This window comes from Zingiber officinale, chromosome 3A (genome assembly GCF_018446385.1).
Source record: "Zingiber officinale cultivar Zhangliang chromosome 3A, Zo_v1.1, whole genome shotgun sequence".
In the NCBI taxonomy this organism is placed as follows: domain Eukaryota; kingdom Viridiplantae; phylum Streptophyta; class Magnoliopsida; order Zingiberales; family Zingiberaceae; genus Zingiber; species Zingiber officinale.
This window is the reverse complement of record NC_055990.1, coordinates 88,114,274-88,186,362: the sequence shown is the minus strand read 5'-3', so window position 1 is coordinate 88,186,362 and position 72,089 is coordinate 88,114,274. Positions and strand designations below refer to the sequence as shown.

At 39.9% G+C, this 72,089-nt stretch overlaps 1 pseudogene; it reads right to left on the bottom strand.

Annotated features, from left to right (window-relative positions):
* Nucleotides 1-20,046: 20,046 nt before the first annotated feature.
* LOC122050506 lies at nt 20,047-62,044 on the bottom strand (annotated as a pseudogene).
* Nucleotides 62,045-72,089: the final 10,045 nt, after the last annotated feature.

Sequence of the window (72,089 nt, the reverse complement as noted above, 5' to 3'; positions counted from 1 at the left end):
AGGCTTGATTACACCTTGAAAATTCCTAAAATGCCACCTTTTGCCATGAGTAGGTTAACTACCTATCCAATTAAGGTTGGCACACCCTAAACCATCTAGCGTGAAGGAATCACGCTCCTAGGAACCCAATACCTATTTGAGCTCATTGGGTTCACTAAATATTCACTAGGGATGACTTCCCTAGCAACCCTCCTAATGACCCTCCTAGGCTTTAAAGCCTTGGTCATTTGGGACTCATCAAGATCAACTCTAGGGGTGACTCCCCTTGTGACCTTGGTGATGGTCTTCTTAGCCCTAGGTCTTGTTCCATAATCGAATGGAACATTATGATAAGCGGGCTTGACCACTTGAGACTTAGGTTTGTGACCCAAACCTCTCATGTCCTTGGGCTTTGATTTTTGACCCTTAGACCCTAGAGTTGACTTCTCCAAATTCTTAAGAGCCTTTTCTAAAGTGTCAAGTCTTGACCTCAAGACTTGATTTTCCTTCTTTAATACCTCAAGCTTTAATTTTCCATTTTTCTTTGAGGTATTCCTAGGCATATGTCTAGTTGTTTTGGGATTCCTATCTAGGTTTTCCTTAACCTTAGATGAGTTAACTCTAGGGTTGGCATTCCTAGCATTGTCCTTATCTAGGCTAACATGTTTGGCACCTAAGCACATATATCGGTTTCTATGGTTATCATGCTTATCACTATTGACAATTGCAATAAAACTACTAGCATGTGTCTTATTAGAATTGCAAGAATGTGCCTTAAAGGATACCTTAGGGTTTGCCTTAGCTCCCCCCATAGATGTGCTTGGTCTCTTGTCCTTGTGAGGTTGCCTCCCCCTTGGACATTGACTCCTATAATGTCCCCTTTGCTTGCATTGGAAGCACACCACGTGCTCCTTGCCCTTGCATATCGGGACTCCGGCTTCCTTGACTTTTGGTGCCGGTGGAGTCTTCCTAATCCTCTTTGGATATTTACTTTTGTAATGCCCATATTCCCTACACTCAAAACATATTATATGTAATTTACTTGAAATTAAGTTGCTTGAGTTACCTAGGGTTGAGGATGGATATAAGCTCTCTCTTTCATCCCTTCCGGAGGTAGAGGCTTCTTCTTCTTGCTCCAGTCTTGAAGAGGAACTCTCCTCCTCTTCTTCCTTAGATGTTGAGTAGCCCTCAACTTCTAATTCCATACCTCCATGATGTGAGCTACTTGGCTCACTTGACTCCTCTTCATGACTTGAATTGGAGCTCTCCTCATGGAACTTAGCCAAGTTGTTCCACAACTCCTTGGCATTGTTGTATCTACCTATCTTACACAAGATATCATTAGGTATTGAAAATTCAAAGATTTTTGTTACCTCGTCGTTGACTATGGATTGGTGGATTTGTTCCTTCGTCCACTTCTTCTTCTCGAGAGGTTCTCCTTCTTTATCCACCGGAGGAATAAAACCTACTTGTACACAATTCCAATTTACTAGGTTAGTCATAAGAAAATACTTCATTCTTACCTTCCAATACACGAAGTCGTTGCGATCGTAGAAGGGTGGAATAGTGACGTGTTCTCCAAGTTGATCCATTCTATAGCTCGTGCTCCCCCGGGTGTTAATCCGACGAAGAGCGACCTTGCTCTGATACCACTTGTTAGGACCTTCAGATGCGTCTAGAGAGGGGGGGTGTGAATAGCCGACCCCAAATTTACGTTTCTTCCTACAATTTGAGTTAGCGCAGCGGAAATAAAAAGTAGAAACGAAAATGGAGAATATCAAACCTCAAACGCGACGATATAACGAGGTTCGGAGATGATACTCCTACTCCTTGGCGTGTCCGTATGGTAGACGAATCCTATCAATCCGTTGGTGGATGAGACCCCGGAAAATCGGCTAATGAAAACTCCTTCTGGGTGGAGAAACCTCGCCACAATTTCTCTTGCAACAGCAAGATCAGAGTACAAGAAATACAGCAAGAAGCCAAGAACAATATGAATGTAAAAACACTAGTTTGCTTGCCTTCTCGTCGACTGTTGATGAAGCAGCAACTTCACAGATGCCAACCACAGCAGCAACTGTTCAGTTGGAGACCCAGCCGAGGGAAGCTCACACGAAGCTTCAGCAATGGAGAGCTCAGCAAAGCTCAGATCGCAGGAGCAAGAAGAAGTTTCCAGAATCTCTCGAGGCCCGCCTCCACCTCTTGATTTATAGGTACCTGCGAAGAAGAAGAAGACAGAGACATAGAAATCCAGCCGTTGTGACTCAACGGCTAGGCCTGGACTGATCAGGCTCCACCCTGATCGGTCCAGGGCGGATCTGATCGGTCAGGGGACCGATCAGGCCCTACGCTGATCGGTCCCCAAACCGATCCCAACTCTCACAGAGAGTTGGTTGCGATCCCTGATCGGTCTATGGACCGATCAGCCTATAGATGGATCGGTCCACAGACCGATCCCCCTATTGTTTTCTGAATCCCATCGCTTCTTAGTGATCGGTCACCAGACCGATCAGATAACCCACAGAGAGCTACTGTGTGGTTACTGATCGGTCACGAGACCGATCAGATAACTAAGATATCACTGGATCGGTCGACAGACCGATCCAGACAGCCAAAGTATCACTTGATCGGTGAACAGACCGATCCAATGCCTCTGTTGGTTTTAGAGCTTCCCAGCCATAAACCCTAATGTCTTCCTAGTCTAGAGAATGAGCTACCGAGCCCTCTCTGACCTAGTCCGGAGAACGAGCTACCGAGCCCTCTCCGACTTCATCCAGTCCAGAGAACGAGCTACCGAGCCCTCTCTGACCTAGTCCGGAGAACGAGCTACCGAGCCCTCTCCGACTTCCACGTCCGGTCCAGAGAACGAGCTACCGAGCCCTCTCTGACCTAGTCTGGAGAACGAGCTACCGAGTCCTCTCCGACTTCGTCCGGTCCAGAGAATGAGCTACCGAGCCCTCTCTGACCTAGTCTGGAGAACGAGCTACCGAGCCCTCTCCGACCTCCCATGCCAAGCTTCCATACTTGGAATTTTCCCCGTGCCAAGCTCCCTGCTTGGACTTTTCCGTACCAAGTCTCCATACTTGGACTTTTCCCATGCCAAGCTCCCTGCTTGGACTTTTCCGTAATCAGGTGAACTCAAGTCGGGTCAACCAGGTCAACCTTGACTAAAGGTTGCACCCACAATCCCCCAAGTTCTTATTCTTGTCATACATCAAAATATAACTTCTCTATTCTTGTCAAACATCAAAATATACCTCGAGTCAGTTCAACTCGAGTCGGGTCACCCAGGTCAACCTTGACCTAAGGTTGCACCAACAAACTTGACTGGTCATCAATGGCCAACCGGGTACTAAACTAAAATGGTATTAAACATATAAGTAAATTCGGTTAATTGTCAACGATTGACCGAGTATCAAGTCTGAATGACATAAAGTAAAATTAAATATAGAGGTAAATTTGATTGATCATTGATAGTCGGCTAAATATTAAGCTTGGATGATATTCAACATAGGAATGATCTTGTCTAGTCATAAAAGGTCGGGCGAAAGTCATGACCAAAGAAGGATAATTTGTTTATAGACAGATGAATAAATAATAATCTTAAAGATGATGAAATATTTCTAAATGAATAACTTAACTCTTCAACAATAAAACCACGCCAACCAAAGCCAACATTAAAAACCATACAAATTTCTGAGTATTCAGCAAACATAGACAAAGATAAAGGGGAATCCATGATTAGAACATCATAAGGAAAAAATTAACATTCAGGATTGTTTTAAACTAAAAAAATATACTGAGATCAACTTAGGGAACAGGTCGGATGGTATGGAAGCGAGTAGTTCTCGATGGTCAAGAAAGTTAGCGAGAGGATCAGAAACTAGAAGCCCTTTCCTTTTTAGTTACCATATACCTCCCTTAGCCGCATGAGTGAAAGCTTTGGCTCTGGAGGTAGCAATAGGACCATTAAACTCAGGAGATTCTAGGATGGCTCTTGTCCTCTTTTCAAATCTCTCAACTTCACCTGCTTGATAAACTACTAAAGCATCTTGGGAAGTTTTTGATTCAAGCTCCTTAGAGGCTAGCTCTATTTTAAGCAAAGTTATGGATGAACTTAGGGAAGTTAACTTAGAATTCTTAGATTCCAGAGTAGCATCCTTAGTAGCTAATTCCACCTTCAACGCTTGTAGATGAGATAATAACTGAACATTCTCAGCAGCATGTTTATCTACTTCAGATGTCAGTTTGGTGCAAAGAAGGGTTTCTAACTTAGCTTTAGATTCAAAATCTTCTACAGAGGCTTTCCATTTACTTGAATTTGTGAGTTCTACCTCAAGAAGCATGCGAGTTTCTTATAATTGGTGAGATAACTCTTTAGAGGATTGAGAGGAGGAGGCTCCAGAAGCTTGTTGTTTTAGCTTGGCAACTTCTTGAGTTAACTCATACATATTGCCACACCCCAGAGGTGTTGGTTGCTACTCGGAATACCATTCTGTTTCCCCTGTACAAAAATTTGTACAGGCACAGAACTTAACCTAGCTACCCATGTGCTCTATTGAAGTTAAACTTGGATTGCAAACGATGCTTAATATTATTAATCCAAGTTGCTCTTCAGAAGTTAAACTTGGATTGGAAACGATACTTAACATTTTTACTCCAAGTTTAACCGATGTGATCTTCCTAAGTTAAACCATATTACAGAAGTTGATTAAATATTTATTTCAAAGATTGACTTCCGAGTTAAACATGGCGAGGTACTAGGCCTTCTTGGTTATGGGATCATCCACCACTTCCTAGACAAAACCTTTCAAAGAAATTGGATATTTAACTTCTTATAGTAACCCTAGGTTTAACTACAGAGACCACAATAGAAACACAAGATCAAAACACAAAATCGAAATACAAAATTGATAGCATGAAATTGAAACATAAAATCGCTAACCTCTTGTGTTGGTGTTTCAGAATCCATGCAAAGAAAACTAACTAATTAATTCGAAGCGAAAACCATTAATTAGTTATACCTTTCTTTGTAGTTAAAGACCTCTTGATCTTCTGTTGTATTCCACTCCTTCTCTTGGACATTGTGGGGGCAACGATCTACCAAGATGGAATCCACCCGAACCACTTCTTCTCCTCCAAGACTCTCGAGCCACCAAGGGATGCCAAAATAGAAACTTTCTTCCTCTTCTTCTCCTCCAACCGACCTCCAAGTGCTTCTCCTCTCCTTCTTCTTCCTCTCCAAGCAAGCGGCCATAAGGACTTTTCAATCCTTGATACCACCGGCCCTAAGGAAGCAAAAGAGGAGATAAGTGGGGCATCGGCCTAAGAGAAAGGGAGAAGGGAAGGGGTCGGCCACATCAAGGAAAAGAGAGGAGGCTTAAGGTTATGTGTATATCATGAGACACCCTCTCCTTCTCTTTTATAATCCTTGGTCATGGCAAAAAAGAAAATTTTTAAACATAATTAAAACTTCCTTATTTGTGGCCTCTCATTAAAAAGGAAATTTTAATAACAATTAAAATCTCTCTTTTCTAAATTTCCTATTATACATGGGAATAAAGGAAAGTTTTAAAATTAATCTCTCTCTTTTAAAACATGTAGACAACAACAAAAAAGGAAAAATTAATTAAAACTTCTTTTTTAAAATCATGGTTACAAAAAATGAAAGTTTTATCAAAATTAAAAGCTCTCTTTTAAATATTATAGATAACTACAAATAAAGAAGGATTTTAACAAAATTAAAATCTCTCTTTAATCTTTTGTAGATAGCTATAAAAGGAAAGATTTTAAAATTGTAAAACTCTCTTTTAAAACCATGAGGATGACTATAAAAGGAAATTTTAAAATTAAAATTTCTCTTTTAAATCCCTTCATGAATGGCTACAAAAGGAAAGATTTTAACAAAAAATAAAATCTCCCTTTAGTTCTAATGGTGTGATCGGCCTCATGCTTGGACACCAAGCATGGCTTGGTCGGCCACCTCTTGGGCTTAGCTCCAAGCAAATGCTTGGCCGACCCCCTTGCTCCAATCAAGGATGTGTCCAACCCATTACTTGGATAAGAAGTAGACTTGGCGGATATAAGGTTTTATAGATGCTACAATAGGGACCGAGAGGAGAAATTGGTTTTGGTCTCCCGATGATCTTGAGCTTCCTATGTTCGCCCCGAACACCCAATTCAAGTTATCAATAATAACTCATACCACTAATGAGTTTTTATTGAACTACCGCACCAATCCCAAATTACATTATGGGCACCTTCTTATCATGAGTGCATTAATCTCCCTGTGTTTAAGATATCGAATGTCCACTAATTAAATGAGTTACTGATAACCCAATTAATATCTAGATCTAAGAGTAGTACCACTCAAATTTATTGTCATGTCGGATTAAGTCAACCTGCAGTGTTTACATGACAATCCTTATGAGCTCCTCAAGGGGACATCATCAACCTAGATCACTAGGACACAGTTTATTTCTATAATCAACAATACACCATATAAATAATATTATTTCCCAACTTACCGGGTCTATTCATTTAACAAACAAAATCTCACCCATTGATAAATTACAGAAATACATACTAAGTATATGTGCTTGTTATTATATCAGGATTAAGAGTACGCACATCCATAATAACAAAGATTTGTTCTTTTATGTAGTCAGTATAAAAAGAAACTTCCTCAAATAGTTCTGCTCAATACACACATAGTGTACTAGTGTAATTTTAAAGTTAAGATAAATTAATACCAAATTACACTACAATCATTCCAATGATTTGTCTCATTCTATCTTAGTTGTGAGCTACTATTTATAATTTATAAGAAACTGATAACATGATCTTCGGGTGGCACCACACACCATGCTATATACAATATAAATTAAATGGACAACTACATTTAACATAAATATAGATATTTGATCAATGTGATTCTTATTTCAAAATAAATGTTTACAAAAATCTAAGCTTTTAGTATACATCCAAACAAGAGGAGTTCCTACCGACAAAATTTCGACAGCATCTTCCCTGTACCTGTGACAATATGAAACATATACACATACATCCACAAGTAATAAACATAAAACATATTCATCAGCCCACATGGCTGGAACACACATAACCACGCAGTTTATATAATACAGCCTACTCGGCTGGAACAATACAACAACACTCACATAGTTTAAAACACTAACAACCCACACGGCTGCACTGAAAACACAGCGGAATAACGGAATGAAAATCCACAAATGCAAAGTTCACAAAATGTCGCAGGTACAAAGTCCACAAAACAGGTATCCAAACATAGTTCTCACAACACCAAATCCAACGAATACCAAATGTAAGTAAAGAGAAACAAAACCAAAATCATTCCTCGGATATGATGCAGGACTGACAGTCGGGACTCTCCAAGCATCCTTGATTCATCTACCTGCTACCTGGCGAAAGAAAAACTAATTTGTGGGGGTGGTGAGTATTGGAACTCAGTCGGTAAAGGAAAGATAGTGCATGAACATAATATCCAAATAGACAGTGCTAATAGTATATAGTCTCATAAGAGAAATAGCAGATACTAAAATAAAACCACAATAAATGTTCGTACCTATAACCATATCCTAGGCTAGTAAAATCAGGAGTAGAACAACTCTGATACAAAGCTACTTATAACTACAAGGGTAACATGTGAGGCATATACATATTACCAATAGGTCAGTCAGTCCAAACACACAACAGATATATATCTCAACATATGTAAACATATCAGTATAAGTAAGCAACAGCAGCATAAGCTAGCAATAGCAGCATAAGTAAGCAACAATATCATCCAGTATAATAATAACATCGTATGCACGGATGGTCACCCCACCCACCTCTCTATGCCATGACCCCTATATGGTCGAGAGGCTGGATCAATGACAACTGTACCACTCAAAGGCCGCCACTACTCTCGAGTGACCGAGTGGGCAGGTGTTGAGTAGCTAACTAGCTACACAGTGAAGGGGATCCCTGCTGTTCACAACTCCAGCTACCACTACCCATGATTGGCCGAGTACGACACGACAGGACAAGCAGCATCTGCTCCAGCTATCACTCTCTCGAGTGGCCGAGCGTGCGACCCTGGTTAACGACTCTCTCGACCATAAGAGAGAATTTGTCGTTAACATGTATGCAATGATATGATGCACAACATACAATAGTCATCATATACATGTAAACAGAAATCAGGTATGCTACATGAAGCCAGCATGCTCAATATAGTACATAAATAAACCAAAATCAAAACATGCAAATATGGTATCTAGTATCGGCTATATATCATGGATAACAACGAGAGACTATATAGATATGGAAATGAATATCTCAAAGATCGAGTGGAAGTATCAAGCGTAGGAAAATAAGAGTGGAGTCAAGGTAAAAAGAGTTTCTTATCCAAAATAGTTCATGCACCAAGTTTAAAGAACTACAGAGTCAAAGTAAGAAGTACTCGCCTTTAATAGAAGATCGAATCAAAAATCCTACATCGAAACGCTCGTCCTAAATCAACGTCTTGTAAATCACATGATGTCCAGTTTAGCTAATTCCAAATGCAACAACTAACTAAACTCAAACCCACCCTAACTAGAGAAAATCCAAATCGAAATAATTAACCTAATTCATTAATCCAATTAGGTTCAACACAATCCATGATTCCTTCACATGTTTTACTTTAATCCAAGCCATACATAACTAACAATCCAACTTATCCAATTAAGTTTAATTCCATCATGAATCAAACATGCATAATTGTTCCACATAATTAATTGCTAACTACCACATCTGATAATCTAATCAACACAACTAATTACTCATTAACCAAGATAGAACGGATTAAAGTCTCAATCAAAAACTGATACAAAGCTATATCAACCTAACACCATCAACCGAAATCAACCAATCCATCACAAAATACAAACCAATCTCCATATACAACTTACATCATTTCAAATTGCTCCTCCTTTGACTCACGGCCGGGGATGTTCATTATAGGAACAATGTCGAAACTAGGTGACTGTACAACCCTCCAAATCAAAACATTCATAATCAAAATACAAACAAATAGCATTACATCTATGCATCTCAATACAGAGAATGAAGTGAAACCTCAGCCAATCTAACACTAAGCATTACTTACCCTTTAGCCAGATCTGTAACTTCCTCTATGAGGAAATCCAAATATTGCTACGGTGCCATCCCAAGGCAAAGGAGAGTGGAAATAGCGTGGCATCAACCCGATCGTGCGGCGATGCCGAGCAAAGGTGCGGCGAAATTGGGCGTCGATGGATCATGAAGGAGGAGATGCAGCAACGCATAGGAGTGGGGTGTCGGTGTCTTAAAATTGAGCGGCAATTGGCTGCGGTGGCTGGACAGACACCGAGAGGAGGAGGCAACGGGGAGAAGAAATAGGGCATGACCCAATGGTAGGGTCGAAAAAGGGCTCGGCGACGGCAGCTACAGTGCTGATCAAGGACAGAGGAGAAGAGGGAGGAGAGACCTCCAGTCGGGTTCTTGTGGCGACCGTGGCGACGACGGTCCGCAACTTCAGCCACGCATGGAGCGGCGACGCCCATCTTCTTTTCTTCTTCTCCGACAATGACTCATGGCTGCAGGTGGTCAGCGCGAAGGTCAGCACGAAGGGGAGGAGGGCCACCAGCGCCTGGCTGCTCGCGAGGGCAGAGGCTAGCGATGGCGCCCGACCCTAGTTGTTGATCGCGCGTGGCACCTGCGTGAGAGAAGAAACAGCGTAAGAGGAGGAAAAAGGGGGTCAGCGTCAGTTTTAGGGCACGAGGAGGAAAAAAGAAAAATAAATAAAATTTTTAAACATTTCCTCATTTAAATAGGGTAGCTTAAACAGGCTTTCTCGTAGCCCAATAATTGATCCCCTTAACCTACATCCTACGAGCTCCGTTAAATTCCAAAAAATTTCTAAAAATTCCTAAAAATTCCAATAAGATTAATTGTCAAATAACCCTATTTTTTAAATTATTATTTTGTTTCCATATTTTACACATATGTCGGGCCATACTCATATTAATAATCTACTACTATAAAAAAAAAGTTACTATTAGAATGCATTATTGAAAAATAGAAAGATGAAGGGCATATTACCTTAGTTTCCTCAAACGAAAACTTGGCAGCCCAGTCAGCAGAGGTGAGATTCTCAAGCTCCTTGCAAGCTTCTACCTAGGGTGTCGTTAAAGAACCTCCCAATAGTATCGGGTGAGTAGGAGCATATGAGGAGGAAGATGATAAAGAGCTGTGGAGAGAAGGAGGGGAAAAGATAAGAATAGAAGAACCCTAAGTTACTGGGGTGGTAGGAAAAGTGACTTTGGAAAATTCATCATGAATTCAGGGTAAGAATTGGTACTGGGGAGAGGGGGAACTTCCGGCAATTGGGAAGGGGAAGAAGCAAGTGTGGGATACAAAGATGAGAGGGTAAGCTCCGGAGAAGAAGAAAGAATATCCCCTGTGGGTATCTCCTCAGAAGTAGAGACAGTCTGTTTCTTAGGTCGGGGTCTAATGTCAAGTGACGCCCAGGGCGTTTTCTTGTAGGAGTAGCCCTAGGTCCCTGTTCTTGTGTCTCCTGAGGGGTATCTTCTAGAGGTACCCTGGCGGATGCTTCCTCAAGAGTAGTTGGAGAGCTAGGAATGAGAGCTGGTTGACTGGAGGGTTCAGGTAAAGGAGCACCAGATGCTTGAGCCGCAACATTAAGTTCTGCTCTAAGCTCTTGCTCCTTAGCTAACACTTCCTCATCTTCAAGGAAGATTACTTTGTCAACCAAAGCTCTATATAGAGTATCCACTGTAACAAACAAAAAAGTATTTTAGTCAGTAAAGGAGGGATAGCTAAGAATTTTGAAACTTACCAAAAGAGTGTTGTACGCTCTTTTGAACAGGGCTTAAACCAAAAAGATATAAGAGATCATCGCGTATCCATTGATGAATATAAAAGCGATGACCTAATAATTTACTAGAGTATTCAGAAAAGAGGGGTTGTTGATGAAGCTCTATTACATCAGGGAGAGGAGGAAAGAAAGATTGTCATTTAGTGGACCATGCAACGGGGCCAAAAAAATTATCAAAGAAAAAATGAGATTTCCAACCCTTAATGGATGAAGGCATTTCTTCAAAGAATACCATCTTCGAGCGAGACTAGAAAAGAAATACTCCCGGTTCTGAGTTTTTGGGGTAGGAAAATATGAAAAAAATCTTGAGGAATAGGAGGTATACTGAAGAGGCGGAATTGTTAGTTAGAGCCCTAGAGCCAATCATTTGATGATTGTATTATGGACTTGTTGTATCATATTCTTATATACATTTGTTTTGGTTATTATACTTTCTTATATTGGTGCCAAATAAACTAAGTATAATAGCGTCCTTGAGTAGAAGGTTCTCACCTATATCAATCGGTTAGTTGAATCGATAGTGAGATGATATAGGGAACACTACTCTTAATCATTCGTAGTCGAGTATTAACATTCAGGGACAATGTTAATGCAATAAGACTAGCATGTAGGTCAACTCGATGACTTGATCTCACAAGTCATGGATATAGAGATATCAAGTTGACACATGGGTATGCATTGGAGAATGTATACTGAATGACCCGCCATGAGAAAGTATCATGGATCGTTATATGAGTGTCATATACTTTCTCATGTGGCTATTAGTATGACTACTAGTCCTTGGACCTGAAGTCACCATGGATCCCTACATAAGGAGTTATGTACTTTAGTTTCGTCAAACGTCACCCGTAACTGGGTGGACTATAAAGGCGATTACTGGGTATGTAACAAATTATGCGGAGGGATGTGAGTGATGTAGATGGGATCTATCCCTCCTATATGGCGGGAGTGACATCGATATTCTTGATAGAGTGAGACCACGAAGTGCATGGCCATGCCCAAATGATTCAATATGAGATATTGAGCTCATTTGATTGAATGAGTCTACTTGGAGTTCAAGATTTAGATTGGTCAGAGGATGACACGGTCTATGCCTCACATTGATCAATCTAGATATCTAGGATAGAAGGACACTTGTCATATATTGTGAGGAGTCACAATTAGTAGTCACAAGGTGATGTTGGATCTCAACATTCTTGTAACTTGGGTAGTAATGATGTGTTGCTAGATACCGCTCATTACTTATGCTCCTAAATGGGTTTAAGGGCATTGCCAACGTTACAAGAACCTATAGAGTCACACACTGAGGACAATTAGATGGAGATTAGGTTCATATGATGAACCAAGAGGATTAGATTCATGTGATGAATCAAATTGGATTAAGAGTAATCCTAATTGGGCTAATTGAGTTGGACTCAAGTTGATTCATGTGTTCAATGAGTCTAATTTAGATTATGACTCATTGAATCAATTTAATTAAATGAATTAGATTCATTATATTAAATTGGCTTGAATTAAATGGTTAGATTAGATCAACCATGAAAGAGATTAAGTCAAGTTTGACTTGACTTGAGAGGAAGATGAAGAGTCAAGTTTGACCTGACTTTATGCCACCTCATTGGTGAGTTGGCTTTATGTGGACCAATGATGATGCTCCACATCATCATGGTTACTTAAGTGAAGTGCCACCTCATGGGAGTTACCAAGAGTTGTGACTCTTGGTATCCCATGGAGGTTACAAACCACATAAGTGTGGTCGGCCACTTTATTGGATGAATAAGTTTCATTTTGCAAGTGTAACTCTCATCTTCTTCCTTGCTCCAATTCTTCTCTCCCTCTCCTCATCTTGCCAAGCCCTACTAAGGTGCTAGCACACTTTAGTTTGGTGATCTCTTCTTGTGTTCGTGTGGATACTTCTAGAGGGTTGTCTACTTTGACAATCTTGAGATCCGGCACCATTGGACGAGTGGGATTCGCGAAAGGCACCCATCAAGGGTAAAACGCTCTTATCTAGTGTAGATCTAGACTTTAGAAACTCGTACTCGTATTTTATTTTATTTTTCTTCGCACGGATCCGGTGGCCGGGGGTTTCGGGGTTTCCGCGACACGAAAAAGTGGTTTTCGCGGCCCGAAAAACCCAACAGGAATACCATATACAACCCACATTGATATTTGAAGGCATTTGGGGCAAATTGCTGAAGAGGAATACCAAAATATTGACTTATGTCTCTCAAGAATGTAGGGATGGGAAAGCGTAAGCCTGCGCTAGTTGATCTTTAAAAAAGGTAACACAATCGTCAAGAGGAATTCAAGGATGACTGTTAGGTTGCGGAACCCTAATATGGTATTATGTAGGGATTTCATACCGAGAGCAGATGGAAGTTAGATCGGCGGTGGTGAAGGAAGAACAAATTTGAGCATACCAAGGGAGTAGGAATTTTTTAGCCATGTCAAGAAACTAAAACACTTAGGAAGCAAATGACTTACTGAATCCTAACGGAGAAAAGGTCACATAAGAGGGCCAGGGAAAACGAAGAAGCGCGAGTTGTGGAGAAAGGTCGGAAATGAAAATCGCCAAGGAATAACTAGAGGAAGACGAAGAGTAAAAAGTTAAAAAAGGCTTAGGGGGTTAGGGAAATATAAGGATCGCTGTTGAAATAAAATGGTTCGGTAAAGGAGAGCCATTCATTTGCCAAGAAGAATGTATGATAAGACATGAATGAAAAATGTACCGAGGGTTACCTAGAAAAAGGAGAAAAAGGATACGTGGCTTTGTTGGATCGAGATGCGCTAGAGGGGGGTGAATAGCGCTTCTGGCTTTCACTTTTCATATTTGGAAAACTTAGGAGTAAATGTATCAAAATAATAAATAACACACACACAGAGAAGAGGCCAAGATTTACTTGGTTCGAAGCCTAGGGTAACTCCTACTTCAAGGCCCACACTCGTTGAGCATTTACTTTGGGCAACAACTATAATCGTGTAAATATTACAAGAATTATTACAATGACAGTATTGAAAAACCTATACCGACAACAAAGAATTGATGTTTCGCAGCTTCAGGTCATCGGGGTCTTATTCTAGCTTAGCCAGATCATCTCATTAGCAGTGTGCTGAAGAAAGGTTGCTTAGAACTTCATTGATTATTCAAACTGCTGCTCAAGACTGCCTTTTATAGGTTGTTGAGGGCGCTTTTAAGGCCCTTGAGGGCGCCTCCAATCACTGGGTCAGCCGCGTGTGGATAATGCTTGACTTCTTCGTCGCTCATCCACTTGAGGGCGCCTTTGATGCCCTTGAGGGTGCCTCCAATGCCGTCCGAGGAACCTCCAGCTCCTTTGGAGGGTGCATCCAACTCTGCTGCGAAAACTCCTTAGCCTTGCACCCGAGGCGCCTCCAAGCTCCATGGAGGGCACCTCGGGCACTATTCATCCGAGGTAAAACATGCTCTTTGGTCCCTGCAAGATACGTTAGTCCACAAAATAACAACATATCCTGCAAAACAAAGTTAGTGCACTATAAACATGATAACTAAAGTATTTGACAGTCTCCGGACTATCCGGTTCTGACTTCGGATTTCCAATTGGAAATCCTAGGTCGAACCAACACCTGCTGTTTGTTAGGATGTATACTAAAAACCTAACTTTTTATATGAATATTTATATTTTGAAATAAGAATCACATTGATCAAATGTCTGCATTTATGTTAAATGCAGTTGTCCATTTTATATATATTGTAGATAACAACATGGTATTTAGTGTGACACAGAAGATCATGATATTAGTTCCTTATAAATTATAAATAGTAGCTCACAACCAAGATGAAATGGGATAAACCATTGGAGTGGTTGTAGTGTAATTTGATATTAGTTTATCTTAACTATAAAATTACACTAGTACACTATGTGTGTATTGAGTAGGACCATTTGAGGTTATTTTTATTTATACAGACTGCATAAAAGAACAAGACCTCTGTTATTATGGAAGTGCGTACTCTTAATCATAATATAATAACAAGCACGTATACTTAATATTTATTTCTTTAATTTATCAAAGGGTGAGATTTAGTTTGTTAAATCAATAGGCTGATAAGTTGGGAAATGATATTATTTATATGGTGTGTTGTTGATTATAGAATGAAACTGTGTCCTAGTGATCTAAGTTGATGATGCCCCCTTGAGGAGCTCATAAGGATTGTCATGTAAACACTGCAGGTGGACTTAGTCCGACATGACAATAAATTTGAGTGGTACTACTCTTGGAGCTAGATATTAATTAAGTGAGTTGTCAGTAACTCATTTAATTAATGGACTTTCGATATCTTAAACACAGAGAGATTAGCGCACTCATGATAAGAAGGAGCTCATATTGTAATATGGGATTGGTGTGGTAGTTCAATAATAACTCTTTAGTGGTATGAGTTATTATTGATGAACTTGAGTTGGGTGTTTGGGGCAAACACGGGAAGCTTAAGCTCATTAGGAGACCAAAATCAATTCCTCCTCTTGGTCCCTATTGTAGCCTCTTATTTATAAAGCCTTATATCTACCCAAAGCCCAGCTTCTTAACCAAGCTTAAGGACAGGCCACATCCTTGCTTGGAGCCCAAGCTAGGGGCTGACCAAGCCAAGCTTGGAGCTCAAGCTAGGGTCGGCCAAGCCTTGCTTGCAAGGGGCCGACCAAGCATTATTTGGAGCCAAGAGGTGGCCGGCCCAAGCATATCTTGGTGTCCAAGATGTGGCAGACCACATAAGTATAGAAAAGGAAGTTTTAATCTTTCCTTTATAGCCATCCACAAAAGGATTTAAAAGAAATATTTTAATCATAAAACTTTCCTTTTTTAGATCGGTCACAAAAGGAAATAAAAGAGAGCTTTTATTTTGTTTTAAACTTTCCTTTTATGATGCTTTCCACATGATTTTAAAAGAGAGTTTTAAATTTTAAAATCTTTCCTTTTATAGCTTTCTACAAAATATTAAAAGAGAGATTTGAAATCTTTCCTTATTTGTAGTTATCTATAATGTTTAAAAGAAAGATTTTAATTTTATACTTTCCTTTTTTGTAACCATGATATAAAAGGAGTTTTATTTTAAATCTTTTCTTTTATAGACATCCACAAAAGGATTTAAAAGAGAAGATTTTAATTTTATAAAACATGTCTTTTATAGCTAACCACAAAAGGGATTTTAAAAGAGAGATTTTAATTTTTTGTTTAAAATCTTTCCTTGTTTGATGCACAAGTGGTGGCCGACCATGTAAAGGAATAAAAGGAAGTTTTAATTTTTTTATTTTAAAACTTTCCTTTTTTAGATTCACCAAGGATTATAAAAGAGAGGGAGAGGGTGCCTTATGGAGAACAACCTAAGACTTGTATCCTCTCTATTGTGACCGAAACTCCTCTCTTCTATTCCCGAGGTGGCTGACCCTCTTCCTTCTCTCTTCTCCTTTTGTTTTCTTACTTGGAGGCCGGCGACATCAAGCTTGGTTTTCTTTTGGTGGTCGGTTGCTTGAAGGAGAAGAAGAAAAAAAGTAAGCTCTCTTGTCTAGCATCCCTTGGAGGTTTGTTGGTGGCCGAAACTTGGAAGCAAAGGAAGAAGCTTGGGTGGTTTTCATCTTGGTAGATCGTCGCCCACACAACGTCCAAGATGAGGAGAGGAATACAACTGAAGATCAAGAGGTCTATAAACTCACTACAAGAAAAAAGCCTAACAATAACGGTTTTTCATCGTTGTCGTTGCCCATTTTGAACTGTTGTTAAAGGCCGTGTTGTTAAAAGGGGTGCCCAAAGACAATTGTTTTTAACCGTTGTCTTTGAAGCCAAAGACAATATTTTTACAACAGTGAAAAACTGTTGTCTTTTCCTTCAAAGACAACAGTTTTTCACCGTTGTCTTTGAGTGTCTACCTTTAATAACAGAGTCTTCAACAACAGTTTTAAACTATCTACGACAACGGTGAAAAACTGTTGTCTTTTTTAGAAAAAAAATAAAAAAAAATTAATACACAATTTTCCAATATTATAAATCATTCAAAATACTAAATTTAAAAATAAAATTTAATATACAATTTTCTAACATTCAAAAATAATATCTATAACATTCTGAAGAAATTTCATAAGCAACCAACAAAATTTCATAAGCAACCAACAAAATGATAACACTATTAAAACAAAGGTAGAACAATATAACACAAGATTTTCTACTTAGATGTCGGTGAAGAGGAGGGATTGCAGCTCCTAGTGCTCCTTAATTTGTTAAAGTCTCTTCATTTTTTTAGCTTGTCGGCATTCTTCCCAATACTCTTGAGGACACCTAAAAAGAGCAAAATGAAATTATGCAATCCTGTGCACAAGAACTATGTAATTCTAAGTGGTGGATCATGTCTGTCACAAGTTCGCCACTAATTTTTTTTACTATTATGCACAGATTGTAGACAAGCATGAAAATAAGCAGAACCATAAATATAAGTGAATAAAGGATACCTTTCAATCTTCTAAATCTTCTTTTCTGGTTGGCCCGTCTCCTTTTCCTCTCTTCTTTTGTTAACTCTGCCTCTTCTTTGATGTTTCCTTTTCCATGAAAAATCTCCTCAGGGGCAAGCATAGCCGCATCTGAGACGGCCAATGGAGCAACCTGCAAAACCATTGTATTTCAGTGACTCGAAACTGTTTTTACCATAAACTAAAAGACAACTCCAAAAGATATTTTTACCTCTTTCATTGCTAGAGCAGGTACATTGACTTGTATAGACATGTCCTCAATAACCTACATCATAACTTATGGTCAATCAAGAAATAAATACTAAAAGAATTAAACACTTGATAAGCTTTATTGCTAACCGGCTTTGGAGCAAAATGGAAGTGAGACAGCGCATCCAACTTTAAGGAAATCTTTTTGAATAGCATTGTTGCCTGTAGGCATAAAAGAAAAAGTGTATGAGAAAAGATGAGAAGCTACACAAGCAGCCAGATGTTATCGCAAATCAATACCATAGATCTAGTGGATCTGTATTATTAACAAATTCAGATTGCAGATATCCCAATGTCAGTTATTTTTTGCTATAAAGTAAAGTCATTATATGCATCAGTAAGAAAGACATCTATCGATAATATAATCTTCCATCAGGACTTCTGAGAAAGTTTCCTAGGCAAACAAACAGAAAGGAGGGAAAACCCAAAGAGCTTGAGAGGTTTCAATATAATTTCTCAATAGTGAGAATACAACAGTTGTAAGGAGCTTAAAGAAAATGTGTCGATGAAGACTTATAAATTGACACCTAAGACATACAAATTCTCATTCTCAACAGCCATCAATCATTAAACTATGATTACTATCCTACCAGGAGCTGAAATTAGAAATTGAAAAAAATGCAGATAGTTTTGGTAAAAATAGCTACTAATTGCCAGGGTTCAGTTTGAATTTTTATGACAAAATTTACCACATAGGAATAGTAAATAAGTGGACAAGTAAAATACCTCAATCTTAAGTTTATCAGAAGCAAAAAGAAGAGCTGGAGCTAGACCCGTCTTCTGCGCATATTCTTCCTAAATTACAAAAAAAAAAAGGAGAGAGAGAGAGAGAAGTGAGCATAGTCTATGTATCACACATTAGCTGATTAATAAAAATGATTTGCATGAATGAAGCAGTGAACCTCATATATCTCGGCAAGACCCTTCTTACTCTTATTTTCATCCTGTTAAAATGTTCATTATGACATTGTTCCCACTTAGAAGTGTTCAATTTATATATCTTAATGTTGCCAAATTTAGACAGAACAAGAAAATTACCATCTCTTTGGTCTCCTTAGGGGGTTTAGATGGCAAGATAGGTGCTCTTTCAACGTCATCAAAATGACCCTGGAAGCAATCATAAACTTGAATTAGATTTTCTGATGATGGCACAAAAATAGTATCCACAATCCTGGAACTGACACTGATTGACTAGACTTAAACTGAATCTTTTATTATTAATTTAAAAATAAAGATGAACGCTAAGACTAGGTATGCACAATGACCTGTTAGCCAGATTGGATAATTCATCTGCTAAGAAAATTACCATCAACAGAGGATAAATACTTTTGTAAACGAAAGTCCAAGAATAAAAGGTTGTAAAGATAATTACTTAACACTTCTATTAGATAAAAAAATAGAAATTAATTCCATAAGTTTGCCTAAACATAATGCTAGAGCACCGAGAAATGCACTTCCTAAATGTTTTTAAATTGTAAAATGAGTGATTTCAGCAAATAAACCTACTCCCGACAAACTATATGTATTATCACACATTTTCAGTATAAATCTTACAACAACTAGCACATTTAATTGCTCTGCTTGCACTATTGTACAGTCACAAAGAACATTCTTCATCAGGCTGAAATCTAACTTTAGAATATCTTAATCATTTTAGTAAGGAGTGAAGAGTGAAGAGCATTAGTTGATCATTAATGACAAGTGATAACAATTTCATTCTGCTCTTTTTTATGAATAACTATGCACATTGGTGGAAAACAACTATCTAATTCTGCTCTTTTTTTTTTTAGGCAATTATGCAATCCTGTGAACTGTAGGCATATAAAATTTTGGTTTTTCTTATTGGCAGGAAGATGTGAAGTTGATGCATGACATGGGCCTGGATGCCTACAGATTCTCTATCTCCTGGAGCAGAGTCATTCCTAGTCGGCATTCACCGTGTAATAATTTATTTTCCTGACCAAATAGTTTAAGCATTACATGATTCTAATTTCTTTTTTGAAAAAATAATGAAATATACCTGCAATTTATCGACTTTTCATGAAGGAAGATGATATGCAATCTAACTCCTCGTGCACAACTCTATCCACGACTGACTCACTTTTGGATGCCCCCTGAATCGGGCATGATTCAGGCATGGAGATTGGACGGAATATCCAAACCGTCTGCATGAATATGCTATAGGTCTAAACGTCTGCGAACGACACATCAAATATGAAACAGATATCTGATACAGTGCATCCAATAATTATCACCAAAGACAAGAAATACGAACCCTCTCTACGACCTAGACGTTCAAGTTTCATAAATGGCCTTTAAATGGACTAAGTATCAAATATGTAGAGAATACAATACTGAAAATATGGCATTAAAAAGATCAGTTGGCGGATGGAAAAGCAGATGGCATTCAGTACCTTCGGAACCCACGGTCCATGAACCAACTTGATGGGCACTCGTAGGCCATATGCCCCCTTCCGCCACAGTTATCGCAGATCATCAGAGCACCCATGCAGTTGCGACTCATATGCCCAACCTGATTGCAGTTCTGACAGATGACATCTTGGTACCCACCACGAAACCCACCACCAAAGATGTTAGTTAGAGCCCTAGAGCCAATCATTTGATGATTGTATGGACTCATTGTATCATATTCTTGTATATTAATAAAGGCATTTGTTTGGTTATTATACTTATTTGTATTAGTGCCAAATAGACTAAGTATAATAGCGTCCTTGAGTAGAAGATTCATACCTATATCAATCGATTAGTTGAATCGATAGTGAGATGATATAGGGAACACTACTCTAAATCATTCCTAGTCGAGTATTAACATTCAGGGACAATGTTAATACAATAAGACTAGCATGTAGGTCATCTCGATGACTTGATCTCACAAGTCATGGATATAGAGATATCAAGCTGACACATGGGTATGCATTAGATAATGTATACTGAATGACCCGCCATGAGAAAGTATCATGGATCGTTATATGAGTGTCATATACTTTCTCATGTGCCTATTAGTATGACTATTAGTCCTTTGACCTGAAGTCAACATGGATCCCTACATAAGGAGTTATGTACTTTGGTTTCGTCACCCGTAAGTGGGTGGACTATAAAGGCGATTACTGGGTATGTAACAAATTATGCAGAGGGATGTGAGTGATGTAGATGGGATCTATCCCTCCCATATGACGAGAGCGACATCAATATTCTTGATAGAGTTAGACCACGAAGTGCATGGCCATGCCCAAATGAGTCAACATGAGATGTTGAGCTCATTTGATTGAGTGAGTCTACATGGAGTTCAAGATTTAGATTGATTAGAGGATGACACGGTCTATGCCTCACATTGATCAATCTAGATGTCTAGGATAGAAGGACAATGTTACATATTGTGAGGAGTCACAATTAGTAGTCACAAGGTGATGTCGGATCTCGACATTCTTGTAACTTGGGTAGTAATGATGTGTTGCTAGATACCGCTCATTACTTATGCTCCTAAATGGGTTTAGGGCATTGCCAATGTTACAAGAACCTATAGGGTCACACACTTAGGACAATTAGATGGAGATTAGGTTCATATGATGAACCAAGAGGATTAGATTCATTTGATGAATCAAATTGGAATAAGAATAATCCTAATTGGGCTAACTTGAGTTCGACTTAACTTGATTCATGTGTTCGATGAGTCTAATTTAGATTTTGACTCATTGAATCAATTTAATTAAATGAATTAGATTCATTATATTAAGTTGGCTTGAATCAAATGGTTAGATTAGATCAACCATGGAAGAGATTGGGTCAAGTTTGACTTGACTTAAGAAGGAAGACCAAAGGTTATTTTTGACTTGACCTTTTGTCACCTCATTGGTGAGTTGGCATTAGGTGGACCAATGATGATACTCCACATCATCATGGGTGCCACCTCAAGGAAGTTACAAAGCCATTCTCTTTAATGGCTTCATATTAATTGCAATTAATGCAATTAATTTGGGACTTTTCACCATTGAGAGTGGCCGGCCACTTTGGGTTTGAATGTGAATTCATTTTTTCCATTCATGTGGTGTATCTTCTTCTTCTTCCTCTTGAAGCTCTTCCTCTCCCTCTCCTCCTTTGCTTGGCCGAATCTCACCAAGGTGCTAGCACACCTTTGTGTGAGGTTTTCTCCACCTACGTGTCCGTGTGGATACTTCTAGAAGACCGACGCTTGACGGTCTAGAGATCCGGCAACTCCTTGGACGAGCGGGAACGCGAAAAGGGCACGCTTCAAGGTATATTCTTAACACATAGATCTAGGAGTAGATCTAGATTTTTTGAAACTCGTACTCGTAATTTTTGTTTGGTTTTCCTTGCACGGATATGTTGGCCTTGGGTGATTCGGGGTTTCCGCGACGCGAAAAGCGGTTTTCGCGACGCGAAAAGCAGTTTTCGCGGCTCGAAGAACCCAACAGTGGTATCAGAGCCACGTGCAAGGCTTGTACGAGTTTATTTTTGGTTTTATGAAAACTAAAGTTTCTGTAATTTTCTGTAAAATTATGATTTTCGAGTTTTTATGGGTAATTTTTCCGTAAAAGCGAAGCACAAGTGTCTCGGCACTTGTAGGCTTCGGCTATCGGAAAGATTTTTTCAAAACGGCTTCGTTTCGCCCCAAAATTTTTGGGGAAAGCGGGCTTGGGTGCCATTAGATCACTTAGGAGCAACTCGCGATGGTTAGATCGTGGGTAGGGGTACTGCCCCTAACCCCACAAGGGGATTTGCTCCGCGGTTGCACCCGAAATCGCTAAAAACTAACCCGCCAGGAAGATTTTTCCGAAACGGCAATGTCTCGGCCCAAATCGTTTTGGGACAGCGGGTTTAGGCACTGTTGGATCGCAAAGGAACCCTCGCGATGGTTAGATGGAGGGTAGGGGCGCTGCCCCTGGCCCCGCAAGGGGATCCGTTCCGCGATTGCGCCCGAAACCGCTAAACGGGTCCGCCGGGAAATTTTACTCATAAAATTGTACAAATTAATTTTAAAATTACAGAAAATTATGAAAAAATATATAATTTTGAATTATATATTAATTTTGTGATAATCATGGCCCAAAAACCCAATATGATTGGATTGTGTTGTAATTCATAATACGGCCTGCGTGCCGTTATGTGTTTGCGAGTGTTGTATTATATTCGCGACCTGCGCGTCGTGCCTTCTCTTATATTCTTGTTGTGAATTAGATTTAGACTCGAATGTAACTCGAGTTTCAAATTGTAATGTACAAATTGGAGCGGTGGAGGATCCACACGAGACGGAGTTCCGAGGCGGGCACGAACAACACAAGGTGGTCAAAGGGAGGAGCTTGGAGAAGTTGTTGACCCTAGGTTGACCAATCGATCTTCTCATTGGCTTGAGAAGATCGTAGTAGGGCCATGACTAAATCACAAATAGATTAATTAATTGCTTGTGTATGTGATTTATATTTAATAAGTAGTTAATTAATTAGTGTCTTACGATTAGATTAGATCTAAGTCGTGCACATGATGCACCCTTGCGATTAGATTAGATCTAAGTCGTGCACAAGATGCATCCTTTTCGATTAGATTAGATCTCAATCGACTCAACTCTAATGCCTAACCGTGCTGTGATACCTATCACTACCTCGATCACATGTATTGTTGAATCTGCCAAAGCAGAGCAATACATATTATCTTGGTAGGGTACGGAGGGACAATCTTGGTCCCGCCTATCAACGCATGGGTGAATACAAACTCAATTAGATTGAGTATTCCTAGTTACTCGGTTGGATCGAGTCAACTATAGGCATTCTTCAAATAGTTGGAAAGGTAGGACAAAATCACGTTTATATTAACTCTCGGGCGTATTAGCCAAAGCTAACTCGAGTTTTAATATAAATATGGATCTTGATCCTATAAACAAGAGTTGCATAGAGATATAATTGGTAATCGTTACCTACCGATCATACTAAGCCTTGGGCGTATTAGCCAAAGCTAACTCAAGGGTTAGTATGATGTGGATCTTGTCCCACATGAATTATAGTATTCAGTGGGAGCATCATTAAGTTAAAGACCTAATTAAATGATTTTAAAAGAATATGATATTTATTTCTACAAATTTTCTGTTGTAGATAACCATGACGTCGAACACGAATTCCTTCTCCCTGCGATCTGTCCTTGAGAAGGACATGCTCAACGGAGTGAATTTCCTGGACTGGTACAGGAACTTGAGAATAGTTCTCACCCAGGAACGTAAACTGTACGTTCTGGAGCAGCCCATTCCGGAGGCTCCTCCTGCCAATGCCCCGCGAGCAGACAAAGATGCTTACAAGAAGCATCAAGACGATGCATTAGATGTGTCCTGTATAATGCTCGCGAAGCAACACGACCATGAACTCTGAGCTTCAGAAGCAACACAAGTTGATGGGCGCTTACGATATGGTTGAGCATCTTCGCCAACTATATCAGGGACAAGCGAGGCATGAGAGATTTGAGATCTCTAAGGCACTGTTTCAGTGCAAGATGTCAGACGGGGCTCCTGTAGGTCCTTATGTACTCAAGATGATTGGGTACATAGAGAACCTACAAAGACTGGGGTTCCCACTTGGCCAAGAGCTGGCCACTGACTTGATCTTGCAGTCCTTGCCGGATAGCTATAGTCAATTCGTTCTCAACTATAACATGAACGAGATTGACAAGCCACTGCCCGAGCTACTTAGTATGTTACGAACTGCTGAGATTAACCTTAAGAAGGTTAAGCCCATTCTGATGGTCCAGAAGCACAAGGGAAAGGGCAAGCCCAAAGGTAAGGGAAAGTCCCAAACCAAGGGCAAAGGCAAGGCACTGAAGCCTAAAGGAGGGGTCGCCAAGGATGCTACCTGCTTCCACTGCGGTCAGACCGGGCACTGGAAGAGGAACTGCAAGGTATACTTGGAGGATCTTAAGAAGAAGCGAAGTGAGACTTCCACTTCAGGTATATATGTTATAGAAGTCAATCTATCTATTTCTATATCATGGGTATTAGATACTGGATGTGCTTCTCACATTTGTACTGATGTGCAGGCGTTGAGAAATAGCAGAGCTTTGGCAAAGGGTGAGGTGGACCTACGAATAGGCAATGGAGCACGGGTTGCTGCTGTTGCTGTAGAAACTTATCAGCTATCTCTGCCCTCTGGGCTTGTACTAAATTTAGATGATTGTTGTTATGTGCCTGCTCTTACTAAGAACATAGTTTCAGTTTCTTGTTTAGACAAGAAATGATACTCTTTTATAATAAAAGACAAATGTTGTTCTGTTTATTTAAAAGATATGTTCTATTGTAGTGCACCACTAATAAACAGACTCTATATTCTAGACCTTGAGAGCCCTATCTATAACACTAGTACCAAGAGGTTCAAGTCAAATGACATGAACCAAACTTATCTCTGGCACTGTCGCTTAGGTCATATAAATGACAAGCGCTTATCCCAGCTCCATAAGGATGGTTTGCTGGACTCATTTGATTTTGAATCATATGAGATATGCGAGTCATGCCTACGAGGCAAGATGACCAAGACTCCTTTTAGTGGGCACAACGAGAGAGCGACTGATTTGTTAGGACTCATACATAGTGATGTATGTGGCCCTTTCAATGTCGCTGCTAGAGGCGGTTATAGATACTTCATCACATTTACTGATGACTTCAGTAGATATGGTTATGTGTACTTGATGACACATAAGTCCGAATCCTTTGAAAAGTTCAAAGAATTCAAGAATGAAGTACAGAACCAGCTTGGCAAGAGTATTAAAATACTTCAATCATATCGAGGTGGTGAATACTTAAGCCATGAGTTCCGTGACTACTTAGCTGAGTGTGGGATTTTATCTCAACTCACTCCTCCTGGAACACCACAGTGGAATGGTGTATCCGAAACGAGGAATCGTACCTTATTAGATATGGTACGATCTATGATGAGTCACACAGATCTTCCGACATATCTATGGGGATATGCTCTAGACACGGCAGCTTTCATTCTCAACCGAGTTCCATCCAAGGCCGTGATAAAGACACCATATAAGATATGGACTGGGAGAGATGCCCAGGTGTCTTTCATGAGGATTTGGGGTTGTGAGGCTTACGTACGACGTCAAGTCTCAGACAAATTAGGACCCAAATCCGACAAGTGATATTTCATCGAATATCCCAAGGAAACTAAGGGATATTACTTCTACATTCCCAGTCAGCACAAGGTAGTTGTGGCAAAGACTGGAGTCTTTCTAGAAAGGGACTTTGTTTCTAGAAAGACTAATGGGAGCACGTTCGATCTTGAAGAAGTTCAAGATGCGAATACTAGCACTGAAGCCTCGATGGAAGTTGAACTGGAACCATAAAGTGTTGTGGATGATGTTCCACAAGGAGTTGAGGAACAACAACCAGTTCAAGTAGACATACCTCTTCACAGGTCTGATAGGGTACGTCGTCAGCCTGAGAGATACTCATTTCTCTTGTCTGACCATGATGACATTGTGCTCATAGAGGATGAGCCTACCACCTATCAGGAAGCTGTGATGAGACTAGATTCCGAGAAATGGCTAGAGGCCATGAGATCCGAGATGGAATCCATGTACACCAACCAAGTATGAACTTTGGTTGATCCACCTGAAGGGGTAAAACCCATTGGGTGCAAGTGGGTCTTTAAGAGAAAGACTGACATGGATGGACTTATCTATAAGGGTCGCTTGGTAGCTAAAGATTTCAAGCAGATTCATGGTATTGACTATGATGAAACCTTTTCTCCACTAGCGATGTTTAAGTCCATTCGGATCATGCTTGCTATTGCAGCCTACCATGACTATGAGATATGGCAGATGGATGTCAAAACCGCGTTTCTGAATGGAAACCTACTCGAGGTTGTGTACATGACACAACCTGAGGGTTTTGTCGATCCACAGCATACTAGCAGAGTATGCAAGCTGCATAGGTCCATTTATGGACTAAAGCAAGCTTCTCGGAGCTGGAATCTTCGATTCGATGATTCAATCAAATAGTTTGGTTTCATCAAGAATGAAGATGAACCTTGTGTCTATAAGAAGGTTGTAGGAGACATAGTTGTCTTCCTCATATTGTATGTGGATGACATACTACTCATTGGGAAGGACATCCCTATGCTTCAGTCTGTCAAGACCTGGCTAGGGAGTTGCTTCTCAATGAAGGACTTAGGTGAAGCATCCCGCATTCTAGGGATACAGATCTATAGAGATAGATCTAAGAGATTGCTTGGCCTAAGTCAGATTACATACATTGACAAGGTACTCCTTCGGTTTGCCATGCAGAACTCCAAGAAGGGATTTCTGCCGATGTCACATGGCGTGAGTCTTTCGAAGACTCAAAGTCCCTCTTCTAGAGAGGAGAGAGACCGCATGGATCAGATCCCTTATGCCTCAGCCATAAGATCGATCATGTATGCCATGCTATCTACTCGACCTGATGTCTCGTATGCTTTGAGCATGACGAGCAGATACCAGTCAGATCTAGGTGAAAGTCACTGGATAGCGGTCAAGAATATTCTTAAGTACTTAAGAAGGACTAAAGAATATTTCTTGATATATGGAGGCAATGATGAGCTAGCTGTAAAGGGTTACAGTGATGCTAGCTTCCAGACCGACCAGGATGACAATAGATCGCAATGGGGTTCGATTTTGCATTAATGGTGGCGCCGCCACCGAAGAGTTCAAGCGGGATACGAGTCGATTCTACAATGAGCCGAGTACATTGCGCATCGAAGCGGAAAGGAGGCAATTTGGATCCGCAAGTTCATTATCGAACTTGGGGTGGTTCCCAACATTGTTGACCCAATTGCGCTCTATTGTGACAACAATGGAGCTATAGCACAGGCGAAGGAACCTCGCTCACACCAGAGGAAGCATATACTACGGCGCTTCCATCTCATTCGAGAGATTATCGATAGAGGAGATGTGAAGATTTGCGGAGTACCTACAGATCGCAGATCCCTTGACCAAAGCTTTGGCACAGAGGAAGCATGATGGTCACACTAGGTCATTAGGCCTTAGAGCCTATACTGATTGGCACTAGTGCTAGTGGGAGATTGTTAGTTAGAGCCCTAGAGCCAATCATTTGATGATTGTATGGACTCATTGTATCATATTCTTGTATATTAATAAAGGCATTTGTTTAGTTATTATACTTATTTGTATTAGTGCCAAATAGACTAAGTATAATAGCGTCCTTGAGTAGAAGGTTCATACCTATATCAATCGATTAGTTGAATCGATAGTGAGATGATATAGGGAACACTACTCTAAATCATTCCTAGTCGAGTATTAACATTCAGGGACAATGTTAATACAATAAGACTAGCATGTAGGTCAGCTCGATGACTTGATCTCACAAGTCATGGATATAGAGATATCAAGCTGGCACATGGGTATGCATTAGAGAATGTATACTGAATGACCCGCCATGAGAAAGTATCATGGATCATTATATGAGTGTCATATACTTTCTCATGTGTCTATTAGTATGACTATTAGTCCTTTGACCTGAAGTCACCATGGATCCCTACATAAGGAGTTATGTACTTTGGTTTCGTCAAACGTCACCCGTAACAGGGTGGACTATAAAGGCGATTACTGGGTATGTAACAAATTATGCAGAGGGATGTGAGTGATGTAGATGGGATCTATCCCTCCCATATGACGGGAGCGACATCAATATTCTTGATAGAGTTAGACCACGAAGTGCATGGCCATGCCCAAATGAGTCAACATGAGATGTTGAGTTCACTTGATTGAGTGAGTCTACTTGGAGTTCAAGATTTAGATTGATTAGAGGATGACAGGGTCTATGCCTCACATTGATCAATCTAGATTACTAGGATAGAAGGACAATGTTACATATTGTGAGGATTCACAATTAGTAGTCACAAGGTGATGTCGGATCTCGACATTCTTGTAACTTGGGTAGTAATGATGTGTTGCTAGATACCGCTCATTACTTATGCTCCTAAATGGGTTTAGGGCATTGCCAACGTTACAAGAACCTATAGGGTCACACACTTAGGACAATTAGATGGAGATTAGGTTCATATGATGAACCAAGAGGATTAGATTCATTTGATGAATCAAATTGGATTAAGAGTAATCCTAATTGGGCTAACTTGAGTTCGACTCAAGTTGATTCATGTGTTCGATGAGTCTAATTTAGATTTTGACTCATTGAATCAATTTAATTAAATGAATTAGATTCATTATATTAAGTTGGCTTGAATCAAATGGTTAGATTAGATCAACCATGGAAGAGATTGGGTCAAGTTTGACTTGACTTAAGAAGGAAGACCAAAGGTTGATTTTGACTTGACCTTTTGCCACCTCATTGGTGAGTTGGCATTAGGTGGACCAATGATGATACTCCACATCATCATGGGTGCCACCTCATGGAAGTTACAAAGTCATTCTCTTTAATGGCTTCATATTAATTGCAATTAATGCAATTAATTTGGGAGTTTTCACCATTGAGAGTGGCCGGCCACTTTGGGTTTGAATGTGAATTCATTTTTCCATTCAAGTAGTGTATCTTCTTCTTCTTCCTCTTGAAGCTCTTCCTCTCCCTCTCCTCCTTTGCTTGGTCAAATCTCACCAAGGTGCTAGCACACCTTTGTGTGAGGTTTTCTCCTCCTACGTGTCCGTGTGGATACTTCTAGAGGACCGACGCTTGACGGTCTAAAGATCCGGCAACTCCTTGGACGAGCGGGAACGCGAAAAGGGCACGCTTCAAGGTATATTCTTAACACATAGATCTAGGAGTAGATCTAGATTTTTTGAAACTCGTACTCGTAATTTTCGTTTGGTTTTCCTTGCACGGATCCGTTGGCCTTGGGTGATTCGGGGTTTCCGCGACGCGAAAAGCGGTTTTCGCGGCCCGAAGAACCCAACAAAAGCCACCGGCACCAAAGCCACCTCCAAAGGTACCAAGCGTTCTTGACCTTGGGCATTGCCTAGCTACATGCCCTGCGACATTGCAGAGATTACAGACAGGCTCGTTTGTGCAATCACGAGCGAGGTGCCCTGTCTTCCTGCAATTGTTGAATGCTTTCTCGTTCGTGCAGTCTGCGGCGAGATGCCCCTATTTGTAGCAGTTGTTAAAGAGTCTCAGGTCACCAGGAGGCAGCTGTGACCAGGATGCTTCGCCGCTGCTGGTGAGGAGGGAGGCGACGAAGAGGGTGGTGAGGAGGGAGGCGACGAAGAGGGCGGTGAGGAGGAGGCGGCGAAGAGTAGGGTTTTGGGAAAGAGACAGAAAAAAACAAGGCGGAAACAACACTTAATAGACAGAAAAATGATGAAGGAGAAAAAGTGGCGAAAGAAAAAACAATCGCATTCAACAACACTTAATAGACAACGGTTTTTAAAAACCGTTGTCGTAATCCCAAAAAAGCGCACATAGACAACAGTTTTAAAAAACTATTGTCGTACCCTTTAAAAATCGTTGTCGTATCCCCAAAAAAAACATAAATAGACAACGGTTTTTAAAAACCGTTGTCATAGGCCAAAAAATATTACTAAAAGACAACAGTTTTTGTTAAAACCGTTGTTAAAAGGCAAAAAGACAACGGTTTGGTATAAAACCGTTGTCATTTGAGTGTTGTTGAATGACGTTTTTCTTGTAGTGACTACTAAGAAAGGTATAACTAGTTATTTGTTTCCGCATCATAATTAGTTCATCTTCTTTGTATAGATCTTGAAAAACCAAACACAAGAGGCTATCGGTTTTAGGTTATCATTTTGTTATCGATTTTATTTTCGATTTCATCTTTTGATATTGTGCTTCTATTGAGGTCTCTGTAGTTAAACCTAGTTTACTGTAAGAAGTTAAATATCTGATTTCTTTGAAAGGATTTGTCTAGTAAGTGGTGGATGATCTCATAACCAAGAAGGCCTAGTACCTCGCCATGTTTAACCTGGAAGCCGATCTTTGAAATAGATATTTAATCAACTTCTGTAATATGGTTTAACTTAGGAAGATCACATCGGTTAAACTTAGAGTAAAAATGTTAAGTATCGTTTCCAATCCAAGTTTAACTTCTGAAGAGCAACTTGGATTAATAATATTAAGCATCATTTGCAATCCAAGTTTAACTTCAGTAGAGTACATGGGTAGCTAGGTTAAGTTCTGTGCTTGTACAAATTTTTGTACAAGGGAAACAGAATGGTATTTCGAGTAGCAACCAACACTTGGTATCAGAGATAGGTATATGCCTCTGTGTGTTTGGTTTTTAGTTTAATTATGCACATATCATACATATTTTAGGCATGAAAATAGTAGGATGTGCAAATAGGTTAACTCTGTGGTTGCAGGCTCCAACTATTATGGCCTATTATGATTATGTGTAATTGGACCCTCGGACATATCGAGGGCATTTTATGTGTGTGCATGGTTGTATTTATTAAATACAGCAGGAGTTATATTAGTTTTAGGATTTTACATTTTGTTTGATCTAGACTTTATGTACATTCCTTTGTGGAATATAGGATCAATATATGTAAAATTTAATTTTATCGCGGATCGTTTCCTTACGAGGCATAGTGCTATTTGTGGACCAGAGGCGTAGTGGAAAAGGAAGCTCGATAGACGTGACGATATGAGCCCTAGGGCTGGCGGCTAGGTTTGACGACTGCTATGGCCGGTGGCACACGGAGGACAACTATGGATGAGGCCATAATAGTTGGAAAATTAGTTTTCATATTTATTTCCTTTTATGCTGTGATGTGCTTTGTTTGTATGCTTGTGTGCATGTTAAAATTCCTCGTTTCTAAATAACTAAGTGGGAGAGGAATTAATTAAATTCCACGGTCTCCATTACTGGTTTGTAAGTGATGCATTCAAACTTGCGCGTTGGCTTTGAGTGACTTCCTCCACATCGGATGAGTTTGTTTGCGGATCACTAGATCAAACTTCCTTAATGGATGATTATAGGAAATTATTTAGGAGCGTGTGATATTCTCCATCTGAAGGGGCACAATCCTATTTAATGGACTTAGTATCAAGTAATGGTATACACTTAGGTGCATTTAATAGTATCCTCCCCATAAGAGTCACTGCTATTATTTGTGTGACCGAAGAAAAACCAACTATTAATTTGTCATAAAGCTAGGTAAACCCCCCTCTTACAAATGATTGAATTTGTATACGTCCACACTATTGTGACATACAAAATTCATTGTGTTTCAGGTAATTTTATTTGTCATAAAGTTAGGTTGACAAAATAAAATTAATGGGTAAAACCACCTCTTACAATTGATTAAATTTGTATACGTCCACACTATCGTGACATACAAAATTCACGGTGTTTGAGGTAATAAAGTTAGGTTGACAAGATAATTAATGGGTAAATCTCTCCTCTTACAAATGTTTGAATTTGTATACGTCCACACTATCGTGGCATACAAAATTCACGGTGTTTGAGGTGTTGGTGAATTTAAATGATATCGTTTGAGGAATCAATATTATTTTAAATTCTAAGATTTTGAACAAATATTTGATCGAAGACAGACCAACTATTAATTTTATTTGTCATAAAGATAGGTTGACAAGATAATAAAATTAATGAGTAAAACCTTCTCTTAAAAATGTTTGAATTTATATACGTCCACACTATCGTGCCATACAAAATTCACGATGTTTTGAGGAGTTGGTGAATTTAAATGATATTGAGGAATCAATATTATTTTAAGGTCTTGACAAAATATTTTGTGATTCTTAGGATTTCAAATGGCTTTCAATCCCCTAGCTATTATATTAGAAGAAAACAAACTTACTAGTCCCAATTATATTGATTGGAAACAAAAGGTAGACTGTCCTCGCAAAATTGAGCACAATAAAGGTGTATCATATTCATTAGTTGTTGAAACATGTTTAGTGGTGTTATCTACCGATACCTGGTGTGTAGATACGAAAGCCACTGATCATGTCTACAATTCATTGCAGGGGTTCCAGAAAACCCGACGACTACATGAAGGGGAAATCACCGTAAGCATGGCCAATGCTACGAAAGTGGCGGTTGTTGCAGTGGGAGATGTTTATTTATCCTTTGATAGGAATAAAACATTGATTTTGAGAAATTACCTTTATGTACCAAGTTTTTGAAAGAATTTGATTTTAGTTTCTAAATTGTTTAATGATGGATATTCTATTTCTTTTGATGACAAAGTGGTTGTTAAGAAAAATAGGGAGATTGTCTGTTCTGGTACATTGGTTGGCAATTTACTCTAAATCCAATAACTCCCACGATGCAACAAATAAAAATTAATAACACATCTTCTAATAAGGGAAAACAACCTTCGGAAATGAACCAAACATATCTTTGGCATCTAAGGATAGGTCATATTAACTTAAGTAGGATTCAAAGGTTAATAGCCAATGGACTTTTGGGTTCATTAGTGTTGGAATACTTTCCAACCTGCGAGTCTTGCTTGGAAGGAAAAATGACCAAGAGACCTTTTAAGGATAAGGGGTATAAAGCCAAAGATGTGTTGGAATTGGTTCATTATGATTTGTATGGACCAATGACTATCTAGGCAAGAGGTGGTTTCGAATATTTCGTCTCTTTTATTGATGACTATTCGAGATACGGGTATATTTACTTGATGCATCGTAAGTCTGAGTACTTTGATAAGTTCAAAGAGTACAAGACTGATGTGGAGAAACGTCATTGTAAAAGTATCAAGACACTACGGTCTGATCGTGGTGGAGAGTACCTCTTAGGAGAGTTTGGAAATTACTTATCAGAGGACAAGATTCAATCCCAACTATCTACACCTGATACATCCCAACAGAATGGTGTGGTGGAATGAAGGAATAAGACTCTTATAGAAATGGTTAGATCGATGATGAGTTATTCTGAATTACCAAATTCATTTTGGGGATATGCTCTGGAAACGGCAGCATACATTCTGAACTTAGTACCTTCTAAATCAGTATCTTCTACTCCCATAGAACTGTAGAATGGGCGTAAGCCTAGTCTAAGACATGTTCGAATTTGGGAAAGTCCAGCACACGTGCTGAAGGGAGACGCTGATAAGTTAGAATCACGTACAGAAGTCTGCTTGTTTGTGGAATATCCTAAAGGAACGAAAGGTGGTTTATTTTATAGTCCTAAAGATAAGAAGGTCATTGTTAGCACCAATGCCCGGTTTTTAGAAGAGGACTATGTAATGAACCACAAGCCCATGAGTGAAATTATTCTAGAAGAAATGAAAGAGGACACGTCTACTTTAGTACCAACAGTGCAAGATGAAATATCATAAGAAATTGCAACACGTATCACAAATAATGCACAACTATAGACAGTGTCTTGTCGTAGTGGGAGGGTTGTTAGGCAACCTGAAAGATTCATGTTTTTGGGAGAGTCTTCGGACTTGATCCCAGGTAAACATGAACCTGATCCCTGAATATATGACGAAGCACTCCAAGATTAAGATGCAACATCTTGGAAAAGAGCAATGAATTCAGAAATAGAATCTATGTATTCTAACAAAGTCTAGGAGCTAGTAGAACTACCAAATGGTGTAAAAGCCATTAGGTGTAAATGGGTCTACAAAAGAAGAAGGGGGACAGATGGGAAGGTGTAAACTTTCAAAGCAAGGCTTGTTGCAAAAGGGTATACTCAAAAAGGGGAATCGATTATGAGGAAACCTTTTCGCCGGTTGCCATGCTTAAGTCTATCCGGATTCTTTTATCTATTGCTGCTCATATGGATTATGAGATTTTGCAAATGGATGACAAGACAACTTTCCTTATTGGAAGTCTTGAAGAAAATATCCATATGAAGCAACCATAGGGATTCATTGTGAAGGGCAAAGAGCATCTTCTATGTAAGCTGAATCGGTCTATGGACTAAAGCAAGCTTTGAGATCTTGGAACATCCGATTTAATGAAGTTATCCAGTCTTATGGATTCATTCAGTGTCCGGATGAGTCTTATGTATATAAGAAGCGTGACGAAAATGTGGTGGTATTTCTTATACTATACGTAGATGATATTTTGCTCATTGGCAACAATGTCAAAATGTTGTCAGAAGTAAGGGTATGGTTGTCCATGTGTTTTGATATGAAGGATTTGGGGGAATGTGGACATATTCTTTGGATCAAAGTAATAAGGAATCGAAAGAAAAGGATATTGTCCTTATCCCAAGCTTTATACATCAATACTGTCCTAGCTCGTTTTAGCATGCAAAACTCCAAGAAAGGTTTTCTACCATTTTAGCATGGAGTACCCTTATCTGAAAAGATGTCATCTCAGACATCAAAGGAGATAGAGGAGATGAAAGGCGGTTCTTTAAGGAGATAGAGGAGATGAAAGGCGATTCTTTATGCTTTGGCTGTAGGAAGGGTAATGTATGCAATGCTATGTACGAGACTGGATATCTATTTTACCGTGGGCATGATTAGCAGATATCAAAGTTATCCAGGACTAGGACACTAGACTGTCGTAAAGCATATATTAAAGTATCTGATAAGGACTAGAGATTATATGCTAGTTTACAAGGCAGATGATTTGCTCCCTGTGGGTTACACGAATTCGGACTGATAGAGACAATAGTAAGTCGACCTCAGGGTTTTATGTTTACCTTGGGAGGTGAAGCCATAACATGAAGGAGTGTTAAGTAGCAATGCATTTCAGGCTGTTGGCTTTTTCGGGCCGCGAAAACCGCTTTTCGCGTCGCGGAAACCCCGAATCACCCAAAGCCGTAGATCCGTGCAAGGAAAACCGAAAGAAAAATTACGAGTACGAGTTTCAAAGACTCTAGATCTACACTAGATGAGAGTTATACCTTCGAAGCGTGCCCTTTCGCGTTCCTGCTCGTCCAAGGAATTGCCGGATCTCTAGAGTATCAAAATAGATACTCCTCTAGAAGTATCCACACGAACACGTAGGTGGAGAAAACACACAAAAGGTGTGCTAGCACCTTGTGTGGTCACGGCAAGAGGAGGAAAGGGAGAGAGCTCTCTTGAGGAAGAAGAAGAAGAAGTAATGCCTTGAATGAAAATCAAATTTCATTCACCACTTTTGTGTGGCCGGCCACTCCATGGAGTGTAACTCCCATTCCACATTAATCACAATTAATGTGAAGCCATTAAGAGGTGTTGTGTAATTCCTATGATGTGGCACATCATGAAGATGTGGACCATTACCATTAGTCCACATCTTGCCACCACACAATGATGTGGCAAATGAGTAACCTCCACTCATTTAATGTGGCCAACCCACATTAAATGCAATGGAGGCTTGTAACCTCCATGAGGTGGCAAAACAAGATGATGTGGAACAACACTATTGGTCCACATCTTGCCACCTCACTCATGATGTGGCAAAGAGTCAAGTCAAACTTGACTCTTCCTCTTCCTCTCTAGTCAAGTCAAACTTGACTCAATCTCTCTCATGGTTGATCTAATCTAACCATTTGATTCAAGCCAACTTAATATAATGAATCTAATTCATTAAATTAAATTGATCTAATGAGTCATAATCTAAATTAGAGTCATTAAATATATGAATCAACTTGAGTCTAACTCAATTAGCCCAATTTGGATTACTCTTAATCCAATTTGATTCATCAAATGAATCTAATCCTCTTGGTTCATCATATGAACCAAATCTCCATTTAAATGTCCTAAGTGTGTAACCCTATAGGTTCTTGTAATGTTGGCAATGCCCTAAACCCATTTAGGAGCATAAGTAATGAGCGGTATCTAGCAACACATCATTACTACCTAAGTTACAAGAAATGTCGAGATCCAACATCACCTTGTGACTACTAATTGTGACTCCTCACAATATGTGGCATTGTCCTTCTATCCTAGATATCTAGATTGATCAATGCGAGGCATAGACCGTGTCATCCTCTAATCAATCTAAATCTTGAACTCCAAGTAGACTCACTCGATCAAATGAGCTCAACATCTAATGTTGACTCATTTGGGCATGGCCATGCACTTCGTGGTCTAACTCTATCAAGAATATTGATGTCGCTCCCGTCATATGGGAGGGATAGATCCCATCTACATCACTCACATCCCTCTGCATAATTTGTTACATACCCAGTAATCGCCTTTATAGTCCACCCTGTTACGGGTGACGTTTGACGAAACCAAAGTACATAACTCCTTATGTAGGAATCCATGGTGACTTCAGGTCAAAGGACTAATAGTCATACTAATAGCCACATGAGAAAGTATATGACACTCATATAACGATCCATGATACTTTCTCATGGCGGGTCATTCAGTATACATTCTCTAATGCATACCCATGTGTCAGCTTGATATCTCTATATCCATGACTTGTGAGATCAAGTCATCGAGCTGACCTACATGCTAGTCTTATTGTATTAACATTGTCCCTGAATGTTAATACTCGACTAGGAATGATTTAGAGTAGTGTTCCCTATATCATCTCACTATCGATTCAACCAATCGATTGATATAGGTAAGAACCTTCTACTCAAGGATGTTACTATACTTATTTTATCTGGCACTAATACAAATAAGCATAATAACCAAAAAACCAAATGCCTTAATATATATACAAGAATATGATATACATGAGTCCATACAATCATCAAATGAATGGCTCTAGGGCTCTAACTAACAATCTCCCACTAGCACTAGTGCCAATCAGTATAGGCTCTAAGGCCTAATGACCTAGTGTGACCATCATGCTTTCTCTGTGCCAAAGCCTTGGTCAAGGGATCTGCGATGTTTGCCTCTGTAGGTACTCTGCAAATCTCCACATCTCCTCTATCGATAATCTCTCGAATGAGATGGAAACGTTGTAGAACTGCTGTGAACTCTGCCAGCTCATAGCACTACCATTCAAGCAAAACACGAACCTCGATTGTGATCTTTAATTATCCTGATCGGTCTGGAAGCTAGCATCACTATAACCCTTTACAGTTAGCTCATCATTGCCTCCATATATCAAGAAATATTCTTTAGTCCTTCATAAGTATTTAAGAATATTCTTGACCGCTATCCAGTGACTTTCACCTGGATCTGACTAGTATCTGCTCGTCATGCTCAAAGCATACGAGACATCAGGTCGAGTACATAGCATGGCGTACATGATAGACCCTATGGCTGAGGCATAAGGGATCTGATCCATGCGGTCTCTCTTCTCTCTAGAAGAGGGACCTTGAGCCTTCGAAAGACTCACGCCATGTGACATCGGCAGAAATCCCTCATAGATAAGTCCATCCATGTCAGTCTTTCTCTAAAAGACCCACTTACACCCAATGGGTTTTACCCCTTCAGGTGGATCAACCAAAGTCCATACTTGGTTGGTGTACATGGATTCCATCTCGGATCTTATGGCCTCTAGCCATTTCTCGGAATCTGGTCTCATCACAGCTTCCTGATAGGTGGTAGGCTCATCCTCTATGAGCACAATGTCATCATGGTCAGACAAGAGAAATGAGTATCTCTCAGGCTGACGACGTACCCTATCAGACCTGCGAAGAGGTATGTCTACTTGAACTGGTTGTTGTTCCTCAACTCCTTATGGAACAACATCATCCACAACACTTTGTGGTTCCAGTTCAATTTCCATCGAGGCTTCAGTGCTAGTATTCACATCTTGAACTTCTCCAAGATCGAACGTGCTCCCACTAGTCTTTCTAGAAACAAAGTCCCTTTCTAGAAAGTTGCCACAACTACCTTGTGCTGACTGAGAATGTAGAAGTAATATCCCTTAGTTTCCTTGGGATATCCGATGAAATAGCACTTGTCAGATTTGGGTCCTGATTTGTTTGAGACTTGACGTCGAACGTAAGCCTCACAACCCCAAATCCTCATGAAAGACACCTGGGCATCTCTCCCAGTCCATATCCTATATGGTGTCTTTATCACGGCCTTGGATGGAACTCGGTTGAGAATGAAAGCTGCCGTGTCTAGAGCATAGCCCCAAAGGTATGTCGGAAGATCTGTGTGACTCATCATAGATCGTACCATATCTAATAAGGTACGATTCCTCCTTTCGGATACACCATTCTTCTGTGGTGTTCCAGGAGGAGTGAGTTGGGATAGAATCCCACACTCAGCTAAATAGTCACGAAACTCATGGCTTAAGTATTCACCACCTCGATCTGATCAAAGTATCTTAATACTCTTGCCAAGCTGGTTCTGTACTTCATTCTTGAATTCTTTGAACTTTTCAAAGGATTCGGACTTATGTGTCATCAAGTACACATAACCATATCTACTGAAGTCATCAGTAAATGTGATGAAGTATCTATAACCGCCTCTAGCAGCGACATTGAAAGGGCCACATACATCACTATGTATGAGTCCTAACAAATCAGTCGCTCTCTCGCTGTGCCCACTAAAGGGAGTCTTGGTCATCTTGCCTCGTAGGCATGACTCGCATATCTCATATGATTCAAAATCAAATGAGTCCAGCAAACCATCCTTATGGAGCTGGGATAAGCGCTTGTCATTTATATGACTTAAGCGACATTGCCAGAGATAGGTTTGGTTCAAGTCATTTTACTTGAACCTCTTGGTACTAATGTTATAGATAGGGCTCTCAAGGTCTAGAATATAGAGTCCGTTTATTAGTGGTGCACTACAATAGAACATATCTTTTAAATAAACAGAACAACATTTGTCTTTTATTAAAAAGTAACCTTTCTTGTCCAAACAAGAAACTGAAACTATGTTCTTAATAAGAGCAGGCACATAATAACAATCGTCTAAATCTAGTACAAGCCAGGGCAGATAGATGGTAAGTCCCTACAGCAACAGCAGCAACCCGTGCTCCATTGCCTACTCATAGGTCCACCTCGCCCTTTGTCAATGCTCTACTATTTCTCAGCGCCTGCACATCAGTACAAATGTGAGAAGCACATCCAGTATCTAATACCCATGATGTAGAAATAGATAGATTGACTTCTATAACATATATACCTGAAGTGGAAGTCTCACTTCGCTTCTTCTTTAGATCCTCCAAGTATACCTTGCAGTTCCTCTTCCAGTGCCCGGTCTGACCGCAGTGGAAGCAGGTAGCATCCTTGGCGACCCCTCCTTTAGGCTTCAGTGCCTTGCCTTTGCCCTTGGTTTGGGACTTTCCCTTACCTTTGGGCTTGCCCTTGCCCTTGTGCTTCTGGACCATCAGAATGGGCTTAACCTTCTTAAGGTTAATCTCAGCAGTTCGTAACATACTAAGTAGCTCGGGCAGTGGCTTGTCAATCTCGTTCATGTTATAGTTGAGAACGAATTGACTATAGCTATCCGGCAAGGACTGCAAGATCAAGTCAGTGGCCAGCTCTTGGCCAAGTGGGAACCCCAGTCTTTGTAGGTTCTCTATGTACCCAATCATCTTGAGTACATAAGGACCTACAGGAGCCCCGTCTGACATCTTGCACTGAAACAGTGCCTTCGAGATCTCAAATCTCTCAAGCCTCGCTTGTCCCTGATATAGTTGGCGAAGATGCTCAACCATATCATAAGCGCCCATAAACTCATGTTGCTTCTGAAGCTCTGAGTTCATGGTCGCGAGCATTAGACAGGACACATCTAATGTGTCATCTTGATGCTTCTTATAAGCATCTTTGTCGGCTCGCGGGGCATTGGCAGGAGGAGCCTCCGGAATGGGCTGCTCCAGAACGTACAGTTTACGTTCTTGGGTGAGAACTATTCTCAAGTTCCTGTACCAGTCCAGGAAATTCGCTCCGTTGAGCTTGTCCTTCTCAAGGACAGATCGCAGGGAGAAGGAATTCGTGTTCGACGTCATAGTTATCTACAACAGAAAAATTTGCAAAAATAAATATCATATTCTTAAAATCATTTAATTAGGCCTTTAATTAAATGATGCTCCCACTGAATTCTATAATTCTTGTGTGACAAGATCCACATCATACTAATCCTTGAGTTAGCTTTGGCTAATACGCCCAAGGCTTAGCATGATCGGTAGGTAACGATTACCAATTACATCTCTATGCAACTCTTGTTTATAGAATCAATATCCGCATTTATATTAAAACTCGAGTTAGCTTTGGCTAATACACCCGAGAGTTAATATAGATGTGATTTTGACCTATCTTTTCCAACCGTTGGAATAATGCCTATAGTTGACTCGATCCAACCGACTAACTAGGAATACTCAATCTAATTGAGTTTGTATTCACCCATGCGTTGATAGGCGGGACCAAGATTGTCCCTCCGTACCCTACCAAGATAATATGTATTGCTCTGCTTTGGCAGATTCAACAATACATGTGATCGAGGTAGTGATAGGTATCACGGCACGGTTAGGCATTTAGAGTTGGTTCGATCGAGATCTAATCTAATCGAAAAGGATGCATCTTGTGCATGACTTAGATCTAATCTAATCGCAAGGGTGCATCATGTGCACGACTTAGATCTAATCTAATCGTAATGCACTAATTAATTAATTACTTATTAAACATGCATCATATACATAAGCAATTAACTAATTCATCTATTTGTGATTTAGTCATGGCCCTACTACGATCTTCTCAAGCCAATGAGAAGATCGAATGGTCAACCTAGGGTCAACAGCTTCTCCAAGCTCCTTCCTTTGACCACCTTGTGTTGCTCGTGCCCGCCTCGGAACTCCGTCTCGTGTGGACCCTCCACCGCTCCAATTTGTACATTACAATTTGAAACTCGAGTTACATTCGAGTCTAACTAATTTACAACAAGAATATAAGAGAAGGCACGACGCGCGGGTCGCGAATATAATACTACACTCGCAAACACATAACGGTACGCAGGCCGTATTATGAATTACAACACAATCCAACCATATTGGGTTTTTGGGCCATGACTATCACAAAATTAATATATAATTCAAAATTATATATTTTCATAATTTTCTGTAATTTTAAAATTAATTTTTACAATTTTTACGAGTAAAATTTCCCGGCGGACCCGTTTAGCGGTTTCGGACGCAATCGCGGAACGCATTCTCTTGCGGGGCCAGGGGCAGCGCCCCTACCCGCAATCTAACCATCGCGAGGGTTCCTTTGCGATCCAACAGCGCCTAAACCCGCTGTTCCAAAACGATTTGGGCCGAGACATTGCCGTTTCGAAAAAATCTTCCCGGCGGGTTCGTTTTTAGCGATTTCGGGTGCAATCGCGGAGCAAATCCCCTTGCGGGGTTAGGGGCAGTACCCCTACCCGCGATCTAACCATCGCGAGGTGCTCCTAAGAGATCTAATGGCACCCAAGCCCGCTGTCCCAAAAATTTTTTGGGGCGAAACGAAGCCGTTTTGGAAAAATCTTTCCGGTAGCCGAAGCCTACAAGCGACTAAACACTTGTGCTTCGATTACTCGAGAAAAATACTCATAAAAACCCAAAAATCATAATTTTACAGAAAATTATAGAAACTTTAGTTTTCATAAAACCAAAAAAAACAAACTTGTACTCGCCTTGCACGTGGCTTTGATACCACTGTTGGGTTTTTCGGGCCGCGAAAATCGCTTTTCGCGTCGCGGAAACCCCGAATCACCCAAAGCCGTAGATCCGTGCAAGGAAAACTGAAAGAAAAATTACAAGTACGAGTTTCAAAGACTCTAGATCTACACTAGATGAGAGTTATACCTTCAAAGCGTGCCCTTTCGCGTTCCCGCTCGTCCAAGGAATTGCCGGATCTCTAGAGTATCAAAATACATACTCCTCTAGAAGTATCCACACGAACACGTAGGTGGAGAAAACACACAAAAGGTGTGCTAGCACCTTGTGTGGTCACGGCAAGAGGAGGAAAGGGAGAGAGCTCTCTTGAGGAAGAAGAAGAAGAAGTAATGCCTTGAATGAAAATAAAATTTCATTCACCACTTTTCTGTGGCCGGCCACTCCATGGAGTGTAACTCCCATTCCACATTAATCACAATTAATGTGAAGTCATTAAGAGGTGTTGTGTAACTCCTATGATGTGGCACATCATGAAGATGTGGACCATTACCATTGGTCCCCATCTTGCCACCTCACAATGATGTGGCAAATGAGTAACCTCCACTCATTTAATGTGGCCAACCCACATTAAATGCAATGGATGCTTGTAACCTCCATGAGGTGGCAAAACAAGATGATGTGGAACAACACTATTGGTCCACATCTTGCCACCTCACTCATGATGTGGCAAAGAGTCAAGTCAAACTTGACTCTTCCTCTTCCTCTCTAGTCAAGTCAAACTTGACTCAATCTCTCTCATGGTTGATCTAATCTAACCATTTGATTCAAGCCAACTTAATATAATGAATCTAATTCATTAAATTAAATTGATCTAATGAGTCATAATCTAAATTAGACTCATTAAATACATGAATCAACTTGAGTCTAACTCAATTAGCCCAATTTGGATTACTCTTAATCCAATTTGATTCATCAAATGAATCTAAGCCTCTTGGTTCATCATATGAACCAAATCTCCATCTAAATGTCCTAAGTGTGTGACCCTATAGGTTCTTGTAACGTTGGCAATGCCCTAAACCCATTTAGGAGCATAAGTAATGAGCGGTATCTAGCAACACATCATTACTACCCAAGTTACAAGAAATGTCGAGATCCAACATCACCTTGTGACTACTAATTGTGACTCCTCACAATATGTGACATTGTCCTTCTATCCTAGATATCTAGATTGATCAATGTGAGGCATAGACCGTGTCATCCTCTAATCAATTTAAATCTTGAATTCCAAGTAGACTCACTCGATCAAATGAGCTCAACATCTAATGTTGACTCATTTGGGCATGGCCATGCACTTCGTGGTCTAACTCTATCAAGAATATTGATGTCGCTCCCGTCATATGGGAGGGATAGATCCCATCTACATCACTCACATCCCTCTGCATAATTTGTTACATACCCAGTAATCGCCTTTATAGTCCACCCTGTTACGGGTAACGTTTGACGAAACCAAAGTACATAACTCCTTATGTAGGGATCCATGGTGACTTCAGGTCAAAGGACTAATAGTCATACTAATAGCCACATGATAAAGTATATGACACTCATATAACGATCCATGATACTTTCTCATGGCGGGTCATTCAGTATACATTCTCTAATGCATACCCATGTGTCAGCTTGATATCTCTATATCCATGACTTGTGAGATCAAGTCATCGAGCTGACCTACATGCTAGTCTTATTGTATTAACATTGTCCCTGAATGTTAATACTCGACTAGGAATGATTTAGAGTAGTGTTCCCTATATCATCTCACTATCGATTCAACCAATCGATTGATATAGGTAAGAACCTTCTACTCAAGGACGTTACTATACTTATTTTATCTGGCACTAATACAAATAAGCATTATAACCAAAAAACCAAATGGCTTAATATATATACAAGAATATGATATACATGAGTCCATACAATCATCAAATGATTGGCTCTAGGGCTCTAACTAACACAGACTCCACCATAGAAACTGAGTATGTGGCAACCTTTGAGGCAGCCAATGAAGTTGTATGGCTCAGAAACTTCTTAATGGACTTAGATGTGATTCCTGGTTTGCCCAAAATTATCAAAATATATATCATGATAATAATGGTGCAGTAGCAAACTTGAACGAACCACGGGCCCATAAGGTAAGTAAACACATTGAGCGCAAGTACCACCCGATATTAGATGTCGTAAAACAAAGAGAAGTTATTGCCGCCAAGATTACATTAAATGATAACCTGGCAGATCTTTTCACTAAGGCCTTTCCAGTGAGTGCTTTTGATGGGCATGTTGAGGGGATGAGAATCAGATGTATGGCAGCATATATGACAGCATAGTCTTTTAGTATAAGTGGGAGATTGTTAGGATGTATACTAAAAGCCTAGCTTTTTATATGAACATTTATATTTTGAAATAAGAATCACATTGGTCAAATGTCTAAGTTTATGTTAAATGTAGTTGTCCATTTAATTTATATTATAGATAACATGGTGTTTGGTTATCCGACGGTTAGAACACGGGACCCCTTAGCGAGGGGTCAACGCCACGTGGAAGTCAAAGGGTCAGATGGTCTATCGGAGAAGGGTGAGCCGACCGGACTCATGAGAAAAGGGCAGACCGACCGGCTGACCGGAGAAGGATGAGTCGGCCTCCCGACAGGCCGACCGATGAACATCCGATAATAAAAAGGCGCCCTGACAGGGATCGGGGTTCTGGCGCTCGATTGAACAGTAACGAAGGGCCGAGCGGACGTCATGATCGTCCGAAGGCAATGTAACATACTGCTAGTAGTCCCTATATAACATCTTACCGAAGATCTCCCCAGCAGGCCGATGAAGAGGAATGCTGATCGGATGGACGCCTTGTCCCGCCGGCCAGACGGACGCCCCGGCCTGTGGTCAGTAAAGAAGGACAAGAACATCATATGACAGCTGTAAAGTCCTATGGCTAGGCCATACTCCAAGTCTGACAACGACGTGTTCTGTTGTCCCATCGAAGACGTGCTTAGACTGTAGCAGTATGGCGTCAGGTAAGCTTTCTGACAAATACATACCGAGGTATGGGCTGCGGACACGTATGCGCCTCCGTGGACGTGCAGGAGCTCTTTCACCGCTCTATATAAAGAGCCTTATACTTCGCCGGAGGTACGCGTTGGACACCTTTGGAGCCACTTTTTTCATTACTTGCTTGCCTGACTTGAGCGTCGGAGGGTCACCGCCGGGAACCCCTTCCCGGCCCGACTTCTGTGCAGGTTCGCCGGAGGTTCGTGCAACCAGTCGAAGATCCACGTCAGCAGTCAGGGAGTGCCACGTGCCCAGCGTCCGACCGGTAGAGGAAATGAAGGCATCCACGGTCTCCTGCTCGTTCGACCAGTGGGGAATGGACATTGTTGGTCCATTTCCTATGGCAACCGGGCAGCGAAAATTTCTATTAGTGGCAGTCGATTATTTTTCCAAGTGGGTGGAGGCCGAACCGCTAGCCAAGATCACCGAGCAGATGGTTAAGAAGTTTATCTGGCAACACATTATCTGTCGGTTCGGCATCCCTCGCCGACTTGTTTCCGACAACGGACGGCAGTTCACTGGAAAGTTGCTCGAAGATTGGTGCCAAAGCTATGGCATCGAGCAACACTTCATGTCCGTAGCATACCCCCAAAGCAATGGTCAAGCTGAAGTAGCTAATCGGGAAATTCTTCGTATTCCGCATGCTCGGCTCGACCATTTGGGAGGAAGTTGGGTGGATGAAGTGCTGGGCGTCTTATGGGCCATCCGAACGACTCCAAAGGAAGGGACGGGCGTCACGCCTTTCCACCTGGTGTATGGCGGCGAAGCAGTCATTCTTGTTGAAGTCGGCGTCGAGTCCGTCCGGATCCAGAGCTATGATGATGGCAACGCCGAACGGAGGAACATGGAGTTGGATTTGGTCGATGAGGAGCGAGCCAAGGCGTCCGTTCGGCTGATGGCGTACCGGCAGCGGATGAAGCAAAACTACAACCGCCGCGTAATCCCCAGATCATTCCAAGTCGGCGACCTTGTCTGGAAGAAAGTCAAGTCGGTCGGCGACGTCGGCAAGCTGGAAGCTCCCTGGGCGGGCCCCTTCAAGGTTATCGAAAAGCTCCGCTCGGGCGCTTACTATTTGGAGGATGAAGACGGACGACAGCTGGATCGGCCATGGAGCGCGAATCATCTCCAGCCTTATCGAGCTGGATGAGAGGTGCACTGATGTAACTCATTTTTGTGTATATGCTAGTCGCCCATGTCCTTGTAATGCAGGAAGCAAAAATGATTCAAAGGATGACTAATGTGTTCGCCGAGCGACTTCATTAAAATTAGCCTTTAAGGCCGTCGAGCTCCGACGTTAAAAATCAAGAGATGAGCTGACGTCTATAAACGCTCCGAGCGGAAGACCGTCGAGCTCCGACGTTAAAAATCGAGAGACGAGTCGGCGTCTATAAACGCTCCGAGAGGAAGACCGTCGAGCTCCGACGTTAAAAATCGAGAGACGAGCCGGCGTCTATAAACGCTCCGAGCGGAAGACCATCGAGCTTCGACGTTAAAAATCGAGAGACGAGCCGACGTCTATAAACGCTCCGAGCGGAAGACCGTCGAGCTCCGACGTTAAAAATCGAGAGACGAGCCGGCGTCTATAAACGCTCTGAGCGGAAGACCGTCGAGATCCGACGTTAAAAATCAAGAGACGAGCCGGCGTCTATAAACGCTCCGAGCGGAAGACCGTCGAGCTCCGACGTTAAAAATTGAGAGACGAGCCGGCGTCTATAAACGCTCCGAGCGGAAGACCGTCGAGCTCCGACGTTAAAAATCGAGAAACGAGCCGGCGTCTATAAACGCTCCGAGTGGAAGACCGTTGAGCTCCGACGTTAAAAATCGAGAGACGAGCCGGTGTCTATAAACGCTCCGAGCGGAAGACCGTCGAGCTCCGACGTTAAAAATTAAGAGACGAGCCGGCGTCTATAAACCCTCCGAGCGGATAGCCATCCACGTGATATATTCCGGCTATAAGAGCCGACCGACGACAGAGCTTGTTTTTTAAGGCCAGAATATGGCCGAGCGGCTCGCTTAGCAAAAATATGGGGAAAACCCCTTTGAGTCGCATGGCGAAAGACGTTTTTCGAAGACAATCGGCTTGAGCTCATGTTAGAGTATGGAGCCGAGCGGAGGAGTTTTAAAGAACACTTTAAACATGACGAAAGAAAAATTTCTTGCCAAAACAAAAGTTGCAAGAACAGAAAGATGATCTATTTACGCCAAACGCTGGGCAAACAAAAGAAGTTACAGCAAAAATAAGTTGTGTCGAACAACAAGAGTACAAAAACATAAACACTCCTCACACGTCAAAATCAAAAAGAGCATCAGGAATGGCGCCCATCACGGTAGCCAGATCCTCTGGGGGGATGGTCAGCTCAGCGGGAAGGTGGCCTTTAGCCTTCAAGTAATCCACCGCCGCCTTGATCGCCTCTTCAAAAGTGAGGGAAATCTTGTCGGTGAATTTCTCTCTGAAATCATCCGAGCGGACTAATGTATCAGTCGTTACTCAGTCAGATCGGCAGTCCAGTCAGTCGGACTTCGCCTCCTTCGACTAGACTTGAGGGGAAGGCAAGTGATCAGGCGGTTAGAACACGGGACCCCATAGCGAGGGGTCAACGCCACGTGGAAGTCAAAGGGCCAGGTGGTCCATCGGAGAAGGGTGAGCCGACCGGACTCATGAGAAAAGGGCAGACCTAACAGGGAGAGGGATGAACAACCGAGAATAACAAGCCGCCCTGTCTATCGTGGTTCCAACTCTCTATTCCTCGGTTGCCAGCCCTCTTCCTTCTCTCTTCTCTTTTTTTTTTCTTTCTTGGAGGTCGACGGCATCAAGCTTGGTTTTCTCTTGGTGGCTGGTTGCTTGAAGGAGAAGAAGAAGAGAAGGAAGCTCTCTTGTCTAGCATCCCTTGGAGGTTAGTTGGTGGCCGAAACTTGGAAGCAAAGGAAGAAGCTTGGGTGGATTTCATCTTGGTAGATCATCGCCCACACGACGTCCAAGATGAGGAGAGGAATACAACAAAAGATCAAGAGGTCTATAAGCTACTAAGAAAGGTATAACTAGTTATTTGTTTCCGCATCATAACTAGTTCATCTTCTTTGTATAGATCTTGAAAATCAAACACAAGAGGCTATCGGTTTTAGGTTATCATTTTGTTATCGATTTTATTTTTTGATTTCATGTTTCGATATTATGCTTCTATTGAGGTCTCTGTAGTTAAACCTAGTTTACCGTAAGAAGTTAAATATCCGATTTCTTTGAAAGGCTTTGTCTAGGAAGTGGTGGATGATCTCATACCCAAGAAGGCCTAGTGCCTCGCCATGTTTAACCTGGAAGCCGATCTTTGAAATATATGTTTAATTAACTTCTATAATATGTTTTAACTTAGGAAGATCTCATCAGTCAAACTTGGAGTAAAAAATGTTAAGTATCGTTTCCAATCCAAGTTTAACTTCTGAAGGACAATTTGGATTAATAATGTTAAACATCATTTGCAATCCAAATTTAACTTCAGTAGAGCACATGGGTAGCTTGGATAGTTCTATGCTTGTACAAATTTTTGTACAGGGGAACTAGAACGGTATTCCGAGTAACAACTAGCATTGTTCCCTCAATGGGGAACACGTCCTCACATACTCCACTCAGGAAAGTATACCTGTTGCTAGTCTGGTCCTCCAGATCGACTGGACTTTTGGTCAATGCCCAAGTCTTCAGGTCTTTCTGTTGGACGTTCGCTCCACGACCTGTCCAGACTTTCCACCTGGTTCGCAACACCAGGACTTTCCACCTAGAGTATCCGACTCTAGGACTTTTGCCCGAAGACCTCGACCCGCCAAGGCTTCCGCCTAGGGTTACCACCCCCTAGGACCTAGGGTTTCCACCCCTAGGGTTTTCCTGTCTACCTAACCGCAGCTAGGACTTTTCCTACAAGCTCATTCAACACATTAGATCACAAATAATCTTAACTTTGAACCCTTTTCCATTATCAAAATTCAGGTTCGATCGTCGGATGCTTCCCACACCAAAAATCCCCCCTTTTTGATTATGACAACAAAAATTCAAAGTTAAGTAAAAAGACATAAAGAAATAAAGAAATAATGCTGTAAAGAATTTCAATGACAGTACAAGAAAAAATTTAAATGCAAAGCTCCCCCTAAATGCAAAGCTCCCCCTTAATTAAAGCTTAAGTGAAAACTCCCCCTAAATGCAAAGCTCCTCTTTTTTCATATTTGAATTTTCATATACTCTCCCCCTTTACCATATATCAAAAAACAGCAAAAAGGAAGGTATAAAAATAGACAGGTTGAGAAGTTGATCATAGGCCTTAGTTTAAGAATTTAGCTTTAAAAGTACATAGCCAATAAATGGTTTTGAGAAATATTTTATCTTTTAAAACTTGGCTTTTCCGAAGGTTTTGAAAAAACTTAGCTTTTTTGAATACACAAAATCTTTTAGCTGGAACTAATTTAAAAAAAATTAATAGAAGGTTGAACAAATATCTTGATAAAAACATAGCTTTTAGAATAAATTTTCTTGTAGACTTTTTAGCTAAGGGAATGAATAAAAAAAAATTTATCAAAAATTAAGTAGGGAGCTTAGTTCTTTAAAAATAATCTGATTTTTGAGAAAGTACATAGATTAAAAAAAACTTTTCCTTAGAAATTTCAGAAACTAAGTTTGGAAAGAAGTTTTTAGCTAAGGAAAAGTTTGTTGACTTTGAAAAGTAACTTAGCAGAGAAAGTTTTGTGTAAAAAGAACAAACAAAAACCTTTGAAGAAGAGAAAAAATTTTAGAGATTCAAAAATTAATTTTACTTAGTCAAATTTGAAAGTTAAAACACTTAGCTTAAATAGTAACAACTTGTAAAACTTTAGCTAAGGCCACTTTCACTTAGAATCAAAAAGAGTAGGTCAATTTTAAAGAAAAATTTAGTTCTCTTTTCTAAAAGTCCTAAAGTCCAAGAATCAGTAATTAACAAAATTAAAACTAAATACTTAATTTCCTTATCTAAATGTCTAACCATTAGCTACTAGTTGCTTACCTAAAAGGCAATAGCTTTCACTTGGTTAGTCAAGTTAAGTAAGTGATCCAGTTAGACTTGACTAAGACAAGATAACTTAACTTGATTAATGTTAATTGGTATTTATTGCCTAGACTTATGTCGATGCACAGACATAAGAATTCTTAAGTCCAAGCTGTACCCTATGCATCTCACACCATTCTAAGTATTTTCATACACAAGCAAGTTAAACCTAAGGTGCTTGTGAGATGCTCTGGCTGAAACTAGGGGTACATGATTTCTAGGGGGTAAATACCTAGGCTAAGTCCAAATTTTTAAAAACTAACAAAAATTGGAATAAAAAAAATTCCTAGAATTTTAAAACAAATTGAGTTAAAAACATAGTTAAAAAAAATAGAATAATAAAGGTAAATTCTATTCTAGTAAGCACAAGAACAAACAAACCAAAAGAGAGTTATCTACACAAGGAGTAAGTGTAAGTCCAATAGATACAATGCATGTTTAAAATATGATCAACTAGGAGGATCGTCAGCTGGAGGAGGTGATAAAGGTCCCTCGGGTGCATGTAGTGCTCAAAGAATCTCCTCTCGAAGAGAAGTGAATCCGGAGGTCATCTCAGCCCGTAGTGTCCGAAAATCGTCCGAAATAAGTGTAGCACCGTTGGCGGCCGGCTAGAAGGGGGGTTGAATAGCCCTATAAAAAAAACAAAAATACCCTTCTCGCACTTTTAACAAAACACTTGCATAAAATAAGTTGAACAGAAAATAAAGAAAGGAAGATGCAAAAGGATTTACTTGGTTACAACCAAAGAGGTTGTTAATCCAAGGAATGTCGCACTAGTATCTCCTTTGGGCGAAGAAGCTTCTTACAGCAGTGAAAGTGTAAAACAAAGAAGCTAATCTAAAACTGAAGCATACAAGCATTGAAAATGAATTGCTTAGAGTTGTTGAAAAGCTTCTGGACCAAGGCTATATTTATAGCCTTGGTCGGGGCGCCTTGAGGGGTCTGGGCACCTTTGGGGGATAAAATTTTATCCCCCAACGTTCAGATCGAGTCAAAGCTCGATCCTGTGAAAAAGTCAACTCTGGGCGCCTCGGTATGTTCCGGGCCCCCCAGTCAGCTCGGGCTCCCCAGATCCAAAAGTCAACTCTAGTTGACTTTTTCGGTCTGGGTCCTCTGCTCCGGCTCTGGTCGCCTCGGTCCAAGTCTTCAACTTTGGATCCGCTCGCTTGGGTGATCTCAGCCATCCGGAAAAGGGCTCACCCGAACCTAACTTTTGGTCTTCTCGAGTGGTATTTCGCTCCGGCTTCTCGTCCCTCGGAATCGCCGCGTGTTTCCTTCTCGTCTGCCGGCGTACTCATCCACAGTCTTCGTCCCTCGGATGCACCATGTGCCATCCTTCTCGCTAGTTGCGTCTCTTGCTCCTTGAGTTATCTTCCGCTCCGACTTTCGTCCCTCCGAACCATCGCACACTTCCTTCTCATCCGTCGGTGTACTCTTCCCCAGCGCCTCATCCCTCGTACGCACCGCGTACCGTCCTTCTCGCTAGCTGCGTCTTCCACTCGACTACCTGTGCTCCTAAGCTCCTGCACACTTAGACACAAGGTTAGAAGCACACAGGACCTAACTTAACTTGTTGATCACACCAAAACAACCTTGGGGTTCCAACAATCTCCCCCTTTTTGGTGTGAGCAACCCAAGTTAAGATAGGGTAAAAATAGACATAATATAAACTTAACTAAATTTACAATTAAGTGTAAAAATAAAACAAGTTAAATTTTGGTCTACCTCCCCATAGACTTATACTTTTCCTTCTCCCCCTTTGATCACATAAAAAATGGGGTTCTAAGAAAGAATCTAAGGGTAAAAACTTAAAAAATTTTGAGATCCTTAAAAAATTTTCAATAATAAGCAGTCTCTATAAAAAAAATTTTTAAGTAAAATTTTAAGAAAATTTTTCTAAGTGAAATTATAAGAAATTTTTTTTTTAACTTAGACAGCTTTGGAAAAAAATTTTGAAAAAAAAACTTAAGTAGAAATTTTCAGTTTCAGAACAACTTTTAACTTAGGAAAAAAATATTTTCTGAAAATTTTTCTAAGTATAAAAAAGAATTTTTCTAAGGAAAAAAAATATTTTGAAAAAAATGTTTGAAAAACTTTAAAAGCATTAATTAATTCTAATTTTAATGCTTTGACAGAAAGTTAATTAAACATTTATTTCAATATTTTGGCCTCCAGGTCGTGGCGAGGCACTAGGCCTTCTTGGTTATTGGAGCAACAACCACTTCCTTAGACAAAGCCTTATAAAGAAATTCAATGTCTAATTTTGTCACTGAAAGCACTAATTTCATTTAAAATTTAGAGTAAGCAAAATTTAGGAACCCAATATAGGTTCCAGCCTACTGGATTAACTAAATATTTCTTAGTTACATGTTTTCTTGAAATATTCCTAATTTATCCCTGGTGATATCTATAATACCAATTTTAAATTTTAAATTTTTTAAAATTAGATGAGCATGCATGGTTTTTCAAATTATCTACTTGAATTTTCAGATCTTTATTTTCTGATTTCAATTTCTCATTTTCTAATTTTGATTTGCCTAATTCTTCTAAGGGACAAGATTTAGCCAAAATTGTTTTTAAATTTTTAATCTCTTTTTCTAATTTGCAACAGTCTTTTGTTAATTAGTTAACAAACTTAAAGAGTTTATCAAGAGGCAGTGATCGTACCTCACTTACCTTGTCGATCTTGTTGTCCGTTTCTCCCCCTGAACTACTTTCTTTCGATGTGGTTCCCCCTTCATCGATGCTCTCAATGCTCATTTCGGAAGAGTTTGACTCGCAGTCGTCGTCTTGATGGCTTGCCATTAGAGCAAGTCCGGAGAATGCCTCGACTTCCGACTCCGACGACGTATCGTCCCACGTCGCCTTTAGGGTGTTTCACTTTTGGATAGACTTCTTACCCTTCTCCTTGTCCTTGTTCTTCAGCTTGGGGCAGTTGTCCTTGACGTGCCCTTCTTCGTCGCAGTGGTAGCAGCGGATCGTACTTTTCTTTTTCCCTTGCGGATGGTTAGTAGATCTAGATTTACAAAGTTTCTTGAATCTTCTTACCATCATTACCATTTCCTCGTCATCAAGAGTAGATTCTGACTCAGGTTCATCTCTCGAAGCTTTGAGGGCGACATTGTTCTTGGGCTCCTTCGAACCTGCACATCTTGATTCGTGTACTTCAATAGTCAAGAAAAATTCTTCTAATGAAATTTTTTCTAAGTCTTTTGAAATGTAAAAGGCATCTACTAGTGATGCCCATTTTGAATTTCTCGGAAACGAATTTAACGCGTACCTTAGCGAATCTCGGTTACTTACCTTTTCTCCAAGATTCGACAGTCCGGTGATGATCTCTTTGATTCTTGAGTGAAGATGCGTAACTGTCTCGTCTTCCCCAAGTCGCAGGTTGGTGAGCTGATTGCGAAGTAGATCTCTTCTGGCGAGCTTGCCTTCGGACGTTTCTTAGTGCAGCTCAAGGAACTTCTCCCAAAGTTCCTTTGTCGAGTCATAGTTCCCGATTCGATTGACTTCTTGTGGCGGAAGAACACTTAACAGATGATATTCTGCTTTGCCATTCACCACTAAGTCAACCTTCTCCTTTTTCGTCCATTGATATTTTTCCTTACCCTCTGGAGCTACAAAGCCAAGTTCCATTGTTAAAATTAATTCAAAATCTATTGTGAAAAATACCTGCATCAGTTTTTTCCAAGTTGCGAAATCCCCTTCGTATTTCGGTGGGTGGATGATTGGTCCGGCCATTATGTTTGCTTCGATTGGCGGTTAGTTCTCCTGAAGCGCCTTGGCTCTGATACCACTTGTAGGACCGTTGGCGGCCGGCTAGAGGGGGGGTTGAATAGCCCTGTAAAACAAAAACAAAAATACCCTTCTCGCACTTTTAACAAAACACTTGCATAAAATAAGTTGAACAAAAACTAAAGAAAGGAAGATGCAAAAGGATTTGCTTGGTAACAACCAAGGAGGTTGCTAATCCAAGGAATGTCACACTAGTATCTCCTTTGGGCATAGAAGCCTCTTACAACAGTGAAAGTGTAAAACAAAGAAGCTAATCTAAAACTGAAGCGTACAAGCGTTGGAAATGAATTGCTCTGAGTTGTTGAAAAGCTTCTGGACCAAGGCTATATTTATAGCCTTGGTCGGGGCACCCTGAGGGTTCCGGGTGCCCTAGGGAGATAAAACTTTATTGTCCAATATTCAGATTGAATCAAAGCTCGATCCTGTGAAAAAGTCAACTCCGGATGCCCCGGTACGTTCCGGGCGCCCCGGTACGTTCTGGGCGCCCCGGTACGTTCCGGGCGCCCCGGTACGTTCCGGGCGCCCCGTAGGGGTCCGGGCGCCTGGGTCAGCTCGAGCGCCCCAGACCCAAAAGTTAACTCTAGTTGACTTTTTCAGTCTGGGTCCTCTGCTCCAGCTCTAGTCACCTCGGTCTGGGTCTTCAACTTCGGATCCGCTCGCTTGGGTGATCTCGGCCATCCGGAAAAGGGCTCACCCGAACCCAACTTCCGGTTTTCTCGAGTGGGCTTCCGCTCCGGCTTCTCGTCCCTCAGAATCGCCGCATGTTTCATTCCCGTCCGCCGACGTACTCATCTGCAGTCTTCGTCCCTCAGACGCACCACGTGTCGTCCTTTCCGCTAACTGCGTCTCTTGCTCCTCGAGTAGTCTTCCGCTCCGGCTTTTGTCCCTCGGAACCACCGCACGCTTCCTTCTCGTCCGCCGGTGTACTCTTCCGCAGCGCCTCATCCCTCGGACGCACTGCGTGTCGTCCTTCTCACTAGCTGCATCTTCCACTCGACTACCTGTGCTCCTAAGCTCTTGCACACTTAGACACAAGGTTAGAAACACACAGGACATAATTTAACTTGTTGATCACACCAAAACAACCTTGGGGTTCCAACAACAAGCTATCGCGTCTGCGCGGAAGACTCCTTGAGTTGAGTGAGTCTATCCTTGATAGATATGGAAGTGGAAGGCTGGCTGACATCAAGGGCTGAGCTGAAGGATCCTTAAACATCTCAGTAAGTGTGAATCCTAACACCTCTTGTCCCTCAGCTGGATAAAAATACTCATCGGGAGCTAGGATGAACCCCTCGGCTAGAGCAGCGCCCTCGGCTGGAGCAACAACCTCATCCTCGGCTAGATCAGCCGGTGGTGACCCACCTCTCCATACGAGGACCCCCTGAGCGGTGATGTCTATATGAGCTAACCTAAGGTGACGCTAGCCAATCTCGTCATATGGTCTAAAGGGAGGTAATCATCCCCTGGGTCATATCTATCCCTAATGTCGAGAAGATATATGTCAGGACAGTAAGGCATGTGTACTACAAGGGACGTAACGAGACTGGCCACATGAATGATGTTATGAAACATGTGTAATGTGATGTCTATATCTAAATGCTGACATAAGGCATACAAAAAGAAGGAATGTGAAGGACGCATCTTCGGGACATCCCAAGATGTGATCGATAAAGTGCATGCTGTCAAGATTCGATACATAATGTAGTCCTGGACCCTAAGAGATAGTGACCTGAAGTCAGAAACTACAAGTGGCCTCCCCTCCCCAAAAAAATACATATAGAGTGTATCTAATGTAATGTGATAGTAGGGGTCGTCAAATGGTAGATCCCTACTAGGGTAGCACAAAAAGGGGCATGTAGAGGGAATAAGATCTAGACTAGTACATAACAAGGTGGGGGTAAGCTGAAAATCCTTTCCACCAACTCTGGTGGAATAGGTCAGGTCATCAACCCTCTCAAGGTTGTTATAGAACTGAGCACATAGGCCTTGATTTACTGCATTACTGCAGTAGACCAGCTTACCGAGCTGAAAATACTCAATCATCTAGAGCTCAGGCTGACAATAGTTAGTAAAAAATGTTATACTCAAATATATACATTTAATTGGAGAAAATATATGCCCAATAAACTCAATCCTATGTTGCTCAGTGGGGAACCTAGGATCAACGGACGGGGCACTACCAGAAGTAGACGCAATATTACGTCATTTCCTAATTTTAACCAAACACAGATATAACAACAAAAATGCACAATAAAAGTATATAGAAACATTTAAGATATATTGGGGTATACCTAGGAGGCATTGTGAGGCTTTGATGAGGTTTAGAGGGGAGGAACTCGAGTTGAAGGCGCCTCAGTGTGGGTGATTTGCGAGAAAACAGCGAATAGAGAAGCCTTTATTCGCTGGAAATTCGTGTGTTGAGGGCGCCTTCATTTCCCTTGAAGGCACCCTCAAGGTCGTATGGAAGGCGCCTCGTATTCGCTCAGAGGTGCCCTAAGACGGTTTTGCCGGGAAATTTCTCGCCGCTCTCAAGGGCACCTCCTTTGTGTTGGAGGCGCCTTGCCGAGGCGTTTCTTGTTCCCCCTTTTTTTTTTGTTAACTTTAGGTTTAAGGTAAACTTTGCTAAATTGATTAAAATTATTTAAGTGATTTATTTAAGTTAAAATTAGTTAATTGATTAAGTTGAAATTATCTAAGTGAAAATTAAGTTAAAATTAATTAAGTGACAATTAAGTTGAAATTAATTAACCATGAAATTAATTTATTTGTTTAAAATTAATTTGTTAATTTGATTAGGTTAAATTAATTAGTTGATTAGGTTTAAATAAATGAGTTAATTTGATTAAGTTAATTTAGGTTAATTTGATTAAGTTAGTTAATTAGTTAATTTGGTTAAGTTAATTTAGGTTAATTGATTAATTTACAATTATCTAAGTAAAAATTAATTAAGTGACAATTAAGTTAAAATTAATTAACCATGAAATTAATTTATTTGTTTAAAATTAATTTGTTAATTTGATTAGGTTAAATTAATTAGTTGATTAGGTTTAAATGAATGAGTTAATTTGATTAAGTTAGTTAATTAGTTAGTTAAGTTAGTTAATTAGTTGTAAAATAATTTTAATCAAGTTATTAATTAAGTTATGTTTAATAATGTTAATTTAAGATTTAAATTGTATTGTATTGAAAGTTTGAATTGAATTGAATTAGGTTTAATTAAATTCGACTAAGTTCATCCTAGATCCATCAATCAGGAAACCTTATGTATTTTTGTGAGATGATTACCTTTAATTTATATTATATCTAAGGATTAATTTACATTTGAGTTAGACTTGGGTTTTTCAATTGGTCAATTAAATACACATTTTGAAGATTGGCTTTCAGGCTATGGCGAGACATTAGGCATTCTTGGGTATGAGATCATCCACCACTTCTAGACAAAGCCTTTCAAAGAAATCATATATTTAATTTTCCTTTTGAAACTCCTAGGACTAACTAATCAAGTATAAATTACGCCCGAGTCCTTAATCTAGCCTAATCTAAGCATATAATAAAAGCAAGAAAAATAAAGCAACCATCAAACAATTCTTATTTATTTATAAAGATAGTTTTTCTATTGGCTCATAGCCTCGATATGGTCTATCAAGGTAATGTATCTAATCCTTGGGGAACCAATAATGACTTAGTCCAATGTGATTGACCAAGTTAGACCTTGTCCAATGTATCTATCAAGGTCTGTTAACAAGTGATAGATATGAACGATATTTCCTTTTAGTCTTAAATCCTAGTCCGGATCTATTGTATACGACCTTCTGTTTTCCAAGAATCAAATCAAGATTCTAGGAACCCAGTGTAAACCATTCTAATGTGATTTACAAATCCTTGACTTGAGTTTTCAGGCTGAAATTCTCTTAAGCTTTTGAACTTGAGTTGAGATTTCAGTTTGAATTGGGTCAGTCAAGGATTCAGAGTTAGTCACTTCTTTAAGATATGTTACCTCCTTTAGGAATGATTTGATTCAAACATTGGACTTAGCTAATTTACGCATAAGATAATTAAATAAATTATGCAACCGAGAGATACTTACAGCAGGGTTTAGCCCTTCGAAAACGGATATAGATCCGTGGCTTCTCTCGAACACAGCTTTTGATTCTTCCTTGCTTTTGGATTAATTGATTTGGTCCCGGGCCGTCAATGCAAGGAAGCTCATCTATTCAAGCTCTTCATCGGACTCTTCTGATGAGGACTCGTCCCAGGTTGCTTTCAGAGCTTTCTTCTTTCTTTACATCTTAGCATCTTGTTACGATTCAGCAAGTGCACGGATTCATCATCAGTAATATAAAAGATTATCGAAACACAGGGACTGTTGATTAAGCACTAGAGATGCTGCAAAGTAAGTTATCTAGACGGTCGAAAGTTGGCTTTGGTGCTTGCAAACTAACGAGAGTGATTGAAGAGGGAAAGAGATGGATGAGAGAATCGATCTTGGAGAGAATTGAGCTTTGGGAAATGAATTCTAGGATTTCGGTTTCATTATGGTGGAACCTGATGTATCATGTTCTATCTTTTCCTCATTGTCAATCGACATGCATTCACCGGAAGTTAAAGCTGCTATCCTTAAGCACTAAACGGAGATGATCCTTGTGAAATCCTGTTACGATTAACCCCTGTCACTAGGGCACCTCGGTAGATCACAAGAATGCACATCCAATCGGTGTCATTAAGGATAAAGATAAGGATTTAATTCAGTCTCTTACTTCTTATAGAGAAGTTGCCTCTCCTTTCAAGGGAGTATCCTAGATGTCCGTGAACGGGTTACCCCTGTCACTAGGGCCCCTTGGGTGTACGATCTAAGATCCTCTCTTTACGAAATTAGCAATTCCTACACAATTGATAAGTATGACGAGATAATCTCAGCAAGTCTCATGCATATCAAATAAAAACAAAGCAAGCAAAGTCATCCAATAAGTAAAGGCATAAACATGAGTCTTACATCAAACCCTATCCAAAACTACTCCCTACATCCATAGAAAAGGAGATTTACTCCATTGTTAGGGAAGAACAACCCCAAAAAATGAAGTAAAGCATACTTACAACCCTTGATGTGAGAAGAACGGGAAGAAGAGATGCTTGACGAGGTTTCCGATGTCTTGGGGATGTCTCCTTGCTATGGAGATGGATGGAACGTCAAGGGATGGTGGTGGATGAAGCTCTAGGGTTTCCCTCGAAGGGGAGAACCCTTTTCCAAGGAGAGGAATGAAGTCCCGAACCAAAGATGCTCCCAAGAATAGGGTTCTTGACCCTTTTATAGGCTAGGGCACGGGCACCGCACGACCCGTGTCACGGTTGTACGAGATCCGCACGGCCAACACTTTCCTCCCTTCGAGTTGAGTGGCACGGTCGTGCGAGATCGAACGACCGTTTCTTCCTTCTACTCTGGTCGTGCTACACGACCGTGCCAATTGCCATGACCGTGCCTTCCTTTGCCTCTGGCCACTCTGCACGGTCGTGTCTCTTTTCTGCTCTGGTTACATCGCACAGTTGTGCCTTCCTTCTGCACTGATTACACCACACGGCTATGCGAATTGACACGGTCGTGCCTTCCTTCTACACTGGTTACACCGCACGACCATGCGAATCGACACGGTCGTGCCTTCCTTCTGCACTGGCCATGTAGAATTGTATCAAGCCCGTGTAAATCATTATAGTATATCTTAACGTGGTATTCTTGAGTTGAGGTCTTCATCAAAGTTGCAGATCTTCAAGTTATCTACAAATCGGTATAAAGAAAAACCCAAAAATCCAATCGAGCACAAAGTTATGACCATTTTACTTTTGATCTGCAGTGTTGAAAATTCCACATGGCCTTCACACGGTCGTGTGACATTCACACGGCCTCAACACGCCCCCCCCCCCAACACACACACACGACCTCAACACGCCCCCCACACGGCCTTCGCACGACCGTGTGGTCTCTGCACTACCAGAACTTGGAAGAACATAGTTTTCGCATGCTCGTGATACTCTGGAAGCTCTAGACTTCATTTAAGCTCCGTTGTTGCTCCAAATCACGTCCTATCAATCAAAACAAGCAAAGAGTATATCTCCGAACAAAATATAATGGAAGTATGACATTATAATGAAATAGGGTACAATAAACATATATTATGTTAATGAAATGTAAGTAGATGTGCATCAAAGCATGCATAAATGATCATAAGATCTACGCACATCACATCTTTTTTATTCGAATAGTTAGATTTGATATGCTCCTTTTGATTGCAACCATAGCAGGTTACTTCAAACTTGACCTTGGAACTTGGTTGAACCTCCTTGGACTGGATTACTTTCTTGACACCCTTCTTGTTGAAGCCCTTCTTCTTTTTGTAGAGTTTTCTTACCAGATTGACGAGTTTGACTGTGATCTCATCGTCATCATCATCCGAGTCTGGTTCTTCTTCTGACTCTGGTTCAGTTCTGCGTCTTTCTTTTGGTTCGCGTGCTCTGCTTGTACCTGCAATCAAAGCTATACCCTTCTCAGTCGATCGAGCATTGATTTGTTCATGCAATTCAAATTCAACAAACAATTCATCTAGTTTAATTAAAGATAGATCCTTAGATACCTTGTAAGCATCTACCATGGATGCCCACAAGGTATTCCTTGGAAAGGCATTTAGGGCATACCTTAGAATATCCCGGTTCTCCACTTTTTGTCCGATTGTGTGGAGTCCGTTGAGCAGATCTTGTATACAGGCATGGAGCTAGCTAGTCATCTCATCTTTCTACATTTTAATATTATATAATTTATTAAGTAGTAAGTCACGCTTACTTACCTTTGTATTAGACGCACCCTAGTGCAACTCGATCAGCTTTTGCCATAATTATTTAGTGCTCGAGAACGGGCCGACACGGTTCAGCTCCTCCTTGGTTAAGCCGCACTGAAGTGTACAGGTTGCTTTGGTGTTTGCTTCTACCTTCTTTATCAGAGTTACATCCCAGTTCTCACACGATATCAGTTTACCGTTGCCGTCAGTTGGGAGATCAAGGCCAGTCTTGACAATCATGCAGACTTCGAAATGAGTCTGAAGGTATGACTCCATTCTGTCATTCTAGTAGCCAAAGTATACTCCGATAAAGGGCGGAGGTCGAGCTATATTGTAGCCTTCTTGAAGAGCCATAGAAACTTGCACTAGCAAAATAACACAAAAAACTTGTCCTAGGACTTGATCCTGGATTATTAGTGTGGGTTAAAAGAAAAACTAACACGTGATCTCGAGTGGTGTTGCACTAACTTCGAGAAAAATTTGATTACGAAAAAAAATCGGAGGACGGCAAAAATATTGATTCCGATCGACTCCAAAAAACTAAAAATCACCATGAAAAATGTGCTTGGCTGGTGGTTGCACCAAATCGAAGCGACCCCGCTCTAATACCAATTGTCGGATTGAGATGCGCTAGAAGGGGGAGTGAATAGCGCTCATGGCTTTCACTTTTCGTATTCGGAAAGCTTAGGAGTAAATGCAGCGGAATAATAAATAACTCACACATAGAGAAGACACCAAGATTTACTTGGTTCGGAGCCTAGGGCGACTCCTACTCCAAGGCCCACGCTCGTTGAGCATTTACTTTGGGCAACAACTATAATCGCGTAAATATTACAAGAATTATTACAATGATAGTATTGAAAAAGCTATACCGACAACAAAGAATTGAAGTTTCACAGCTTCAGGTCATCGGGGTCCTATTGTAGCTTAGCCAGATCATATCATTAGCAGTGCGCTAAAGAAAGGTTGCTTAGAACTTCATTAATTATTCAAACTGCTACTCGAGACTGCCTTTTATAGGCTATTGAGGGCGCCTCCAATCACCGGGTCAGCCGCGCGTGGATAATGCCTGACTTCTTCATCGCCCATCCACTTGAGGGAGCCTTCGATGCCCTTAAGGGAGCCTCCAATGTCGTCTGAGGTGCCTCCATCTCCTTTAGAGGGTGCCTCCATCTCTGCTACGAAGACTCCTCAACCTTGTGCCCGAGGCGCCTCGAAGCTCCATGAAGGGTGCCTCGGGCACTGTTCATCCGAGGCAAAACTTGCTCTTTGGTCCGTGCAAGATACATTAGTCCACAAAACAACAACATATCCTACAAAATAAAGTTAGTGCACTATAAACATGATAACTGAAGTATTTGATAGTCTATGGACTGTCTGGTTCTTGTTGGATCGAGACGCGCTAGAGGGGGGGTGAATAGCGCTCGTGGCTATTTCGTTCGATTCGTAAAACTATCGGAGTAATTAAGCAGCGGAATAAAACAAAGTAAGCACACAGAGACGAGGATTTTTACTTCGTTCGGAGCCTTGATCGACTCCTACTCGAAGGCCCGTGATTCTTGATCGCTTCCGGTGGGCAACAACTATAAGCTCGTTAAAAGATTACACTTATGAGTACAAATAAAAGCTATAAATATTATACCGACAACAAGAAATGTTAAATCTGAAGCTTCGGGTCGTCGGACACTTGTAGCAGCACTTCGGAACGTCTTTTGGAGCAGCACGTTGATGAAAGATCACTTGGAATTCGTTGTGCAGAAGTGCTGGTCGAAACCCCCTTATAAAGGGTGTTCAAGGCGCCTTGAAGGCTGTTCAAGGCGCCTTAAAGGCTGTTCAAGGCGCCTCCATGCTGCCTGGTCTTCCGCGTGGATCAAAACTGACCTGGTCGAATTTCATCCATTCAAGGCGCCTTATGGCCCTCTCAAGGCACCTTCCAAGGTGCCTTCTGCCTGCTTCAAGGGGCCTCCAATGGTGTTTCGCAGCCAGCTCAGCCTTTGCACCCGAGGCGCCTCCAAGCTCCATGGAGGCGCCTCGGACACTGTTCATCCGAGGCTTTAGGTTGCTCCTTTGCTCCTGCAAGATACGTTAGTCCCAAACACTATCCTGCAACACAAAGTTAGCACAATAAACATTATTAAAGAGGTATAGACAGTCTCCGGACTGTCCGAGTCTGACTTCGGGTTTCCAACCGGAAACCCTAGGTCGACCCGACGCCTACTGTTCCAGAGATTTACCTGTTGCCAGTCGATCCTCCAGATCGACTGGACTTTTGCTCGGCACTCGATGCTTCCGGACTTTCTGCTGGACATCCGCTTCCCGGCTAGTCCAAACTTTCACCTGGTTCGCGACACCAGGACTTTCCACCTAGGGTTACCACCCCCTAGGACTTTTACCTGAAGCCATCGACCTGCCAAGACTTTCCGCATAGGGTTACCACCCCCTATGACCTAGGGTTACCACCCCCTAGGGTTTTCCCTTTGCCTAACCGCAGCTAGGACTTTTCTCCACCTAGGGTTACCACCCCCTAGGGTTTTCACCTGCCTAACCGCAGTTAGGACTTTCCTGAAATACTCATTCAACATGTTAGATAACAGAGAATCTTAACTTTGAATCTCTTTGTGATTATCAAAACTTAGGTTCGATCGTCGGATACTTCTTGCACCAACAATCTCCCCCTTTTTGATTATGGCAACCCAAATTCAAAGTTAAGTAAAACAAATGCATAAGTATATTAAAAAGTTTTAAGTGAGCAAGCTTAAGTATGTAAATTCAAATGAACGCCTAACTTAAGCTAACACTTAAACTTTTGTGAAGCTCCCCCTTAATACAGGGTTTCCTTTTTAAATAAAGTTTTATTTTTGAATTACCTACTCTCCCCCTTAATAAAACACTTTTTACTTTTGATTTTGAATTTCCTACTCTCCCCCTTTGCCATATATCAAAAATAAGCAAAAATATGCAGTTGATTTTTAAAGATGGATAACAAGATTTTGAAAACACCTAACAGTTTTTCATTTCTTACATTTAGCTAAGTGAATGGATGATGTTAGCTCTTTGGAAACCACTAGACGGTGGAACCTTTTGATAGTCTTTAACTAAGTTGAAAAAGCTAGTTACATTATATGTATAGATTTTGTTAGTGAAATATTTGGAGCCTAAGTGATTTTTAAGAAGACATTTTTGTGGGCTAAGTTTTAAAATTTTGAAAATAAAGATTGAACCTTAGCTAAGCTCTTTGCAAGTATTGTATTTTGAAAACTATAGCTTAGGTTAAAAAAACTTAGCATAATTTTAAACAATATTAAATTTTAGGACAAGGAGGGAGTGAAGTAGCTAAAAATTTGGTTTAGGTTATTTAGTTGGTTCTTAAGTCCAAGCATGAGTCAAGTTCAATAGATTTCAAATTATCTAATTGGTGTTGATCAGGTATCAGAGCCCTAAAGTACAAACATGCTTAATCTTAATATTTCCATTTCCTTTAGTTTGAGAGAGACTTTTAGCTGAGATAAGATTATTTTTGTCTTTAACAAGTAACTAAGCAAATTTTTGTGATATCACAACACTTTAAATTCTTAGTTTTTAAATAGGGAGTTTAAAAAAAATTGATCAAGACTCAGTTTAACTAAGATTTTTACTTTTAAAATACTTTTATCAAAGACTTAGCTAAACTTATGAAGATAATAGCTTTGTTAAGTATTTAACTTTGAAAGGACTTAGTTTTTCAAAAAAATTATTTTGATGAAATTTTGAGAATGCTTTGGAAAATACTTCCTTTTTGTCCTTTTTTTTTAAAAAAAAAACTTTAACAAGTACTTAGCTAGGTTTGAAAATACTTAGCTATATATTTAGCTTAAAAATCATTGCCTTGAGAAAACTTCTTGCCAAATAGCTAAGTTTAGAGTATAGTCTAATTAAGCTTAGTTAAAGAAGACTTGATTAAGTACTTAGCTTAAAGAGGTTTTACATAAAGGCTTAGTTTTGAAAACATTCTAAAAGAGTTGTAATTTAAAAGCCCGGTCATAAATAATTTTAATTTTAAAGTTAAGTTAAAAATAACCTGAATTTTTGAAGATAAGTAAAAAATAGTTTTTAATTTTGAGGTCAAGTAAAAATTTTATTTTAAAGGAAAACTAATTTTAAAACCAACTCAAAATCACTCCCTCTTAATTAATGCCTAAATAAATTTTTGAGTTCAGAAGTTCAAGCATGAGAGGTTAAAAAATTATTTTCCTAATTTTCCATCTCACTCAATCTAGATTAACAAGCATGTTTAACATTTGAGTGAACATGAGATGGAGTTGTCTTTACAGTTGATATAAAACATAAGTTTTGAATTTCAAATAATTTTGAAATGAAAATTTAAAAGATTTTTAAAATGATTTTGAAATATTTTTCAAATAATTTTGAAATGAAATTTTAAAAGATTTTTAAAATTATTTTGAAAGATTTTTCAAATAATTTTGAAATTAAATTTTAAAAGATTTTCAAAATGATTTTGAAAGATTTTTCAAATAATTTTGAAATGAAATTTTAAAAGATTTTTTAAAATGATTTTGAAAATATTTTGAAAAGATTTTCAAATGATTTTGAAATTTAGTTTTGAAAAGATTTTAAAATGATTTTGAAAATATTTTGAAATTAAGTTTTGAAAAGATTTTAAAATGATTTGAAATTTAGTTTTGAAATAATTTTAAAATGATTTTGAAAAGATTTTGAAATTAAGTTATGAAAAGATTTTAAAATGATTTTGAAATTTAGTTTTGAAAAGATTTTCAAATGATTTTGAAAATATTTTGAAATTAAGTTTTGAAAAGATTTTAAAATGATTTTGAAAATATTTTGAAAAGATTTTCAAATGATTTTGAAAATATTTTGAAATTAAGTTTTGAAAAGATTTTATAATGATTTTGAAAATATTTTAAAAAGATTTTCAAATGATTTTGAAAATATTTTGAAATTAAGTTTTGAAAAGATTTTAAAATGATTTTGAAATTTAGTTTTGAAAAGATTTTCAAATGATTTTGAAAATATTTTGAAATTAAGTTTTGAAAAGATTTTAAAATGATTTTGAAAATATTTTGAAAAGATTTTAAAATGATTTTGAAATTTAGTTTTGAAAAGATTTTCAAATGATTTTGAAAATATTTTGAAATTAAGTTTTGAAAAGATTTTAAAATGATTTTGAAAATATTTTGAAAAGAATTTCAAATTATTTTGAAAATATTTTGAAATTAAGTTTTGAAAAGATTTTAAAATGATTTTTGAAAATATTTTGAAATTAAGTTTTGAAAAGATTTTAAAATGATTTTGAAAATATTTTGAAATTAAGTTTTGAAAAGATTTTAAAATGATTTTGAAAATATTTTTGAAAATATTTTGAAATTAAGTTTTGAAAAGATTTTAAAATGATTTTGAAAATATTTTGAAAAGATTTTCAAATGATTTTGAAAATATTTTGAAATTAAGTTTTGAAAAGATTTTAAAATGATTTTTGAAAGTTTTTTCAAATAATTTTGAAATGAAGTTTAAAAAGATTTTTTAAATGATTTTGAAAGTTTTTTCAAATAATTTTGAAATGAAGTTTAAAAATATTTTTTTAAGTGATTTTGAAAGTTTTTTCAAATAATTTTGAAATGAAGTTTAAAATGATTTTTTAAAGTGATTTTGAAAGTTTTTTTCAAATAATTTTGAAATGAACTTTAAAATGATTTTTTTAAGTGATTTTGAAAGTTTTTTCAAATAATTATGAAATGAAGTTTAAAATGATTTTTTAAAGTGATTTTGAAAGTTTTTTTTCAAATAATTTTTAAATGAAGTTTAAAAAGATGTTTTAAAGTGATTTTTCAAATTGATTAATTGATTATAGAATTATAGTTATGAGTTTAATTTGAATTTTAAATTGCTTAGTCATCTCACCCGATCTATGTTTTCAATCAGGTAATCCTATAATTTTTGTGAGATGAATTGAGGTTCAATTTAAGGGTTTGGTTTAATTTTGTGTTAGATTTAGATTTAGTTTTGGGTTCAACAAGTAAGCATTCTTTGGATAAACTTCTGGGCTATGGTGAGTCACAAGAAACTTATTAAAGTAACCATGCCTTCGAGATTTTCCAAATAGTCCTACCCACTGAACTTAATACTAAACCTTGGTCTAACTAGTTAGGATCCATTTAAGGGTAGCTAAATGCACCAGGTCGAAGCCATATCTTCCTAGACATGCGATGCCCAAGCTTCCCTAACGTACTATCATCCAAAAACTTCACCAGTACTGTGGGTCAAGTTAAACCTCGCCCATTTATCTAACCTTAATTACCCTGCCGGGTAGTCTACTCTTGTTTACCCATTCCGGGTAGATTAAGTTCGGTTACCCAGTCGGGTAATTTAGTTGGGGGTGCCAGCTATTCTGGATCCTCCTTCTATTGACTTTTGAATTTTTAAATTTTAATTTAATTTTAAATTTTGAATTTGTAATTTGAATTTTGAATTTTGAATTTTAATTTAATTTCGAATTTAGAATTTGTAATTTCATTTTTGAATTTTTTAATTTTAATTTCGAATTTTGAATTTATAATTTGAATTTTGAATTTTTTTAATTTTAATTTAATTTCGAATTTAGAATTTGTAATTTGATTTTTGAATTTTATTTTAATTTCGAATTTAGAATTTGTAATTTGAATTTTGAATTTTTGAATTTTAATTTAATTTCGAATTTAGAATTTATAATTTGAATTTTGAATTTAATTTTAATTTCGAATTTAGAATTTGTAATTTGAATTTTGAATTTAATTTTAATTTCGAATTTAGAATTGTAATTTGAATTTTGAATTTAATTTCGAATTTTTAAATTTGAATTTTTTAATTTGAATTTTGAATTAAGTTGGTTTGATTAATATTGTTTTTCTTTTTGCTCCCCCTGGATCATGGCCTCGAAATGGTCTATCGAGGTAGTGTATTTGATCCTTCGGAACCCAGTATTGGCCAAGTCCAACTTGATTGATCAATTTGGACTTGGAGACCCATGCTTGGACTACCTTTATATTATTTCTATTAACTAATGATAAATACGATTTGTATTTCGTTTTGGTCTTAAATCCAAGTCCGGATTTGTTGTAAACGGCTCGCTGTTTTCCAAGAATCAGATCCAGATTCTTGGAACCCAAGGTGAACCGTTCCAACGTGTTCTTGAGTTCTTTAATTTGAGCTTTCAGATTGGAATTTTCTTCCTCAAGTTGTTGAACTTGAGTTGAACTTTCAATTTGAACTGACTCAGTTAAAGAGCTCGAGTCAGTCGCTTCCTTAAGGGTTGTTACCTCCTTTTGGAGCGACTTAACCCGGACATTGGATTTAGCCAACTTTTTTAGCAAGTAAGGGACTATATTTTTTAAATCGTCTAATTGAGTTTCGGCGAGTAAGGCACTTACAGTGGGGTTAGGTCCTTCGGAAAAGAATGCGGATTCATGGCTTCGCTCGGACTCTATTTCTGACTCGCTCTCCGTTTCGGATTCGAACTCAGACTCGGTGTCAATAATGTTCGCTAGTACTGGTAGAGCGAGAAGGCTCGGTTGCTCTTCAATGGATCCGGATTCATCTGATGACTCAGACCAGGTTGCTTTCAACATATGTTTCTCTGTCTTACTTGTACCTGCAACCATCGTAATACCTTCCTCGGCCGAAGTAGTATCATTCTGTTCAGCCAATTCAAATAAATCATTTAAATCATGCTTACTTGTGTTTGGCATACCTTCGTGAAGTTCTATCAGATTCTCCCACAGCTCCTTGGCGCTTGAGAATGGGCCGGCACGATTCAGCTCCTTATTCGTTAAGCCGCACTGAAGTGTATACGTTGCTTTTGCGTTTGCTTCTACCTTTTTGATAAGGTTCGCGTCCCAGTTCTCATACAGTTGTGGCTTGCCGACACTGTCAGTTGGCAGGTGAAGCCCAGTTTTGACGATCATCTAGACTTCAAAGTGAGTCTGGAGATACGCTTCCATCCGACCCTTCCAGTCTCCGAAATCATCTCCGGAGAAGAGCGGTGGGCGAGCAGTGTTATAGCCTTCTTGGAGAGCCATTGAATCTTGCACGAAAAAATGAGCAAAAAAACTTGTCCCAGGACTTAATCCTGGATTAGTAGTGTGGTAGAAGGATAGAAAAAGAAATTTACGAGTTTCAAGAAAAAATAATAAAATAATAAAATAATAATAAAATATTATTAAAAAAATATTTAAAAATATTATTTCAAATTTTGTCAAATTCAATATTTTATCAATACTAATAAATCATGAAAGGATGAAAATGTAATTTTCGAAAATAATTTTGGAGGGAAAAAACGAAAGGCGTAATGGTGGTTGCACCAAAAAAACACGACAAAGCCACAAAAAAAAAATGCTTGAATGGTGGTTGCACCAGTTCAAAGCAACCCCGCTCTGATACCAATTGTTGGATCGAGACGCGCTAGAGGGGGGGTGAATAGCGCTCGTGGCTATTTCGTTCGATTCGTAAAACTATCGGAGTAATTAAGCAGCGGAATAAAACAAAGTAAGCACACAGAGACAAGAGGATTTTTACTTCGTTCGGAGCCTTGATCGACTCCTACTCGAAGGCCCGCAATCCTTGATCGCTTCCGGTGGGCAACAACTATAAGCTCGTTAAAAGATTACACTTATGAGTACAAATAAAAGCTATAAATATTATACCGACAACAAGAAATGTTAAATCTGAAGCTTCGGGTCGTCGGACACTTGTAGCAGCACTTCGGAACGTCTTTTGGAGCAGCACGTTGATGAAAGATCACTTAGAATTCGTTGTGCAGAAGTGCTGGTCGAAACCCACTTATAAAGGGTGTTCAAGGGCGCCTTGAAGGCTGTTCAAGGCGCCTCCATGCTGCCTGGTCTTCCGCGTTGATCAAAACTGACCTGGTCGAATTTCATCCATTCAAGGCGCCTTATGGCCCTCTCAAGGCGCCTTCTGCCTGCTTCAAGGCGCCTCCAATGGTGTTTCGCAGCCAGCTCAGCCTTTGCACCCGAGGCGCCTCCAAGCTCCATGGAGGCGCCTCGGACACTGTTCATCCGAGGCTTTAGGTTGCTCCTTTGCTCCTGCAAGATACGTTAGTCCCAAACACTATCCTGCAACACAAAGTTAGCACAATAAACATTATTAAAGAGGTATAGACAGTCTCCGGACTGTCCGAGTCTGACTTCGACCCGACGCCTACTGTTCCCTCTACGGGAAACGTGTCCTCACCTACTCCTCTCAGGAGATTTACCTGTTGCCAGTCGATCCTCCAGATCGACTGGACTTTTGCTCGGCACTCGATGCTTCCGGACTTTCTGCTGGACATCCGCTTCCCGACTAGTCCAGACTTTCACCTGGTTCGCGACACCAGGACTTTCCACCTAGGGTTACCACCCCCTAGGACTTTTGCCTGAGCCATCGACCTGCCAAGACTTTCCGCATAGGGTTACCACCCCCTATGACCTAGGGTTACCACCCCCTAGGGTTTTCCCTTTGCCTAACCGCAGCTAGGACTTTTCTCCACCTAGGGTTACCACCCCCTAGGGTTTTCACCTGCCTAACCGTAGTTAGGACTTTCCTGAAATACTCATTCAACATGTTAGATAACAGAGAATCTTAACTTTGAATCTCTTTGCCATTATCAAAACTTAGGTTCGATCGTCAGATGCTTCTTGCACCAACAGTTCCGACTTTAGATTTTCGACTGGAAACCTTAGGTCGAACTGACGCCTACTATTCCCTCAGTGCGGAACGCGTCCTCACCTACTCCACTCAGGAGAGTATACCTATTGCCAGTCCAGTACTTCAGATTGACTGGACTTTTGCTCAGTGCCCGAGTCTTTAGGTCTTTCCGCTGGGCATCTGCTCCACGACCCGTCCAGACTTTCCACCCGGTTCGCGGCACCAAGACTTTCCACCTAGAGTATCCAACTCTAGGACTTTTGCCCGAAGACTTCGACTCACCAAGGCTTTCCGTCTAGGGTTACCACCCCATAGGACCTAGGGTTACCACCCCCTAGGGTTTTCCTACCTGTCTAATCGCAGCTAGGACTTTTCCTGCAAGCTCATTCAACACATTAGATCACAAATAATCTTAACTTTGAACCCTTTGCCATTATCAAAATTCAAGTTCGATCATTGGATGCTTTCTGCACCAATAGCGTTTGCCCAGGAAGAGGCATCTATGATGGACAGAACAGATCGAATCATATACTGAACCACCATATCTTCGAACATTCTCTTTCCATTGAAGAACCATTACCAATGAGACCACTTTGAAAAATCACGTGAATCTTAAAATATTGATGAATAAATAAAATTTGTAAATAGGAATGAGGCTTTGACCAATTGTATTCCCGATCGACCGTGTATGTAAAAAAGGAGCTCCAAAGTTCGGTCGAACTCATATTTGTTCGGGCATACACATAGGACCCCTCATTCGTCCAGTCCTCACGTGACCAACCATAAAAAAACACTTATCAAGGTAAATGTTATAATCAAACATAGATACAGAATATTACATTATCATTAGAAATACAATCATAACTCTTGAACTTCCATAAACAAATACAGTAAATAAACAAACTTCTACTAATTTTGCTTCCTAGAGTTACCGAATCGTTCCGCCCATCCCAAGTATGGGTGTGTGGTAAAGTGAAAACCTAAACAAATTTTGGGAATGTAGGGGGAGAGCAAGCCGACTCATTATCACATTTTTTGGGATGAAAATAAATTTTCATAAGATCAGGAATATTTTATTGGTATTGTTACCGAGAGGAAAATCTATCATCCAACGAAATTTAATTTCTATTTGGGTTGTCGTCTTGGCAAAGAAATAATCTCCTACTTGTCCTGCTCCCTGGAGCTACCAGATTGTTCTTCCCATTCTAGGTATGGGCATGCAATAAAATGACAACCTGGACAAAAGGGAGAGGTTCATCTTGTCCTCTTGCGCTTGTGTGATTCACCTTCTGGGACCTGTAACTGAGAAGCTATCTCTGATATGATCCGATCCAACTCAGCTTGTAGAAAATTCACCTTAGCCTTCTGCTGGTCTAAGTCTTGTTGTTGTTGTGATATCAGTAAACCATCTACATGAACCTTCCCCGTTAAAATGATTATCTCCGAAGTGTGCTGGAATTTTAGATCATCTAGTTCCTCAATTTTTTGCTTCAAATCTAGATAAGCTTTGTCCCTCAAAGCCACT